Genomic DNA, 72,089 nt, shown 5'->3' with positions numbered 1-72,089 from the left:
TCACTAGTCATAGTCTAAATCAGTGATGGACACAGACAGAAGCCGGCTCCTGTGTAAGAAGAGTATGTGGGCCCCTTTTTGTGTCAGTGACAAAAGTTACTTACTACTTTGGAGGTGGTCGGAGGCTCCTTTACCTCTTGGGCCCCTGTGTGGCTGCACTGGTTGTACAAATGGTATGGTCAGTCCTGGTACAACATAAAATAGATTAATGTGGAAAAGCTGCTGGAAAATCAATGGCAGAACTGCTTACAAAACTGCTTCAGGTAACATACCACCAGCTATTTATTAAAATGGCTTCTCCTATGAAAACCTCCGAGTCTGTTGGCATTTTAAAGATGTCATGTGCAAATGCCCTAGTTGGAAAAGTTGGTCTTGAACCTTGCTTTATAAAGGAATTTGTATATGAATTCCTAAATTGTAGATTCCAGAATAGTTGCTGTTAACACTGGAACAAGTGGTCAAACAGAACAGTAATTAGGAAAGTCAGATCAGGATAAATTAAACCGTAGAAGTATTCAAGAATCAAGTCTGGAGCCATGCACATTGATGGTTTGGGTGGCCATGTGCCCAACACAAGAAGTTGACAGAAGAAGACCGCAATGGATGGTCACATGATGAGTATGTTATGTGTAGTTTGATTTCAGACAACAATGTCATAACAGGAGAAACCCTGACCAACTTCAAGACCTCCTGTCTAATTAGTAGCATTTTCCCACACTCTGCTACCTTCCCCTCTAGCTACCTCCATTTGCTGTTCTCCATATTCCAGCCAACAATGTCATAACAGGAAAAACTCTAACCAACTTCAAGACCTCCTGTCTAATTTAGTAGCATTTTCCCACACTCTGCTCCCTTCCCCTCTACCTACCTCTATTTGCTGTTTTCCATGTCGGGTCTGTCATGTGACCCGGCATTCCTCAGTGACGTCATCTCCCAAGGCCTTTTATGGCATCTACCCTAAGGAATTAGTTGGTCATGAACTTAGCTTTGGAAAAGAAATTGGCAAAGAAGTCTTGTCTGAAGCCATCAGGCCACCAGAAGCAGAGAAATTACTATAGATACTGGGAGCAATGATCAAGAGTTCTCAGCAAGAGCAAAGTCACAAGGAAGCCAGGAGTCAAGACCAGGAGAGGCACTACTATATATCAAATATCTACAGGTCTGGACAGGACCATAATCTAGAGAAAACTAGTAGACGCTAGAAAAAATGCTGAGCTTGGAAAAAGCAGTAAAGCAGGGAAATTCCAAGAACTAGAACAATCAAAGCCAGAATAGGTCAAAAGAGTAATTAAAAAGCAACCACAATATACTGAGAACTGTTACCTTCTCATTCAATAGTTCTTTGAAAGCTCCTATTACATTATCAGCTATGCTCACTGATGGGTTGGGTTGCCATATGTTCAATTCAGGAAGTTGGCAGAGGAAGACAGCAATAGATGGTGGCCAGATGAGTATGTTAAAGGTAGTTTGATTTTAAAAAGAAACCTGTCAGCAGGATTGTGTTAAGTAACCTACAGAGAGTGTCAAGTTGTGCCGTTATACTGATTAAAATGATACCTTTGTTGATGAAATCCGTCTTGTGGTTGTTGTTTAATTTTTATTTTCAGTTTTGAGTTAATGATATGCTTGTGCTTCGGGGCGGCCTCTGGGGGGTCTTCATGTGGTGCTCTGATTAGGTATTCATAAGACTGCTGAAAGGTCACTGATCATTCAGTGACTGCCCCCTATTTTATATAATGAATATTATATATATTGAAAAAAATAAAAAAACACCTTCAGTAGGCAGGTGCTTCTATTGGATTGCAAATGTCTGCTACAGCGCAGGAGCGGCCTGCACCGTTTTGAAACACATTTTTTTAAATTTATTTATAGCCTCAAAAAAATAAAATAAATGCACATTACACATGAGATTATGCTGCGTGGGAGGTGTCACTGAGAAATCAGTGACCTTTCAGCAGTCTTCATTATGAATAGCTAAGCAGAGCACCACATGAAGACCCCCCACAGGCCACCCCAAAGCACGAGCATGTCATTAACTCGAAACTGAAAATAAAGATTAAACAACAACCACAAGATGGATTTCATCAACAAAGGTACCATTTTAATCAGTTTAACGACTCCATCCTTACCCGGTCTGTAGGTTACTGTGCACAATTCTACTTACAGGTTCCCTTTAAGATAAGAATGGTTTAAATAACCACAAGATGGGAAGCCCTGATCACATTCAAGACCTCTTCATTAATTTAGTAGCATTTCCCCATACTCTGCTCTCTTTCCCTGTGGCTACCTCCATTTGCTGTGGTCCACGTCAGATCGGGCATGTCACTCAGCATTCCTCAGTGATGTAATCTCCAATGATGTGTTAAGGCTTATTTAGACACACCCCTTTGTCTGAGTATTGACTTTGTAATGTGTTCGCTTCCTGCTTTGACAGTGCCACCATCTTGTTTTAGCTCTTGCCATAATCTTCCCAGACTTTTGTGATTTTCCTAATTTGCAGCTCTTTCTGGTTAAGCCTTTGTTTGCTGTAAGCATCGCAGGCTGGCTGTTTTTGGAGTCTGTTCACATTGCATTGCTACTTGCTATGGATTTGCTACCTACATCTGTGGGCTGCTTCAAACCTGCTGTTTCCGCTTCTTCTACCCTCCTAATTCTGTGACTTACTAAGTTACCTGCCTTGCCAATTTTCTATCATTCACCTGTTATCCAAGTCACCAAATAGCAAAGGGGATAGAGCATTTCTCCAAGGACTCCATAGTAGTCCCATAATCACCCTCTATCGTATCTATGTGCTTGTTCAAGAATAGTGGAGGGCCCAAAAATCAAAATTCTAGAAACTGACTGTAGAGATTGGGAAACATTAATGAAGTCATATTATAGCCTTTATTAGTGGAGTCATATATTTAATCAAGGGTAATAATGTTCAATTTAATGAAAAATCTGCAGTTAATGTGCTTTGGGTTTCTGAGATATTTTAATCACAGTCATCATGCATAATTTCATTTTTTAAGTCACAAGAATTCCAATATATTTCTACCTTTATGTAAGCAGTATTTTAATATAGGTAATTATTGATGTAATATTTCTTCTGCTTCTTAATAGGAACTCCAAGGAGAGGCATATCGTAATAAATCTCTGTGCATAGATTGTCCAAGAAATTAAGAAATTTTTAATGACAAGAGGTCCGATCAGAGACTCACCTAAGAGAGTCTTCGGCATCAGAAAGTGATATTATTGGAAGATGTGAGAAAATTTATGCTCAGTTTTTATTGAATCTATCTAACCTTCCTATAACCTTTAGAGCAGACATATCACAATCGTATAAATTTATTTTTATCTTTTCAGAAAAACGTAATGTGAATTCATCTTTTATGATTATTTCAGCCTTTGCTTTTCTACGTACACTTTTATCTCTCGATATGTTTAAAACCTGAAAATGAACCTCTACCTCCATATGTTTCTGATGAACCGATGGTAGATCGACAGAGATCGTGATCATGGTCTAAGCTCAGTTCAGCAGAACTGAGAATTGAATCAGTCATAATACGCACCTTAAAATTCATAAAAAGCTTATTACACCTGACTAAAATGGGTCTTTTAATATACGAAAACCTAACATGTGGTTTTAAAAAACATTCTTGACAGAAATTCCAATTTTTAAATTGGGACCACTCTTACATGGACTTCAAAATGTGTCGGCTTCCCAACACCTTATTCCACATTAGTTGTAAAGAAGTTCTTGCTAGATCACATACACAAGAAAAACATGGTCACCTCACTAGAAGGTTGATGTCATGGAGCAATGACACCAAAATCGAGTCAATAATCTTTGTGTCATTGAAAGTAGAGTCAGATTGGGCCTCCAATCTATCTCTCATCTGCCCCAAAGCTCTCAGACCTTACCTGACCCTCCATCTCGGTGAAACCTTGAAGCATTGACTCAAAATGTCTAGACCCTGGGGGACCCATCTAGACTTGCACAAGATCAATCTTCCTACAGATTGTTCATCCATCATGTCATATTGGCTCAGGATCGAACCGAAGGTCATTAAAAAAAATGGGTTTGAGTTTTTGATGATGGAACAAAAGTACTCTTCTACTGTTTAATATTTATGCACAGGATCTTTATATTTGGTTTCTGGTTAGGACCTTACTTATCAACTCTCCCAGAACATATGCGAGATCTCTGAACTTTCATGACAGTTGACAAATCTCCTTGGTATGGGAGACAGCTTACAGTACCATTTGTGTTCACTGCACAATGTATGGAGTTGTGCCTCTTCTGGGGCACCGTTGCATCTTCTATCAGGCAATCAGTGATGGTGCCGAGAGTGGTAGCCCAACCATTCCAAAATTAACCAATAATAAAGTTCTGGAAGACCTTTAAACCTTGAATCAAATCTTATTTTGTTGCATGTAATACAATAAATATGCACTTTATACCTTTATTTTGTGCCGTATGTAACTTTACATTATACTGAAGGCTGTAAGTTCTTTTTATCATCATTCTCTGCTCTAGGTGGTAGCCTTTTATTTCTGTACTTCTGTCTCCTTCCTTTTGCTCTGCAGAAAAAAAAACTTGCACTAATGAAAGGGAGTGGTGTTGCTACGGAGAAGGGATAGGAGATTTTAACATCCACAAGAAGAGAGAGAAGTTGCTATCTCAAATGAGTGGAGAGAATAATGGATCTGCAGTATATGTGCCAGACTATTCCAAACACCTACACATAATGTAAAGAGAACCTTATCTTTAGAGATGTTCATGGGGTGAATTTAAACTGCTTCTTGAATACCAAGCAGATCAATTGTGTTGAGTTGCAGCAGACAAAGTTTAAACAGAAAGGAGTTTGGCAATATTATAATATAAAGATTGTCCATAGTGATGAGCGAATGCGTTCGGCACTATTTGTTACTCGCACGAATAGTACGGTATTCGGTCTATTCGTTACTTGGCGAGTGATTAGGTATTCACCTCAGTATATTTGAGTGACCCGCCCAGCATGTTTGGCGCTTCATTTGCAGCCAATGAACATGCTACGCTGGCTTGCCAATCACATTAATGCCGGCGCCATCTTGGGGTGGCATTACTCTGATTGGCTTGCCTTCCAGGATCATAGGGACTATTTAAAGGCTACCGATGCCATCTTGCACACATTGCAGCCGGAAACAGAGTAGGGAGACCTGTTGAAGCGCTCGAGTAGCGCGAAACGGCCGTCGTTTTACATGCACACTTCTCTATATACAGTGGGGCAAAAAAGTATTTAGTCAGTCAGCAATAGTGCAAGTTCCACCACTTAAAAAGATGAGAGGCGTCTGTAATTTACATCATAGGTAGACCTCAACTATGGGAGACAAACTGAGAAAAAAAAATCCAGAAAATCACATTGTCTGTTTTTTTAACATTTTATTTGCATATTATGGTGGAAAATAAGTATTTGGTCAGAAACAAAATTTCATCTCAATACTTTGTAATATATCCTTTGTTGGCAATGACAGAGGTCAAATGTTTTCTGTAAGTCTTCACAAGGTTGCCACACACTGTTGTTGGTATGTTGGCCCATTCCTCCATGCAGATCTCCTCTAGAGCAGTGATTTTTTTGGCTTTTCGCTTGGCAACACGGACTTTCAACTCCCTCCAAAGGTTTTCTATAGGGTTGAGATCTGGAGACTGGCTAGGCCACTCCAGGACCTTGAAATGCTTCTTACGAAGCCACTCCTTCGTTGCCCTGGCGGTGTGCTTTGGATCATTGTCATGTTGAAAGACCCAGCCACGTTTCATCTTCAATGCCCTTGCTGATGGAAGGAGGTTTGCACTCAAAATCTCTCGATACATGGCCCCATTCATTCTTTTATGTACCCGGATCAGTCGTCCTGGCCCCTTTGCAGAGAAACAGCCCCAAAGCATGATGTTTCCACCACCATGCTTTACAGTAGGTATGGTGTTTGATGGATGCAACTCAGTATTCTTTTTCCTCCAAACACGACAAGTTGTGTTTCTACCAAACAGTTTCAGTTTGGTTTCATCAGACCATAGGACATTCTCCCAAAACTCCTCTGGATCATCCAAATGCTCTCTAGCAAACTTCAGACGGGCCCGGACATGTACTGGCTTAAGCAGTGGGACACGTCTGGCACTGCAGCATCTGAGTCCATGGTGGCGTAGTGTGTTACTTATGGTAGGCCTTGTTACATTGGTCCCAGCTCTCTGCAGTTCATTCACTAGGTCCCCCTGCGTGGTTCTGGGATTTTTGCTCACCGTTCTTGTGATCATTCTGGCCCCACGGGGTGGGATTTTGCGTGGAGCCCCAGATCGAGGGAGATTATCAGTGGTCTTGTATGTCTTCCATTTTCTAATTATTGCTCCCACTGTTGATTTCTTCACTCCAAGCTGGTTGGCTATTGCAGATTCAGTCTTCCCAGCCTGGTGCAGGGCTACAATTTTGTTTCTGATGTCCTTTGACAGCTCTTTGGTCTTCACCATAGTGGAGTTTGGAGTCAGACTGTTTGAGGGTATGCACCGGTGTCTTTTTATACTGATAACAAGTTTAAACAGGTGCCATTACTACAGGTAATGAGTGGAGGAAAGAGGAGACTCTTAAAGAAGAAGTTACAGGTCTGTGAGAGCCAGAAATCTTGATTGTTTGTTTCTGACCAAATACTTATTTTCCACCATAATATGCAAATAAAATGATAAAAAAACAGACAATGTGATTTTCTGGATTTTTTTTCTCAGTTTGTCTCCCATAGTTGAGGTCTACCTATGATGTAAATTACAGACGCCTCTCATCTTTTTAAGTGGTGGAACTTGCACTATTGCTGACTGACTAAATACTTTTTTGCCCCACTGTATATGCACCCCCGAGCCGTGAAGAATATGCACCAATAAAGTATTACCTGCCATCAAGACTGGTGAGTGCTGCCGGTTCTTTTTCCCTTGGAGAGCATAGTTTGAGCGTAGGGAGAGTGAAAGGATCATAGGGAGAGTGATAGGAGTTTATAGTGAGCGTTATTCATTCCAAAAAGCTCTTTTAAAAGCTGAAGATTGTGAAGTGATTTCTTGTTTGTTAGGTGAGGATTTGTTAGGGAGAGATTTAATAGGAGCGAGGGTGAAAGGCAGGCAGCTGGGTGTTCTCATCATTGCAAGTACATGCTGCAGGTCAATGCTATTTTCCACTGTGGTGTATAGTAGTTAGTTTTAGAAACAGACTGTCGGGTTAGGGTGAAATAGGGAGGGTTTCATCCAGTACCAAAATATAAAAATCAGCTATTTGTAGAGGAAAATAATATTATGTAGTAACAGCATATACCAAACCATTTTTGGGGAGCTACATAATATTCCTGTGTAGCAGCTTATACTTTTTTACGCAAAATAATACTCCTCAGTGCCAGCAAATAGTAACATCCATTTTGAAACCTAATTGCTAAATAATATTCCTTATCTATTGCTGAAATACCTAATATTTATCTAGCAGTTGTGCGACTGGAGCAAAACCTCTTGAGCTACGGAAACGTCACTATTTACCATTCATTTCCTTGAGTCTGCTGTTGACTTCTCATAAAGGGGATGTAATAAATACCCCAAAAGATATATTTGTTTAAAAATAGCTTATCTTTGTCTAGCAGTTGAGTGACTGGCACAATCTGAATAGAGGTCATCTTACTTGACAATTTAGCAGGGGCAATAATCTTCATTACTCCGCAATTGGAGTGTGCCAGCAAGGCGATCTAAAAAACAATCCTAATTTTCTGTTGGTTTAAAAAATAGCATATCTTTATCTAGCAGTTGTGAGACTGGCACAATCCAGGTAGAGATAATCTTACGTGACAATTTAGCTCAGGCAATAATCTTCATTACTCTACTGTTGGAGTCTGTCAGCAAGGCAATCTAAAAAACAATTTTAATTTTCTATTGATTTAAAAAATAGCGTATCTTTATCTAGCATTTGTGCAACTGGTGCAAAGCCTGTAGAGATATGCATACATGACTATATACCTGTAATTTACGTCAGTCTGCTGTTGCCATGTATAATCAAGCTGTAACCTCCAAAACAATTTCCACACAATGCTAGATACAGTGAATTTGTACATAAGACCTTTGTAAGGGGACATGTGAAAAATAAAGCCAGTATTTTTTGGCTTCATAAGCATAACGCATTCAAGATGAGAAAGGGTGATGGTAAGGGACGTAGATGTGGTGGTGCCCACCAAGGCCGTGTGATAGATCCAAAGGTGACTCTTTCTCGTTTTAGGATCCAGTCAAAATTTGGTCAGTGTGATACACCACTATCAAACCCCGACTAGTGCAAGGATGTTGTGGGTTGGATGGCAGACAAAGGCTCCAGTGTGTTGATAAGCAGCACCAAAGTCTTTCACATGGTCCAGTCTCAGTAGTTAATAGGCTGGGCCTCTAAATCCTCAACCTGGTCCTTCTTCCTCCCACCATCAAGAGTCCCAGGAGACATACAGTATGACACCAACAATGGCCATTCTGAGGAACTGTTAACGATCCCTTGTAATTTATCAGGCCTCTCAATGTGCACCGTTAAAGAGGGTCATGAGGAGGTGGAGTGCAGTGATGCCCAAACATTTTAGCACCCCAGACAGGAGAAAGCCACATTGGAGAAGGCCAATTGATTTTTGAAGAGATGGAGGATAATCATGAGGCACAGTTCCCATCAGGTCAGCCTCAAATCGCAACTTAGAAAGAGGATCAGATTGAGGAATTGGAAGACGACATGGTCGATGATGAGACCACTGATCCCACCTGGCATGGTAGCACGCTTAGCAAACATAGCAGTGAATTAAGGGATGGATATGTAGCAAGAAAACAGGCAAGAAGAGGTAGTGGTTTGACCAGAGGTAGAACTCAGTCAACTGTTCCATAGAGCCCCCCACTTGGGTGAGGGGGTCTCTTGGTTGGCAGTGGCTGTGGCACCAGTCGCTGTCTGGCGGTATTACAGGTAAAAGCTCTATACTTATCTGTCTACAGTATGTTTACCTATTGTTGGGAACTCCTTGTGATCACCATTCAGGAGTTTTATTAATATGTTTTTATGGAACCCCTACAGCATCCCTTTTAAGGTATATGTGTATAATGACCTTGTATATGCTGGTAGGTTCTTACATTGATGGAGATTTGTGCTGGGGTCCCTTTAGCTCCAAGTTATTTTATATAATAATCGTTTACTATACTACCCATTTTAGAATGTATTAAATATTCACTATAGTCTGGGATTCATTTACCTGATACATTGGCGCTATATATTTACTACCCATGATATGTAAAGTTATTGGTGCCATACAAAGGGCCCCCCTACTGGTCACTTTTGTTTTTCTATTTATTTTTGTTGTTATATATTAATAATTTCCAATAAAGACTTGTGGTTTTTATACTTATGGTTCGCTTCTTTGGACTACTAGTACAGTAAGTCTGCTTGTGGTAGTAACTTATCCGATCAGTTCTGCTACATACAGGTGATGGTTAGATTTTCTGTATGTAGATGAATCACTCACTTGTTATGACCACGACCACCGGGTGGTGCTTATATCAATCTGGCAGTGACAACCATAGAGGTCCCAGGAGACCTCTCGTTGTCATGCCAACCCATCGGTGATCTGCGGGGGTCACCGATGGGTGGATTTCCTGATCAATTGCTGGAAGCGCATGTTAAATGCCACTGTCAGAGCTTGACAGTGGCATTTAATAGCCACGGCTGGATTGTGATTCCACCAGCGGCTGTTTCGAGCACATGTCAGCTGTTCAAAACAGCTGTCATGTGCTGGGAAAGATGTGGACTCACCGCCAGAGCCCACATCAAAGGGAGGGAGTCTGACATCGGTGTACTATTATGCCTGATGTTGGAGAGGGGTTCTAAAAAATTTAGGTTTGGTAGATCTTTTTAAAAATCCATAAAACCGGCACAATAGTCTGACAACATTATTCCCAGTTACCATATGTGAGTCAGAAAGACATGCAGAGATCTGCTGCTGTTCCCATTTAGTTTTAGCTCTTGGCCATCAATTTCAGCTTTTTTCCCATGCCCCAAGACCTGTTTATTGGGTCCAGCTGAAAAATATTCGAGTTTCCCATAGACTTGCATTAGATTCGTTATTTGATACTAATACACAGATATTAGAAATTATTTGTGCCTATTTTCTGGAATCAGAATATTTCACTATTTGATCATCACTAGTTGTCTATGATTACAATAGGTCATCAATTTCAGACCGGTTTGGTTCAGAACTGACCAGCTGATACCTGGTGGGTGGTGGCATGACTTCCAGAAGTGCACAGTTTATTGACCTAGAAAACCACAGCTTAATGCTCTGCATAGCACCCATTGTTAGGTACTGTACCTAAGTTCTGATTCCACCAATCTGATATTAAAGTTGTTGTACAGAACTTTAACATTGATGGCCTTTCCTTAAGCTAGGTCATCAATGTCTGTTCGGTGAGGATGTGACACCTGGCACCCAGCAGCCGATCAGCTTCATCGATTTGTGGCTGTGGCCAGGTACTGCACATTAACCCTCTATTGATTTGAATAGGGGGTAGATATACAGTACCAGACCACAGTCGATATACAGTTGATGGAGCTGTGTTGTGCAGCTTTGTATCTTTCATTTCCGGCCACCACGAACACCAGGAACAGCTGATCAGCGGGGGGTGCTGGATGTTGTACCCCAACCGGTCAGACATTGATGACCTTTCCTAAGAAAAGGCCATCAATGTAAAAGTCCCAGACAACCCCTTTAATGACCTATGCTACTGATATGCCATCAATATGAAAGTCACAGACAATCCCTTAAGGAATAGCTGAACAAGAATTCGGTTGATAGCTTTTGAAAGTGTATAGCCACCTTAAGGGAGACTCCAGCTGTTTAATTGGCGTCTGGTAAATCTGTGTACATTCCTCAAGCTAATTTTTATAATTACAAAAATGTAAATTTTAAATTGCATTTATCTGAAGAAAAAAAAAATTCTTCTTGTTATTCAAAGAGTCAGGTCCCCGTATCATCTCCTGAAGCCATCTGGTCATCAATTCCCATCTCTTCTATCCATTTCCACAATCTTCTATTTTAAAATAGATGGATCCACCGCCCAGTTAGAAATAAACAATTGCATTGTTATCAGAAGGCACTGTCATCTCGATTCCATCTGATAGCTCCCACTGCGAATCCAGAAACCACCGGAATGATAGGCAGCACAATAAACATTGCGAGAGATAGTCAAATGATCTAGTATAAAGAGACTGAAATCGTTTAATAGACCATGGCAGAAAAAGTGTCATAAAGAAAATTGAAAGAATGGGAAATTGTCCGGGGTGACAGGGGATGATTGGCGCCAAACGTTCTGATGTGTGAGAAACTCGTTGACATTGGTGTCGTGTTACATATGTTTTAAAGCCATAAGGTTTTCGAAACAGGTTTCTATCAATTCTCATGCTTTAGCCGCTTATGTTACCTTGGTCCCTGAGAGATTTATCTAGAAGCAAAATCTGAAAATTCCATTACTGAATTAACTCTCTCAACTGAAAAAAGTAACATATACTAGTATTCAGCTTTGTGCACTACTATTTAACCTGGTGGCACAACAGGGTTGAATTACGCGCTTTAGAGTCACCCTTCTAACTAACATTTACAGTAAACCAGATATCACAATCTGTGAAAGTTGTACAAAAGCCCTTGGTATAAGAAAATTTGCCAAAACCTGATTGTTTTATTTCATTCTTAACTTACGCGTTTCAAGATCACGTCTTCTAACGTGGGATATTTGCCAGCTTGAATCCACCATCAGGTAGCAATCGAAAAGAAAAAGGAGCTCCAGTATAGTTTAAAAAAGTTTTCAGCCTCTGTTTTGATATGGATTAAAAATCTATAAAGATAGCATGACCTCTGACGTGTTTCGAACACCACAATGCGTTCTTAGTCGTAGCCATTGATCATAAAAACATACATGTGATCTATAGTGCTCCCAATCAATGAAACAATTACTAAAAATAATGTTTAAAATAAAAAGAAACAGATGGTGAGCATTTGGTTATATCAACAAAATACAAATGACTAGGTCTTTACACAGGAAAGATATATATCTTTGTGCCGTGTTAGCCAGTAGATAGAAAAATATTTAGAATTGAGAGTCCTCAGTGGTTGATACCTTTTAATGGCTAACTGAAAAGATGGTAACAAATTGCAAGCTTTCGAGACTACACAGGTCTCTTCATCAGGCATAGTCTATGCCTGATGAAGAGACCTGAGTAGTCTTGAAAGCTTGCAATTTGTTATCATCTTTTCAGTTAGCCATTAAAAGGTATCAACCACTGAGGACTCTCAATTCTAAATATTTTAGATCTTCACAACAATCCATTTTGCAACAAATATTAATGTAGGCAGACGGTATGGCATGGGGCTGGAGTTTATAAATTTGTGGCAACGGGACTGATTGAAACATTTGAATTCAATTAAGACATGTGTCCTTATGCTTATGTCGAGATAGAATATCTGGTTGTTAGGCTCACTAGGTGAGGTGTTTTCTCGAAGCCCAAGGTTTGTCTGTCTGCAGTCTTTCGAACCTCTGCTACCTGGTTTTGAACCAGGTAGCACAGGTTTGAAAGACTACCGGTAGATGGGAGTCCTGAAACAGGTAGAACAAGTCCTAGAGATCGCAGATTGGTAGCTGAGGTCCTGAAGACCGCAGACTGGTAACAGAAGTCCTGAATACCGCAGACAGGTAACAGAAGTCCTGAAGACCACAGACAGGTAACAAAGGTCCAGGATATCACTAATATGTTTCAGAGGTTGTGGAAACAGCAGACATGTAGTGGAAATCCTGGAAGCCGAAGGCAGAAAGAAGACTTGGAACAAGTAACAGAGGTCCTAGAAGACTGGGAATAGGTAGCAGACGTCTTGAAAGCCACAGGCAGATAGGAGACCTGATACAGGTAGCAGAGATCCTAAAAGACTTGGAACAGGTAGCAGACAAACTGGAAGACCAGAAACAGGTAGCAGACATCCTGGAAGCCACAATTGAACACGGGATCAGGAACAGTAAGTGGTGTAACGAAAAAGCTAAGAGTCTTAATACTAAGATTGAAGGGTTTGCCTTTATAGGCCTAGGTGAATGATCACATGGGAGCTTGCCGAGCTACTTGTTAAGCCCAACGTGGAACACAAGAGAGTTTAGAAGACTGGAGAGAAGGGATTAGAGCCCGCAACTAGGACAGGTGTATAACACTGAAGAGGAAAAACAGTACTCATTGTATACTCCATCTGAGGCAGCAAGTTAGCTAAAGTGTTGAACCTAAGATTGCCCCGATAGCCCAGAAGACATCATTATTTTCCATATATCCGCTGAGAACCCAACTATGAAGAAGCAGCTCCTGTGGCCCCTACCTGTTTATCAATTCCATCTGAATGGCCAGAATATAATATTAAAACTTTCTTGCAGAATTGGAATCTGATTGTTGCTTGTTGGACCTGCAGCTATCAATTTATGATTAGTTCTCTTTAGGCCACGTTCACACATTAAGTATTTGGTCAGTATTTTACATCAGTATTTGTAAGCCAAAACCGGGCGTGGGTGATAAATGCAGAAGTGGAGCATATGTTTCTATTATACTTTTCTTATGATTCTTCCATTCCTGATTTTGACTTACAAATACTGATGTAAAATGCTGACCAAATACTGAACATGTGAATGTGGCTTTAAAAACAGGAATGTCCAGATAAGTCCACTGTGGAAAGAGCAAATTAACAGAATACACCCTTTTTTGCAAACTTCCACAAGTGCTGGAGAAAGAGCTGTCAAAGTGGGTGTCACCAAGCACACATAACAAATATTTGTATCATTTTTTGTGATTTTTCTCTTGTGACTTTCAATTTTAAAAAGGGACTTCTCACCAGGTCAAAAGTGTCCAGCTTTTGATCTTATTTTATTCCATAGATATAGACTTTCTATTTAGTGCTAATCTTTAAGATGTTTTCCAATGGGGAAGGGGTTTGCAGGATTCTTTTAAGGCATATATTTTGGCTGCTATACATTACCCTGTGAGTGATGCCCCCTTGGAAAAAAAACATAAAAATTAATGGCCCATATCTCTGGAGCCATATGGATTTAAGCATTCAGGGGTGCAACAGGAATAAAATAACAGCAAAACTTGACATTTTAGGCCTGCTGATAGGTCCTCTTTAGAGGGGTGCCCGGCCTTAGAGTACAAGTCTGCGGTCACTCTAAGGCTACGCTCACATCTGCGTTGTTGGGCGCAGCGTCGTCGACGCATACCGACGCATGCGTCATGCGCCCCTATCTTTAACATGGGGGGCGCATGGACATGCGCCAGTATGCGTTGTATTGCGTTTTACGATGCATGCGTCATATTGACGCACAGACAGGGCGCAGAAGGCGCTACTTGTAGCGTTTTCCCTGCACCGAAATTCCTGCTCTGTATGATCTTATGACAGCGCATGCGTCACAAAACGCTGTGTTGTGTACATGCGTTGTTTGTTGCATTGCCGACGCTGCGCCCAACAATGCAAATGTGAACGTTACCTAAGTGATTACATACTTGTGAGTCCTCACAGTGCTCACACTCTGCGCTGTAAGGATCCTCCAGTGCCGGCGCCGAGAGTGGGGGGGTAAAGTGACCACAACTGTGTGATTTGTCTACTTCTTGCAATACACTTGTATGGAGCTAGGTCACACACGTCTAGCCGGCATGTGACCACATGGATGCAAATCATATACTTAAGGTCATGCACCCACCTCTCCCGATACCTACACTGGACAATCCTCACAGCGTACACACTGTCACATAGAGTGAGTGCAGACTTGTACGCTAAGGCTGGACAATCCTTTTACATTTACATGATCAAAATATAGAGTTATATACATTTTTACTTTCCCTGTAAATGAGAGTAAAGCACACTTTAGGCTTTCAGACCTTTTAGAGAACATCATAATTGGTATATATGCTACGACTTTGAACATCCCATCACTTTAAATACGGTTCTCTAGAATAAAGCTTTGACGAGTTGGTTTTTAACGTTCTTTAATCTGTTTGACCCTGACTCAATGGGTGCATTTTCACAGGCAGAACACACTCATATTAAGTGACAAGTTATAAAACTGTTCCGAGGGTTTCTTCAGGTGTGCTGTCAATTAGGAGCTGTAAATTAGAGCTATCAGCACGGCCTACTGTGTATGCAAGGTCAGCTGCTCCTTCCGCTAAATCTTTTTAATTCACTTGGTTTGAAAGCATTGATTGAACCTAAGCTCTTAGTGACAAGAGTTCTGTGAAACAGACACACCTGGATCATCTATCATGGTTAACAATTGTCTAAGAAATACAGAAAACACAATACAATGTTGCCTGCACTTCCTACTTATACAATGACATATTTTATAGGGAAAAGAGCAAATAAGGGGAATCGATTTAAAATAAATGTATAAGGTAAGATTAATGGTGCTACCATTCCCTAATTGAAATATGTGGATGGTGCATAGAGGGTACATAGGTCCCTATTGCAATTGGTATCCATGTGCATGGCAGCACGACAAACACTACTTCTGTTTGATGGTAAAATCATCACCGCTGGTTAGACAGCTTGCAGTTCCCATGCTCTCAAAAGACAGAGTGAGCGCGCAGCTATGATCAGAGGTATAAAGTCACAAGTATCAGCTGATGGGACTACTGCTCCCATCAGCCGACATCTGCTGCCGCTAATAGCAGTGAGAGCAAGAGCAGCTGATGGGAGTATTCATCAGCCGGCTACAGCTCTGTAAATAAATAATTTAAAAAAAATGGCATGGGTGCCCCTGTATTTTTGGTAACCAGCCAGGCAAAACAGACAGCTGGGGGCTGCAAACCTCAGCATGTTGTGGGGTTCCCTCATTTTTGACAGCCAAGCTAAAGCAGACAGCTGGGGGCTGGTATTCTCAGGCTGGTAAGGGATCATGCACATCAGCCCCCTAGCCTAAAAATATCAACCCCCAGCCGCCCAGAAAAGGCACATTTTTTAGATGTGCCAATTTTGGCGCTTTGCTTGGCTCTCCGCAATCGTCTTCCAGCGGTGGCAAGTGGGGTTCATATTTGTGGGGTTGACGTCACCTTTGTATTGTCAGGTGACATCAAGCCCACTGATTACTAATGGAGAGGTGTCTATAAAACACCTATCTATTATTAATCCTATATGTGTATGGTAAATAAATACATAGCCAGAATAAAGTCTTTTATTTGAAACAAAACACTTTTTTGCTTTTTAATTTAAAAATTACAAATACATTTATACCCACCTAACACCCATTCCACTCAATCCCTTGTCTCCTGTAATAAAATAAAAAAACAACAACAATATTCCTCACCTGTCTGTCGTTCTTTCCCATGCTGTAATCCATGTCTTGGGGATAAACAGTTTTTAACATGGATGGTGTCAAGATTCGACTGTCCACGCTGAGAACCACTGGTGAATATGAGGGAACCCACACCGTTTAAAAAAAAAAATTCTTTACAGTGCAGGTGTTGGCTGATGAATGCTCCCATCAGCCGCTCCTGCTTTTGCTATATAGAAAAAGGAGCAGCATCCGTTCCAGGTGAAAAATATCAAGACTTTATTCCAACACCATCATACCATCCTTTGGGATTGGACAATACCTGAGATTTGGAAGATACACGTGCCTATTGGTGGATTATCGTCATGACAGCGAGCACAACATAAACAAGACTGGAGTACAGCGTCTGTTTGGAACGATCCCTGTTGTCTATGTAATTATTGTATACTTTTTGTATAGATTGGATGTCATTACCATGTGGGCATTTATATGATTTATATGCTTTATGGTGTATTGAGGGTTTTATGTATTTATAAGATCGTTGTTTTATAAAGGCCGCCCCTTGTCAGTGATTGGTGCCTGATTTTGGCTCCACACTATTTAAGGTGGCCAGGTGTGCTGTATTTTGTACTTGACAAAGGCCACTCCAGGCCGAAACGTTGTATGATGGTGTTGGAATAAAGTCTTGATATTTTTCACCTGAAAAAAAAAAAAAAAAAAAGTATGATGGTGTTGGAATAAAGTCCTGATATTTTTCACCTGGAACGGATGCTGCTCCTTTTTCTATATCGTGATCTTGGTCCAGTGGTTCCGTGGACGTTGGAGCGGGCATCCTAACTGATTGAGTGCTGCTGGTTGCTGTTTTTTGCTCCTGCTTTTGCTGTCATTAGCAGCAGCAGGCATTGGCTGATGGAAGCAATAGTCCCATCAGCTGACACCAGTGACTGGAGGTAAACTTTATACCTCTGGTCACATTTGCACACACATGCTGTCTTTTGACAGCATGGGAACTGCAGCTGTCTGACCAGCGGTGATGATTTTACCGCTGATCAGAAGTGGTTTTTGCTGCGCTGTCATGTTTGGGCCCCCCATTCAAGTGAATGGGGTCCGGGTACTGTTCTTGTACCCAAACTTTTTGTAACTGTTTGGCTGAACTCACCTGACCTGAACATCCAGGTGTCCGCCCATCTCTACTTTTTATTTCTTAGATAACTGTTCTATCAAAATAAGGGCTTGTTCATATTGGCGCATAAATCGCATTGCACTCTGATAAATATTAGTAAATGAGTCAATGCTCATCTGTGAGTTTTTTCTCAGCTTGGAACGAACTGAGAAAAAAATTGCAGCATGCTGTGATTGTCTGCGAGAATTGGATCACACTCGCCATGGGGTGCGGGTGCCGTCCAATTTTTACACACATATTCTAAGGAAGATCTGACATTTCATCAGCCAGAAAGACTGAATAGAAATATGTCAGTGACATATATTATCACTAATCAGTGCTTTGTCTGAGTAGTTTTCTGTACTTATATTTAGCCAATAATTAAATAAATAAAATAGAAAAATGGCATGGGGCCTCCCCTTATTTTTAATAACCAGTTGAGAGAAAGTAAACAGATAGTTACATAGTTATCAAGGTTGAAGGAAGACTATAAGTCCATTTAGTTCAACCCATAGCCTAACCTAACATGCCATAACATGTTGATCCAGAGGAAGGCAAAAAAAAAAAACATGTGACAAAGAGTAAGCTCCACATTGGGCAAAAAAATTCCTTCCCGACTCCACAGACGGCAATCAGACTAGTTCCCTGGATCAACGCCCTATCAAGGAAACTAGTGTATATACCCTCTAACATTATACTTTTCAAGAAAGGTATCCAGTCCCCTCTTAAATTTAAGTAATGAATCACTCATTACAACATCATACGGCAGAGAGTTCCACAGTCTCACTGCTCTTACAGTAAAGAATCCGCATCTGTTATTATGCTTAAACCTTTTTTCCTCCAGACGTAGAGGATGCCCCCTTGTCCCTGTTTCAGGTCTTTGATTAAAAAGATCATCAGAAAGGTCTTTGTACTGTCCCCTCATATATTTATACATTAAAATAAGATCTCCCCTTAGCCTTCGTTTTTCCAAACTAAATAGCCCCAAGTGTAATAACCTATCTTGGTATTGCAGACCCCCCAGTCCTCTAATAACCTTGGTCGCTCTTCTCTGCACCCGCTCTAGTTCAGCTATGTCTTTCTTATACACCGGAGACCAGAACTGTGCACAGTATTCTAAGTGTGGTCGAACTAGTGACTTGTATAGAGGTAAAATTGAGTTCTCCTCATGAGCATCTATGCCTCTTTTAATGCATCCCATTATTTTATTTGCCTTTGTAGCAGCTGCCTGACACTGGCCACTGAATATGAGTTTGTCATCCACCCATACACCCAGGTCTTTTTCATTGGCGGTTTTGCCCAGAGTTTTAGAATTAAGCACATAATTATACATCTTATTACTTCTACCCAAGTGTATGGCCTTACATTTATCCTCATTAAAGCTCATTTGTCATTTATCAGCCAAGCTTCTAGTTTACATAAATCATCCTGTAATATAAAATTGTCCTCCTCAGTATTGATTACCCTGCAGAGTTTAGTGTCATCTGCAAATATTGAAATTCTACTCTGAATGCCCCCTACAAGGTCATTAATAAATATGTTAAAAAGAAGAGGGCCCAATACTGACCCCTGTGGCACCCCACTGCTAACCGCTACCCAGTCCGAGTGTGCTCCATTAATAACCACCCTTTGTTTCCTATCCCTGAGCCAGCTCTCAACCCACTTGCACATATTTTCCCCTATCCCCATGTGATGTGAGCTTGTATTCTCATTCTTCTTCTATCAGCTTCCTAGCCTAGTAATAAAAGCTCACAGCTGTCCATTTAGCCTTTGCTGGTTTTTAAAAAGGGAGACCCAAACAAAAAGAATGTAGGGTTCCCCTTATTTATACTGTAATAGCCAGAAAAGGCTAATCAGACAGCTTGCCGGCTGATATTAACCCCATGTACTGGAAAGCAGGAAAAAAATTCCAAATGCGGGGAAATTGCAAAAAAAAGTGCAATTCCACAGTTGTTTTTTTTTTTTTACCATGTTCACTAGCTGCTAAAAATGACCAGCCATTATGATTCTCCAAGTCATTACAGGTTCATAGACAACAAATATGTATAGGTTCTTTTTATGTGGTGAAAAAATATCCAAATTTTGTTAGAAAAAAGCGCCATTTTCCAAGACCTGTAGCGTGATTTGGGTTTAAGTGAAGGCTTATTTTTTGCGCGCCGAGCTAATGTTTTTATTGATCTCATTTTGGTGTAGATATGATCTCTTGATCGCCCGTTATTGCATTTTGTTGCAATATAGTGGCGACCAAAAAAAGTTAATTCTGGTGTTTTGAATTTTTCTTCTCGTTACGTCGTTTACAGATCGAGTTAATTCTTGTTTTATATTAATAGATCGGGTGATTCTGAATGCGGCAATACCAAATATGAGTATGTTTGATTTTTTTAATTGTTTTATTTTGAATGGGGTGAAAGGGGGTGATATGAACTTGTGTATATTTTTTATTTTTTAATATTTTTTAAAACTTTTTTTTTTACATTTTACATGCTTCAATAGTCTCCATGGAAGACTAGAAGCTGCAGTTGTCTGATCACCTCTGCTACACACAGACGATGATCAGATCCCCTGTGTGTGGCAGAAATTCTCACTTGCTGTGAGCGCCGAGCACTGGATGGCGCTAATAGCAATCTGGCTATAACAACCATAGAAGTCTGCGGGAGACCTCAGGTTGTCATACCAACCCATGGGTGACCCGCGAACACATGATAGGATCACTGATGAGTGGGATTTTCGGTAAGCACGAGTTAAATGCTGCTGTCAGAGATCAACAGCGGCATTTAATAAGTTAACAGCCATGGGTGGATCGTGATTCCACCCGTGGCTGTTAGGCTGCCGTCACACTAGCAGTATTTGGTCAGTATTCTACATCAGTATTTGTAAGCCAAAACCAGGAGTGGGTGATAAATACAGAAGTGGTGCATATGTTTCTATTATACTTTTCCTCTGATTGTTCCACTCCTGGTTTTGGCTTACAAATACTGATGTAAAATACTGACCAAATACTGCTTACAGTAGCACTGTCTCCTGCACAGCACACGGACTGCACACGGACAACATCCGTGTGCGGTACGTGTTTTACACGGACCCATTGAGTTTAATGGGTCCATGTAATACGTGCGCTCCCACGAACACTGACATGTCTCCGTGTTTTCCAAACGGACACACGGTCCATGAAAACACGCTGACATGTGAAGAGACACATTGATTTTAATGTGTCTACGTGAGTCAGTGTCTCCGGTACGTGAGGAAACTGTCACCTCACGTACCGGAGCCACTCACGTGTGAAACCGGCCTGAAGGGGTTAAATAATTTTACACCCAGGAGCTCTGCTAATGCAGCTGTGCTCCTAGCTGTAAAACCCCAGCGAATGAATGGAATGTAGGTCAATTACCTGTAGTTACCTTCAGTTGCGGTGAGGCGCCCTCTGCTGGATGTCCTCATATGAACTCGAGCCTGGGAACTTTTCTGAATATTTTCCCACGCTCGAGTTCATATGAGCACATCCAGCAGAGGGCGCATCACCGGGACTGAAGGTAACTACAGGTCATTGACCTACATTCCATTAATTCGCTGGGGTTTTACAGCCAGGAGCACAGCTGCATTGGCAGAGCTCCTGGGTGTAAAATTATTTAACCCCTTCAGATGGATTTAAATCATGGGACGTGACAAATCATCGGAAGGTATGAGATATTGTTGTTTTTTTATTTTTCCTTTGTTACAGAGCGAGGGTCTTCAGGTGGATTAAGAGTCTAATAAAATATTACAACAACCTGTGTCTTTATTTCATTAAAAGACTTTGTAATAACGTGTGTGTGTGTTTTTTAACCATTTCATACAATTGGATTAATAATGGATAGGTGTCATAATTGACGCCTCTCCATTATTAATCTGGCTTAATGTCACTTTACAATAGCAAGGTGACATTAACCATTAATTACCCCATATCCCACCTCTACATGGGAATGGGAAAAGAGTGGCCAAGTGCCAGAATAGACGCATCTTCCAGATGTGCCTTTTCTGGGGTGGCTGGGGGCAGATGTTTTTAGCTGGGGGGGGGGGCAATAACTATGGACCCTCTCCAGGCTATTAAGATCTGCCCTCAGTCGCTGGCTTTACCACTCTGGCGGAGAAAAATGCGCGGGAGTCCACGCCAATTTTTTCCGCGATTTAACCCTTAAATATAATAGCTAGAGCGCCCAAATTTTGCACATACACACTACTAACATTAGTAGTGTGGAATATCCAAAAAAAAGGGGATATGAGATGGTTTACTGTATGTAAACCATGTCTCATATCATGTCGGGTTTGTGAAGGAGATAGCAAAAGCCGGCAATTGAATTACCGGCTTTTAAGCTATCTAGCGCTGTATGAAATATAAATATATATATAGGTGTCTCCCTGACATATATATATATGTATATATACCTATTCTATGTGTATATATCTACTCTATTCTAACCTGTCAGTGTGATTTTACTGTACACTGCGCTGAATTACCGGCTTTTCAAAGGAGACCCGTGCGTAAAAATCGGACAGCAATACGGATGTCATACGGAAGTTGCGATAAAAAAATCGCATGACACTCGCATGACATTCGCATGACAATCGCACACGTTACATACGTTTTTTTGGTCCGTAAATCGGACCGTTTTTTGCTCACAAGTGGAAAGGGGCCCTAATGCAGATGTCAACCCAACTTCCAAAATTGTCTGGATAAAGATCCAGAGAACATAGACCCGTGCCTTCACTTTATGGCAGCGCTCAGAAATCACTGTTTTTTTCCTGTTTGGTTTGAATACTTTATTATTTCATATTTTTTGGTTGAATTTGATGGACATATGTCTTTTTTTCAATGGTATTAACTTTGCAAAAATGTAACCGGGTAATATTAACAAGGAAGAAAAAATCATCTCACCCACTAAGGTCGTGAGGCACAACTGCAGTGACTAAGGACAATGTCTGATTTTTTTTACTGCGGTGTTGTTCCGCTGCAACTGTTTATTGTTTTGTTTTGCTTTTTTACAATATACTATATATGTTTTTATCAGAAGATCCTGGAAGCTGGATTTTTCAAATTTTCTGCGTAACCGATGTTTTATAGCCTTGGCCAGCAGGTGGATACCCTAGCGCTCTGGTTGGCCACTCTGGTTCTGTCTGACACATGCTGGTTACGACCTTTTTAACTACAAGTGCATATTAGTGAATATCTAATCACATTATGTTGTTTATCCCTGAAGCTTTCTTCAATTAAGTTCAGTGTCTCATATCTCGAGGAGATCCATGTTTATGCTGCATATTTCTCTCTCGTTAATGATGCGTATCGCAGCAACTTATTTTTTTACAGCAGAATATTACAGATAAAATAAACTTGCAAAATGAAAAGACTGTATGGTAGGTGTCAAGTTCCTGCCGCTACACAGGGGGAATCTTGAACCATGTCCACTGCGGTCTACAATTTTCCTCCAGCCGCAGTGGAACCTGCTCAGCAGACACGTCGATCCCAGCGTCTGGCTCAAGCTGATACTGTGTGCTTGGGTACTGCTAGCTTTCCAGGCTCTGCCTTTGTAGCCAGCACTGTTCAGCGGCGAGCAGGCATTTCAGAAACTAAGTCCTGCTTTTCCCACACTGAGCATGCCTACGAGGCAACCTCCCATTGGAGATCAGGGGTCACATGTTCAGGTCCTGTTGCGGCTCCTATTGGCCCATCAGGAAGGTCCTGGAGCACTACTGCTCTAGAAGGTTTGCATGAATGCTCAGCCATGCACTAGTGTTAACCTTGACAATGTGTGCAGATGAATGACTGTCGATGGATGAAAGCTCCTTAATAGTGTTGAGCAATACCTTCTGATATCCAGAAGTATCTATATCTGATTGGATCGGCTGATATCCAAAAAATATCGGATATCGCAGATACCGATACCTGATACCAATGCAAGTCAATGGGACACAAATATTGAAATGTAAATGAGCCCTTTCTGTCCTTCTACATCCTGTTCCAGAGTGTGGGCGGTTCATGGGCGGACACTGTGCGTTTCTGTATGTGTGGACAGGGTCTGTGTGGGCCTGCCAGGGATCTGTACCGACCTCTCGGGGGTCTGTGCGTGTCTGCCAGGGGTATGTGCGGGCCTTCGGGGGCCCTTTGTGGTGTTTCGGGGCTCTGTGCGGCCTGCCGGGGGTGTGTGCGACGTGGTGGGGCTCTGTGTGGCCTGCTGGGGGGTGTGCGGCGTGCCGGGGCTCTATTTGGCATGCCGGGGCTCTGTGCATGTGTGCCGGGGCTCTGTGCAGTGTGTTGGGGCTCTGTGCGGCGTGCTGGGGCTCTGTGCGGCGTGCCTGGCCTCCGTGTGGTGTGCCGGGGCTCTGTGCGGACTGCTGGGCTCTGTGTGTGTGTGCAGGCATCGTCCGATGGGACTACAAGTCCCATCTGACGATGCCTACTACAGTGACAGTGATTGACACGTTAGCCAATAACGGGACAATAGTAGTCCCATCATCCGGCTAATGTGTTGAATGAAAAAAAAAAACATACATACTACATACATACTACATACATACTACATACAGTACATTCATACATTACATACAATACATTCATACATTACATACAATACATACATACATACAGTACATAAAACATACAGTACATACTCACTATTACTTGTCACTTTGTTCCCCGAAGCCAGTGTCATCTGTAAAAAAATATGAAAATAACAAACAACCAATATACTCCTTGTCCGCAGAAATCCACGAGTGTCCCACGACGATCTCCCGTGGAGAACAGCAGCATCATCTGATGCGACCGCTCTCCAGGGGCTCCAGGAACACAATGACGGGAGGAAGGTATCTTTCTGCACTGTATTCCTCCGCCGCTGTAAAAAATAGTCCCTAGTCTCACTTTTGGCATTGCTGTGTGAGAAATTTTCCAACGCAGCAATTGCCATAAAGTTAGACTTTGTCCTAAGGTAACCTCTCAGTGATGCACTGCAGGAGCCATTGTCTCCTGTCAGTGTGTCACTGAGGGTCCTATAGAGCAGTGACATCACCCGATGTCTCTGTTCTATAGGGGACATTGTCATGGGACACTCGTTATTAATTGGACTATGGCGGACAGGTAGTATACGGTTTATTATTTTACGTTTTTTGCAGGTGCTGAAGTAAGGTAAGTATGGTTAAATGAAGAATATTAAAATACTTTTTTCCTAAGGTGTGTATGTTTTATTAACCCTTTATTACTATTGGATTAATAATGGAGAGGCGTCATATTGACGCCTCTCCATTATTAACCCGTCTTAATGTCACCGTACAATAGCAAGGTGACATTAACCCTTTATTACCCCATATCCCACCGCTACATGGGAGTGGGAAGAGAGGGGTTAAGTGCCGGAATTGACGCATCTTACAGATGCGCCATTTCTGGGGCGGCTGCGGACTGGTATTTGTAGCCGGGGGGGGGGGGGCAATATCCATGGCCCCTCTCTAGGCTATGAATATCAGCCCGCAGCTGTCTGCGTAGCCTTTCTGGCTATAAAATATAGGGGGACCCCACGTCATTTTTGGGGGGGTCCCCCTATTTTAATAGCCAGTAAAGGCTACGCAGACTGCCGTGGGCTGATATTCATAGCAGGCTACAAATATTGGCCCCAGGCCGTCGGCTTTTTCCCCTCTGGCGCAGAAAATTGTGCGGGAGCCTACACCATTTTTTTTTTAAATTAAACGCTCATTAAGGCCTCTTTCACACTTGCGTTGGTACGGGTCCGTCGCTATGCGTCGGGCCAACATACCGACGCACGTTGTGAAATTTGTGCACGACGTGGGCAGCGGATGCAGTTTTTCAACGCATCCGCTGCCCATTCTGAAGTCCGAGGAGGAGGGGGCGGAGTTTCATCCGAGCATGCGCGCTAGAAAATGGCGGACGCGACAGATGAAAAAACCTTCACTTGAACGTTTTTCGTGCCGACGGTCCGCCAAAACACGACGGATCCATTGCACGACGGACGTGACGTGTGGCCATCCGTCGCGATCCGTCGCTAATACAAGTCTATGGGTAAAAAACACATCCTGCGGGCACATTTGCAGGATCCGTTTTTTACCCAGAATGATGGATTGCGATGGATTGCTAAAAACTTAAGTGTGAAAGTAGCTTTAGAAACATCGGCTTTTCTATTACATATCTATGGATATATCTCCAGAAATAGATTCCCACCAAAGAGATGTTTGCAGAGTCTTCGACCTCCTACGGGCAAACTCCCTCTATGCCAAGTTGGAGAAGTGTCTGTTTGAGCAAGAGTCCTTGCCTTTCCTAGGCTATATCATCTCAGCCCAGGGAATAGCTATGGATCCTGCCAAGCTAGAAGCAGTGATGGACTGGCAGGAACCTCATTCTCTCAAAGCGGTGCAGCGCTTTAAGGGGTTCATTAATTATTATTGCCAGTTCATTCCTCACTTCTCCACTTTGGTAGCTCCCTTGGTAGCCCTAATCAAGAAGGGTGCAAATCCCAAATTGTGGTTGGAGGAGGTCTCCAAGGCCTTCTTATCTGTTAAGTCCCATATTGCTAGCGCTCCCATTCTGCATCGTCCCAATGTAGATAAGCCCTTCATTATTGAAGTGGATGCCTCATCCGTCGGTGCTGGAGCGATCCTCTTCCAAAAGGATGCTCAAGTTCTGAAGCATCCTTGCTTCTTCTACTCCAAGACCTTCACTCCAGCAGAGAGGAATTATTCCATTGGGGACAGGGCATTGCTAGCAATGAAGTTGGCCTTTTCAGAGTGGAGACACCTCCTGGAAGGGGCTCGCTTTCCCTTCCAAGTTTACACTGACCAAAAGAATTTGGTGTATTTGCAAACAGCCCAGTGGCTAAATTCTCGCCAGCCTAGATGGTCCCTGTTCTTCTCCTGGTTCCACTTCACCCTTCACTTCCTATCCGGGGAGAAGAACATTCGCGCCGATGCTCTCTCCCGCTCCGTGGTGTCATCATCATCAGAGGAGGAGCCTCGGCTAATTGTCCCCCCGAGAGTCTGAGAACTGTGGCTCCGGTGTCGCTAGAGTCTGTGCCCCCAGGCAAGACTTTCATGGCATCTAATTTGCGACTGGAGGTTTTCTCTTGGGCTCACTCGTCCATGGTGGGTGGACATTTCAGGATCAAGAGGACATCAGAGCTTCTGGCGAGGACGTACTGGTGGCCGCCTATGGCCCGTGACATTGAAGACTATATTTGGGCGTGCGTCTCCTGTGCCAAGAATAGGTTTTCTCGTCAATGGCCTGCTGGGCTACTTTACCTCTGACCGGTGGCTGATAGTCCCTGGGAGATGGTCGGGGTGGACTTTGTGTTGGCTTACCCAAGTCCCGTAGCTGCACCATTATTTGTCTAGGTACCGATCATTTCTCTAAAATGGTGCATTTGGTGCCTCTCCCATGGTTACCTTCTGCACGAGCCTTGGCGGCCTTGTTTGTCAAACATGTCTTCCGCTTACACGGTATGCCTGATAAGAGTGTCAATGACCGGGGTCCCCAGTTTGTGTCTCGGTTCTGGAGAGAGCTTTGTCACCAACTTGGTATTGAGCTGAATCTTTCTTCAGCGTACCATCCTGAGACGAATGGGTTGGTAGAGAGGGCCAACCAGACCCTAGTCACATGCGTATGACATTTTGTCTTAGCCAGGCAGGATGTCTCAGCATCCCTGCTACCGTGGGCGGAGTTTGCCTTGAACAACGCCGTAGCCGACTCCACTGGGCAGACTCCATTCTTCTTTAATTACGGCCAGCATCCGCAGGTTCCTGTGCCCATGCCCATGTCTTCCGCTGACTCTAGGGTGGAAGACTAGGCAGTGGAAGCACGGGACATCTGGGACAGCACACAGGATGCCACCTGGGCCTCCAAGGAGAGAATGAGGGTCTCTGCCGATGTACATCGGTGCCCCGCTCCGACCTTTGCTCCTGGCGACTAAGTGTGGCTCTCCCCCCACAATATCAGGCTGCGAGTTAAGTCCACTAAGTTTGCGCCTTGCTACCACAAGGTCCTGGAACAGGTTAATCTTGTGGTTTACCGTCTGGCTCTTCCTCCACGTCAGGGTATCACCGACACCATTCATGTGTCCCTCCCGCTTACATGTCCCGGATTTCCGAGTCATCTGCTGGGACATTGGGTTCATCAATGGACGAGTACGACGTGAATTCTATCTTGGGGTTCAAGGTGGTACATGGCAAAAAGTACTATCTGGTGGACTGGAAGGGTCTCGGCCCAGAGGACCGAACCTGGGGAGCACATTCAGGCTCCGCTGCTCATTGCAACCTTTGAACGTGGTGAGGCCCAAGGAGGGGGGTAATATTAGGTGTTGAGTTCCCGCCGCTGCATAGGTGGAATCTCGCCCATGTCCACTGCAGTCTCCCATTCTCCTCCAGCCGCAGTGGATCCTGCTCAGCAGAGACATCAATCCCAGCATCTGGCTCAAGCTGATACTGAGTGCTTGGGTACTGCTAGCTTTCCAGGCTCTGCCTTTGTAGCCAGCACTGTTCAGCGGTGAGCAGGCATTTTAAGGACCAAGTCCTGCTTTTCCCACACTGAGCATGCCCACGGGGCGACTTGCCATTGGAGGTCAGGCCTCACATGCTCAGGTCCTGTTGCGGCTCCTGTTGGACCATCAGGAAGGTCCTGGAGCGCTACTACTATAAAAGGTTCACATGGGCGCTCGGCCATGCGCAAGTGTAAACCTTGACAATGTGTGTGTGTAGATGAATGGCTGTCGATGGATGAAAGCTCCTTAATCATTCCCATTCCTCGTGTTGTTGACAGCTCGTGAATGGTGGAAGCTATCTAGCGCCCGACAGTGCTATCTGCACACTAAACACACGTTGCAGTGCCCATTTCTGCGGCACCATGCGCCATCAGTGCGCTCTCCTGACAACCGTCAGTATAGGGTGGAAGCTCCCGCTTGGTCTGTGCATCGGACTCGGGGCATCCTCAGGCGCGGGCTCAAAAGCCACCGAGGGTCAGAGCCAGTTCAATCACCAGATTAGTGGGGGTGATTCTTAGGGATCCCACTAGTGTCTTGCAGCTGCACCTTGTGATTGCTAACAGGGTGCAGCGTATTGTGCGACTCTTTGAAGCAACAGAGCTCGCTACCATTTTGCACGGGGTGAAGTCTAACCCACGTGTGAGCTAAGTGTCCATCAGCCATTACACAGCAGCAGGTACCATCTCAGCATGGTGGATCCCGAGCTGCGAACTGGTGCATTCCGCTAGCCCTAAAATTGTATAACAGATATTGGTTGTGAATAATAGTAATAATAATTATTATTATTTTTATTTCTGTAGCGCCAACATATTCCGCAACACTTTACATTTCGGAGGGGACTTGTACAAACAATAGAAATTACAGACACATATCTCAGATACCAAGAGGAGTGAGGACCCTGTTCACAAGCTCACAATCTGAACATTCACTTATTAGAATGGCCACATGATACTCCACATGTTTCTATGAAAGTAATCCATATACGTACTGTATGTGTGCATGGAAGTACAAATTACTGTTTTCACACATAGGTAGTTGACAAAAAATATCTTTTCATTTCATTTATGTGTCAGACCTTAAACCGCAAATAGTTGGAGGTAAAATAAAGAAGTGTTTTGACTCTATTCTGCAATTTTTGATTTTTTGTTTTTGCTTTTTTTTTTACACATTTTATAAGGTCATTTACAGTTTCATTTTTCATAAACAGACCTTGAGATACTCTGAAAGTCTCAGGAATACCTAAGTGTTGGTGACTCCGCGTCACTGTGAAACTCAAGCTTTAATGCTAATCACTGTTGTTTCCACAAACTTTGTATAAATCATGAAATGATTAAGAACCGCCAGGTTCGAAACGCGTCTGACCATACAATCTAACCCCTTGTTGGCCAGTGACAATTATGCTACAAGATATTATGCTGTTATTTTAAAGAATTTTTTTCAATAAATTATGACTTTTTATGGGACGAGAGGAGCTGGATTTAACCTATTTTCTTGATCGATTACTAATCTTGCTGTGCTGCAGATCTTCGGTGCTCCAGTTCCAGGACATCTTATGGGTGAGCTGACTTTCATCTTTTCTAATGTTCTTATTGCATAAATCAATGGTACAAGCAAATATTAAAAACTTTGTAGTGTATCTTATCAGAGAAATATGACTCTTTCTCCACTTATAAGCCATTTCTTCTCCTCCCTTTCCCTCCTATATTAATCATTCTATCTGAAAAACAGCTAAAATATGCCTGGGTCAAAACAAGATGGATTGCTAACTCATTGAAGGATCTGCAGAGAAAGAAGGAGCTGAGCAAAAGGGAGACATATGGTGCTGCTACTTTCTAGTGTTTTATATCAACCTTGATCTGGATTCACATCTTCACTGCTTAGCACTGCTGTATAATGTCCTGCATGCTGCTGTTTCTTCAGAACATGTGCTACTGAGACAAGAGAGAAGGAATGTCTCCTGTCTTTGTTTACTGTGTACAGTATATGAAACATAAGGAAGGATAGTCTCCTCTAGGGATCGATTTTGAGTTGAATTTCTGGAAACTTGCAACTCCCTGTGAGTTGGAACACTTGGCGATTCGATTCATGAGGATTGTAAAATAAAGTAAAAGAATAAAAAACGCCCGCCAATGAGCCAATGTTGTTTTGTGTGGTCAGGTGGGCTTTCTTATGATGCTATGACATCACCTGGCTCGGGGGAGGGGCGGCAAAACATCTGAGTGGGCCCCAAACCGGTAACCTTGATTGCAACTATGGTGGCGCAGCCTAATTGTGGGTACAGGGGAACCTAAGCAGAGGACCATGGTGGTACTGAAAATAAATATACACAAAGATCAACAGCAATATAACCGCCATATTGTGACATATAGTGATAGATATCAGTGCTGCAGAACATAAGAGATTACAGTGCAGTTATAGACAGTGACTTACAGAGGACCTTCTTTCTGGTAGAATTGTTCACTTTCCCTGTTTTTTACCTGGCCCAGACTGACATGATGACTACTTCTAGCGATGTCTCATCTGCAGAAATTACAACAAAGTCACATCTGACTTCTCACATTTCGAGCCCCGTCCCCATCTATTCCCAACCTACACAAACTCCTCATACTGCTGATACCCCAATGCTGAGCCGCTGCTGCCGTATGTGTCCCTATTACTGAACCTGCTGTTTGGCACTACAAAAGTGCTCCTCTTAGTGCCCGCATAATAATTCTAAGCATTGCACCTCTTACATTGTAATAATGCGTCCGTCCTTTGTGCCGTCTAGATGGCAAAATTACCCCATAGAGAATATTAATGCCGTGTGCAAGTGCTCTAGAAAACAGGGTCCTCATTTTGCACCTAGAAGAAACAATGCCCTCTGTGCACCTTTGAAAGTCACTGTACTCTGATTCCCCTGATAGCAATAATTCTTCTTAAGTGCCCACTTATTATTTAATAATGTTCCCTGAGTCCTCCAATGTATAGCTCCTCTATACAAAGTAATGATGGGCCCACAGCTGCCCTACACACAGTATGATGGTCCCACAGTTCCCCTATATAAACTATAATGGTCCCACAGCTCCCCTATATAAAGTATAATGGTCCCACAGCTCCTCTATACACAGTATGATGGGCCTACTGCTCCCCTATACACAGCATGATGGTCCCACAGCTCCCCTATATACACTATAATGGTCCCACAGCTCTCCTATACACAGTATGATGGACCTACCGCTCCCCTATATACAGTATGATGAGCCTACTGTCCCCTATACACAATATGATGGGCCAACAGCTACCCTATAAATAGTATCATGGTCCCACAGCTCCCCTATACACAGTATGATGGGCCTACTGCTCCCATATACACAGTATGATGGGTCCACAGTTCCCCTATAAACAGCATCATTGTCCCACAGCTCCCCTATACACAGTATGATGGGCCTACTGCTCCCCTATACACAGTATGATGGGCCTACTGCTCCCCTATGCAGGGCTGCCACTAGACATTTCGGGGCCCTATGCAGGGAACATTTTCGGGGCCCCCTTGAGACTCCGCCCAGGATCCACCCCAGCCCCACCTCCACGCTCCACCTCTCGAACTGTCCACAGCCCCACTGTTCTCTCTTGGAAAAACTCCACTTCTCACCTGTCACACATTAACAGTTCCCATCACCAGATCACACATATAGCCAGCAGCTTTTGTTTTAGCCAAAAGATTTTTTAAGCCGCCACCATAATACGGTAGCCTCTTTTGGCCGGGCCCCACTCTGCTGTAACCTATTAAATATTTGTTAAAATATGTAATACAATTTAGGTATATATTTTTTTATTTTTCAATTTTTAACCCTGCTGTTCTGTTCGGGTCATAGTGACCCGAACAGACTTTTTTGCGGCCCTGTAGATTTTTTTCTGTAAGTCTCTAAAACTTGAGACTCCTTGACTTTTCCTCATTTGGGGGGACCTACCTATGAGTATTTTTTTTTTCGTTTACTTTTTGCTACACGCAAAAAGTTACACTTGTTGTGTTCGGGTCATAGTGACCCGACATCGTTTTTTACAGCTGTGAGGCCATATTTTAAGTGAAATAAGGGAGTTATAACCTCAGTTGGGTCTATTTATTGCATCTACTATTGTATATCAATTGATTTATTTCCTAAATTATTTCAATGGGGTCGTACACGCGCTCTACCGGGGGTATGCATTGAGATCTGCGCACCATAAAAATGGCTTTATATTGATTATTTTTGGTGCGCAGTCTATTCTAAAATGTAGAGTGCATCTGGAGAGATCACTAGGTGTGCACTACACGTGTATATTATGCGCAGAACGGACTGCTCAGAACGCGCTGTCTAAGGTGTTTTTTTTTTGTAAAGCTGAGCTGTAAAGTCTTGCAAATAATTTTTTTTTGCTAAGTAAGTCTGTCTTCCTGGCTTATCTGCTTGTTTTCAGATGGGTTCTTATCTTCTCTGCTCTTATCAGTACACATATGCTAGCCCAGACATGTTACCTTTCAGTTTCTTTGGAGAGCAGCTGTGTGCTTCTACAACCATGGCCTCTTCCGGCATCAAAAGAAAAAGATGCAGCTATTGCCCTTCTACTTGTGACAACAAGACGAGTATAACATGTTCTGGCTGTAAAACATTTCTATGCAAAAATCATGTGTATTGTTTTTCATGCAAGAATCCGTAAATTTATATGATCATGTAAATATATTCACATTGTAATGTTTATTATCTTTAAATTTTTATCACAAAATGTTTGATTTGATTGTTTTTTTTGTTGTTTTTTTTACAAAATATGTGTAGTTTTCTATTTTCGTTTTGCTCATTGGATGGATCTGTATTTTCAGAATAAAAACAAAAAAAAAAGATTTCTAGTTCATTTTTCTTTTTTTTTTACTACCAAACATGTTCACAAACAGTCTAGTAAGCAAAAAGTATAAAAAAAATGGAGTTAGAGTGTCTAAAATCAAGGTTTAATAAGCCGGGTCATAGTGACCTGGAACACTACAAGTGTATAGTAAATGCAAACAAAACAGCAGGGTTAAAATGACCAATAATATCACATCCAAAAGGGACAAATATCACCGCACCATGACCAGACACTATATTACCACCACATAGTAACCTATAATACCACATACAAGGAACAAATAACACAACACCATGACCAGACCACATATTACCACCAGTGACAGAATAATATCACATAAAAGGAACAAATACCACCGCACCATGACCAGACCACATATTACCACCACAAAAGTGACCAAATAGCACATTCAAGGGATAAATACTGCAACACCATGTCCAGACCACATATTACCACTACATAGTGACTGAATACTACAATACTGATCAGTAATTTAAAAAACCACAATACTATCACCATAAGTGCCATTATACACAGGAGATCTGTACTTAGTATGCAGTGTCTGTGTACAGGTAATACAATGATTACCGGTGATATTATACACAGGAGCTCTGTATATAATGTATAGGTAATACAGTGATCACCGTGACATTATACACAGGACCACTGTATATAGTATACAGTGTATAGTGTCAATGTATAGGTAACACACCGACTCACCAGTGACGTCTCTAGGTGAAGTCCTTCATCTTTCATCTTTCATCTTTCTCTGCAGGAAATAACAGTTATCTCGAGCTCCACTGGCAGAACACATTACTTAATTTTTCCCAACTTCTACACTACACCACATGAAGAAAAAAAGGCGACATAGTGTCACTCTACACAGTAACAGGACCCCCCCCAATTTTAAAAAGTATACTCAAAAAATAAAATAAATACATCACTGCAGTAATAATATCCCTTAATTAGCCCCAATGGTAATAATATTCCCCATCCTGGCCCAGTGTGTCTCATTCCTGGCTTCAGCCGTATGTTCTCGCATCCAGCCCTCATGAGTATCCATTCTGCCCCATATGATCTCTCCATCCTGCACCATCTGTCTCCATCGTATCCATCCTGCCCCATGATCCTACACGATCTGTCTCCAATCCTGCCCCTATTGTCTCCAAACATGCCCCATGTTTTTCATTCTGCCACGTATCTCCATTCTGCCCCGTGTATCCAATCATGCCTCGTGTCTCCAATCATGCCCTGTATCTCCATTCTGCCCCCCTACGTATCCAGAATTCTGCCTCCAGTGTGTCCAGTCATGCCCCCAGTGTGTCCAGCATTCTGCCCCAGTGTGTCCAGCATTCAGCCCCTGGTGTGTCCAGCATTCTGCCCCCGGTGTGTCCAGCATTCTGCCCCCAGTGTGTCCAGCATTCTACCCCTAGTGTGTCCAGCATCCTGCCCCCAGTGTGTCTGGTCCTGCCCCGTGTGTCCAGGGCCATATTTGCCACTAAGCACTTGAGGGCACGAGCCTAGAGCGGGACGATGCGGGTGGGCGGCACCTGAGCAAGTTTTTTTCTGTTTTTTTTTCATTAAAGTCCGGGGTCACCTCCCGACTGACCGCCCCCTCCCGGCTGCCCACCTGCCTGCTTGCCTGCCTCCTTGAAGACATCATACTCACCCTACTCCAGCGATGCCTGGTCTCAGCGTCGGCAGCTCGTCCTGTGTGAGTGGTCACGTGGTACCGCTTGTTAAGGTGATGAATATGGACGCATATTCATGACCTTAATGAGCGGTACCACGTGACCGCTCACGCAGGAAGAAGGTGGTACGTCGGGACAGAGATGAAGGGATTTTCGGCACGGTGTGGGAAAGGTGAGTATGACAGCCAGGGAGGACAGGGGGGAGGATGAAGGAGGATGGTGAGCCGAGCCATGCAAGATCCAAGATGGTAGCAGGGAGCCGAGCCATGCATACAAGATGGGAGGGGGGTGAGATGAGCCATTCATACAGGATAGGAGGGGTGGTGGGGTGAGATGAGCCATGCATACAGGATAGGAGGGGGTGACATGAGCCATGCATACTGGATGGGAGGGGGAGATGAGCCATGCATACAGGATGGGAGTGGGAGCCCAGCCATGCATACAGGATGGGAGGGGGGTGAGATGAGCCATGCATACATGATGGGAGGGGGAGATGAGCCATGCATACAGGATGGGAGGGGGGTGAGATGAACCATGCATACAGGATGGGAGCGGGAGATGAGCCATGCATACAGGATGGGAGGGGGGTGAGATGAACCATGCATACAGGATGAGAGGGGAGGGGGAGATGAGCCATGCATACAGGATGGGGGCTGAGATGAGCCATGCATACAGGATGGGAGGGGGGTGAGATGAGCCATGCATACAGGATGGGGGCTGAGATGAGCCATGCATACAGGATGGGAGGGGGGTGAGATGAGCTATGCATACAGGATGGGAAGGGGGGAGATGAGCCATGCATACAGGATGGGAGGGGAAGGGGGAGATAAGCCATGCATACAAGATGGGAGGGGGGAGATGAGCCATGCACACTGGATGGGAGGGGGGTGAGATAAGCCATGTATACAGGATGGGAGGGGGGAGATGAGCCATGCATACAGGATGGGAAGGGGAGCCGAGCCATGCATACAGGATGGGAGGGGGGATGAGCCATGCATACAAGATGGGAGGGGGGAGATGAGCCATGCATACAAGATGGGAGGGAGGGGGCAGTATGGAGCATCATGTGTGGCCATTATACAGTATGGAGCATCATGTGTGGCCATTATACAGTATTGAGCATTATGTGTGGCCATTATACAGTATGGAGCATCATGTGGGGTCATTATACAGTATAGAGCACTGTGTGGCCATTATACAGTTTGAGCATCATATGGGGTCATTATAGAGTATGGAGCATCATGTGTGGCCATTATACAGTATGGAGCACTGTGTGGCCATTATACAGTATGGAGCATCATGTGGGGCCATTATACAGAAGGGAGCACTGTGTGGCCATTTTACAGTAAGGAGCATCATGTCTGGCCATTATACAGTATAGAGCACTGTGTGGCCATTATAAAGTATGGAGCATCATGTGTGGCCATTATACAGTATGGAGCATCATGTGGGGCCATTATACAGTATGGAGCATCATGTGTGGACATTATACAGTATGGAGCATCATGTGTGGCCATTATACAGTATTGAGCATCATATGGGGTCATTATACAGTATGGAGCACTGTGTGGCCATATTTTTTTGTTTATAATTATTGTTTATGAAACAGTGTGATCAGCAGTACTAAATGGGTGTGGTTGGGGTGTGGATATGGGTGTGACTAGTTGTGAAATGTGTGTGGTTAGAGGTGGCCTAAAATTTGCCGCGGCGCACATAGCACGCCGCAAACTTTATCCCTCTTTCCCTTCTTCAAAAGTTGGGAGGTATGATACCGCATTTGCCAGATCACAGCAAGTGCCGCGAATGTCCACAAATCCCATAGGAAATGAATGAGGTCGAACGCAGTGTTGCCATAAGTGATCTGTTACGCAGCTGCAGTGCCCCAGAGTCCTGGTCATTGCAGTAATGTTGCTCTGCCACTAAGGGGAGTGATGTTACGTCTGATTGCACTAAAGGAGTTCACCTGACCAGGTATCACAGTCACACACTACACTTCACACTCCGGCCACCAGGGGGAGCAAAGGGCTCTATGTATTAGGCCACTTCTCACACTTGGGTAAAACTGGGGGTTGGATAGGAAGTTAGTCAGAAAGCAGCCTGGGAGAGTTCCAGGGAGGACCTGTCAGGGGTGGGATCCTGGCAGGGACCTAGCAGAAAGGACAGATCGTTACGGAGCTGCGCCTGCACTACCTTGTGGTGGCATCTTAAAGAAGGACACGAAGCGAAGTATATTGTGGAGAAGTGAGAAACGAGATCACAGCAAAAAGGCAATAGAACAAGTAGGAATCGTGCCTTGAGATCGGCAACATCCCACTGAGGCGCGTAGCCGGTGGCCGGAACGCCGGGGAAGTAACAGACTTCAAGCATTACTTCAAACAGCGGCAGGACAGTTAATTACAGGTTGGCTGTCTCACCTAAATCACCTAAGCAGACATAGGAGGCAATTGTGGGAGAGGGGTGTCTCTAGGGTCCCAGAATAACTCCAGGCCTACCTGTCATAAGGGTGCATCCTAGCCATATCATCTGGGGGACGGAGAGAGAAAGAACAAATATGACAGTTGTGAGGACTATCCCGTGGTGCTCAGCAGGGAAGGACTACAACACACAGGCGCTAGTAGGTAGGCACTGATTTCCACCTGCAAAGGGAACTCTGGATGTGCCTTCAGACCGGCCGGTCTTAGTCAGCCCTGTTAACAGTGCTCTGGATTGCGGATCCCGAAGTCTTCAGTAAAAAGGTAAAGAGACTGCAACCCTGTGTCCTCGTTATTAACCGCACCTCACATCATCACCATCTACACTACTGGGAAGCCCTGGGGAAACACTTCACCTGTGGGAAGGTATTCCATCTAGCTGCCCTAACATCACCCCAGTGGACCCCCAAGCAGCGTCGGTCACCCTGACCGAATACCACAGGTGGCGTCACGAACACTTGACAAACTTTCATCACCTTTCATTGGACGCCCCTTAGCAGGGTCACGGACCGGGTCTAGCCACCGTGACAACCCCAGGACCGAGACAGAGAGGCCCGGTACCGAGTACCCCGCGGCCCTGTATCTGGGGGCACTCCACAGCAGATGTGGAAAAACTGCCCGATCTGCTGCAAAAGGCTACTTTCACATCAGCGATTTTTGCCAAAGTCACTGCCGATAGTGTAATACTTACCAAAGGGGAGGCAGCACTAAAAGTGCCTAGGGAAGCAGAAACTCTAAATACGGCCCTACGTGTGTCCAGCTTTCTGCCCCAGTGTGTCCAGTATTCATCCCCAGTGTGTCCAGCATTCTGCACCCAGTGTCTCCAGCATTCAGCCCCCAGTGTGTCCAGCATTCTGACCCCTGTGTGTCCAGTCCTGCCCCCCGTGTGTCCAGCATTCTGACCCCAGTGTGTCCAGCATTCTGACCCCTGTGTGTCCAGTCCTGCCCCCTGTGTGTCCAGCATTCTGCCCCCAGTGTGTCCAGCATTCTGACCCCTGTGTGTCCAGTCCTGCCCCCGGTGTGTCCAGCATTCTGCACCCAGTGTCTCCAGCATTCTGCCCCCAGTGTGTCCAGCATTCTGACCCCTGTGTGTCCAGTCCTGCCCCCCGTGTGTCCAGCATTCTGACCCCAGTGTGTCCAGCATTCTGACCCCTGTGTGTCCAGTCCTGCCCCCCGTGTGTCCAGCATTCTGACCCCAGTGTGTCCAGCATTCTGACCCCTGTGTGTCCAGTCCTGCCCCCCGTGTGTCCAGCATTCTGCCCCCAGTGTGTCCAGCATTCTGACCCCTGTGTGTCCAGTCCTGCCCTGTTATGTTTGCTAATGACAGGTGTTATGAAGGCAATCCAGAAACACAGTGTGCTAGCGATCAGAGCGCACACAGTGATCTGACAAATACCCAAAAATACAAGAACGAGCTCTGAGACGTGGAAACTCTGTAGACTGCACACCTGATCCTATCCTAAACACAACTAAAAGCGGCTGTGGATTGCGCCTAACAACTTCCTAGGCAACTCGGCACAGCCTAAGAAACTAGCTAGCCTGAAGATAGAAAAATAGGCCTGACTTGCCCCAGAGAAATTCCCCAAAGGAAAAGGCAGCCCCCCACATATAATGACTGTGAGTAAGATGAAAAGACAAAACGTAGGGATGAAATAGATTCAGCAAAGTGGGGCCCGATATTCTAGGACAGAGCGAGGACAGTAAAGCGAACTTTGCAGTCTACAAAAAACCCTAAAGCAAAACCACGCAAAGGGGGCAAAAAAAAACCACCGTGCCGAACTAACGGCACGGCGGTACACCCTTTGCGTCTCAGAGCTTCCAGCAAAACAAAAGACAAGCTGGACAGAAAAAAAAACAACAAAAAAGCAAAAAGCACTTAGCTATACAGAGCAGCAGGTCACAGGAACAATCAGGAGAAGCTCAGATCCAACACTGAAACATTGACAAGGAGCAAGGATAGCAGCATCAGGCGGAGTTAAGTAATGAAGCAGTTAACGAGCTCACCAGAACACCTGAGGGAGGAAGCTCAGAAGCTGCAGTACCACTTGTGACCACAGGAGTGAATTCAGCCACAGAATTCACAACACTGCCCCCCGTGTGTCCAGCATTCTGCACCCAGTGTCTCCAGCATTCTGCCCCCAGTGTGTCCAGCATTCTGACCCCTGTGTGTCCAGTCCTGCCCCCCGTGTGTCCAGCATTCTGACCCCAGTGTGTCCAGGATTCTGCCCCACTGTGTCCAGCATTCTGCCCCACTGTGTTCAGCATTCTGCCCCACTGTGTCCAGCATTCTGCCCCACTGTGTCCAGCATTCTGTCCCACTATGTCCTGCATTCTGCCCCAGTGTGTCCAGCATTCTGCCCCACTGTGTCCAGCATTCTGCCCAGCTGTGTCCAGAATTCTGCCCCACTGTGTTCAGCATTCTGCCCCACTGTATCTAGCATTCTGCCCCACTGTGTCCTGCATTCTGACCCACTGTGTCCAGAATTCTGCCCCACTGTGTTCAGCATTCTGCCCCACTGTGTCCAGCATTCTGCCCCACTGTGTCCAGCATTCTGCCCCACTATGTCCTGCATTCTGCCCCAGTGTGTCCAGCATTCTGCCTCCAGTGTGTCCAGCATTCTGCCCCACTGTGTCCAGCATTCTGCCCAGCTGTGTCCAGAATTCTGCCCCACTGTGTTCAGCATTCTGCCCCACTGTATCTAGCATTCTGCCCCACTGTGTCCTGCATTCTGCCCCAGTGTGTCCTGCATTCTGCCCCAGTGTGTCCAGCATTCTGCCCCAGTGTGTTCTGCATTCTGCCCCAGTGTGTCCTGCATTCTGCCTTGGGCCCCCCAGATTGCAGCTCTCAAAAAAAAAAATCTGAGTTATTCTTACCTGGCCACGCTCCAGCAACCAAGCTCCCTCCACGCAGCTGAAGCGCGCACTCGCCAGCAACTGACAATGACATCAGATGCCGGCGATGTGCGCGCTGCGGCTGACGTCAGCTACCAGCCTCCAATTGGCTGGCGGCTGTTAACGATTGACGTGTGGGCCCGTACGTCAATAGCGTTACATTGCCACAGCGCCGGTAGGGGTCCGGTAAGCAGATGAGATGGGACCAGATGCGGGCCCCCTCTGCCCACTGGGCCCCATACGTCAGTCGGGGCAGTAATGCTCTGATGGCGGCCCTGCACCTATGCACAGTATTATGGGCCCACAGTCCCCCTATACACAGTATGAGAGGCCCACAGCTCCCTTTTACAAAGTTTTATGGGCCCACAGCTCTGCTATACATAGCATGATGTCCCTATTGCAGACTTCCAACACAATGAAATGTCAGATTTCAGGTCATATTATACTCTGTTGAGAGGACAGATGGAATTGAAGAGTGCAGAGAAAAATAAGAGATAAGACACAAAAATATTGTGTTTAGCTTTCTAACAAGTCTGTTACATCACCACAAAGCTGGATTCACATCTACACAGCTTAGCTCAGTATTGCTATGCAATTTCCTCAAAGAAACAGTTTCTTTTGTCATATGCTAACTAAGGAACAAAGACCAGTAAACCCTCTTTGTGAGTTGAGCTGGGCTTGGAAGACTTCACAGCAGTTAATCTCCTCCCGCCGGCTCAGAGCCAACTGCAAATTAAAAGATAGAGTCCGAAATAAATAAAACTGGTTAAAATGCAGGATGCAAGTCACATAATTCCATAGATTGTGTTATTTCTTTTATACACACGTGCCATCGTATTCTCAACGTTACTTGAAATGATAGTTCCCCTGTAAAACACAGCATATCTTAGAAAGCCATCCAACAAATGTATGTGACTTTCTAAAACTATAAAACATTTATAAACTTTATTTTGTAGCCAGGAATATACTTTACTTTTGCATATATGATCCTTTGTTTAATATGACCATGACAGTTATTTACCAGTGTGAAGTTAGGGGGCCCAATACATGAATAGGTTTGCAAAAAAAAAAGAAAGAATAGGTAATTTTTACCCTAACTCTACATTTTATGCAATCACTTAGATGTCATCATGAAAAGTAACGCCATCGATTATATCATATCTGACTCACCACAGACTTTACATAAAATGGATGTTTTGGGAAGATGCTCACAAATGCACTGAGGCTATAGAAACCACTAACAGAAATCAATTGTCTGATGTCTGTGATAATGGACACTTTGTGCTCGAAGCAGATGTCCACCTTTCAACACCATTTATTGTCTTTATTTCACATAGGTGTTTTATTCTGCGATGCTGATTTCCTAACGTACCTTAGAAAGTTTTGAGCTCCACTTTTCTGATGGAGAACTCCAAATCCCATGCACAGTTATAGAGTTGGGTCAGTTAAATGATAACATTCTTTCCGCCTGAAGCCACCACTAGAGGGAGCTCAAGAGTCAAGTGTAAACTGTTTACACATTAAACTCAATAATAAAGCTGTACGCAGTCAGCTTTACAGCACCCTCTAGTGGTCGATCTATAAAGCAAGAATTGAAAGGAACTTTCGCAGACATCCAAAAAAATGAACCATCTAATTGTGCCATTAATTATCGAGGTGCTGAAAAATTCTGATACATTTTAATAATGAATGGTTCTGAATAAAAATTGGGGTGAGATTAAGGGCACTGAAAATTTTAATTTGTCCTAAAAAAAAAGATTCTTTCCGTTGAGGTCGCTCCGTGTTTCCAATAATTGCTTTGCTTCTTGCTGTTCAAGCTTTTGAATCCATTTATGTAATCATTTGGAGAATTTGTACTATTATAGATAAGGCTCTTGCAGAAAAGAGAATTATGGAGCACACTGGTTTTATTTTACAGAAATTCAGAATTATTCAAAGACTCCACTTCAGGTTAAAACAAAAATGTAATGAATCTATACATATAATTGTCTAAGGGTTTTTCCATCTGTCTGTCTGTCTGTCTGTCTGTCCTGGAAATCCCGCGTCTCAATCAGCGACGGGCACAGTATCGACGTAGAAATCCCACATCTCTGATTGGTCGAGGCCGCCAGGCCTCGACCAATCAGCAACGGGCACAGCGACGATGATGTCATAAAGGACGTAGAAATCCCACGTTTCTGATTCAGCGATGGGCACAGTATCGACGTAGATGTCATAATGGTTGCCATGGCGACGATGATGTCATAAAGGTTGCCTCGACCAATCAGCGACGGGCACAGTCTGCCGCGAATTCTGGAATCATCATTGTCCATATACCACGGGGACATGCATATTCTAGAATACCCGATGCGTTAGAATCGGGCCACAATCTAGTACAATATAAATACTATCTCACTCCCCCATACTCATGCATGCTCAGTTTGGCAGAGAATGCATATGTTTTCAAAGAAGAGAGATGAATGAAAAGCTACAAGACACATTGGTGGCTTATCTTTCCTGATCCTTTAATGTCGGGGGAGAATTATGCCCCCATACACACTTTGACCTAAATTAAAAAGATTTTCCGCTCCTTTTTAAAGTTTACATCTGGCCCCAGACTTAAGAAATAATATATATTCATCGATCGATCCCCTGCCGCTCTTGATGTTCCACATTTCCGTAACCTCTCCTTCTTTTCTGGTGAGGCCAACATGTGACCACTGCAGGCAATCAGTGGCGACAGCGATTGGTTGCAGCTGTTAAATGCTGACCATGTTGGAAGAGAATGAGGAGAGAAGACCTGCGGCGGACAGAGCCAGCAGGACAGAAGAGAGGCGGGGGATCACTAGGTGAGTATATGCCATTTTTTTATATTTTTAGTCGACCGGGTTTATATTTTAAGTAAATTTAAAGACAAAGATGGAAAACCCCTTTAAATAAATGTATATGTTGGCCTTAAAGAGGATGTCCAAGCTTGGGGCTCAGGTCTGTAGTCACTTGATTTGACTGCAGACTTGTGATTCCTCGCAGAATGCCCAGTGTGCACTGTCAGGATTTTCTGGTGCTGGCTAATGCCTACTTCCGGGCCACAGTTCAACTAGACTCGTCCAGCCTCACTCAATTTACTTGTATTAATCAAAACCGGTCACATCTAGTCGGCATGTGACCGCATAATGGAAATTGAATACTTGCGGTCAAGCACCTTCCTGCTTCCGTCGCTAGAACCAGAGAATCCTGACAGCATGCAGTGTGCACGCTGCAAGGATTCACGAGTTTATTGCAGACGCGAGCCCCAAGCCTGGACCATCCCTTTAAGGCTATCTATTGGGATGGGGGGGATCAGAAAACCTGCAATAGTTGATAATTAAATCGTTAAGTGAACAGACCCCACACATATGACAATGCCGGTCTAGCCTAAAGGGCACAGCCAACGGGCAGCAGCACTCTCACCCAAGTCCTCCTTATACAAAAGGGATTGGGTGGTCTCCATACAAATTAGACTGGCAAGCCAATGCTGGTGGGTCAGGAGTGAGGAGTATTGGGGCTTTAAGGCTAGGCCAAAATATTTAAGTCCCGGACATCTTCTTTATCTGAGTTACAAATATATATACCCCAATCTCTCCTAGACTTCTGAAGGACAAGTCTAACCAATATGTTCCTGTATTCATACAAGCATCTTACGGGGGCATATGTCCAGCTCAATTATGGTTTCCAGGCTCGGTCGTGAGTCCAAAAATCAGAAAGAATGTCAGTTCCATAAGGATCTATGAACACCTGCTCTGTAATATACTAATCGGACATGTGATGAAGGAAAAGTAACCTTTTAGGATGACAGAAAAGCCGACAAGTCCTACAAGAACGGTGATGCCACCATATTGCTTGTTACTCGCGTAGAGTCGAAGCGAGATTTAGATTTACTCGCGACTTTATGAATTCTCTAATTTGGTCATTCTTTTTATTACAGCAGTAAACATATGAGATGATTATATACAGGGGATTTATTCTCATTATTCCCAGGTACATCATTGCCGGTGTGTTCCCTGACATTTAATGACAATGAGCTGCTGCTCTGATCACTCCCATTAATTATAATTTGTCATAAATCGCACGGCCTGGAGATTTCCAGACTCGTCTCGCTCGTGTCGTACCAGCTCCTCAGAAGAAATGAACAACGTTATGCTGAATAGACTGAAACCAAAAAAAAAAAGGTCACGTCCTCAGGAAACTCACAGGGATGAGATTTCAAACTGCCAAGCCAATTCCTTGGACGCTCGGCTCGCTTCAATCCCTGACAAGACCATCGCTTTCAAGTGAAGAACAATCCTCAGATGGAGAATGCTTTCCACAGCAGGCCAGGGAGGAAATGTCTTCACTTTGTTTGGCTGGAAGTTAAAAATAATTGTTTGTATTTGCAGGTAAATGGCTTCCTTACCCTCACCCGCGTCTTCATTAGTTAGAAGTAGGGAATATTGTCAGTTCAAGGCTGAAATTAGATTCGTGGATGGAAAGCATGAAAAAGTGAACAAAGGAAGGAAGGAGGAAATAAGAAGAAGTAAAAAAGGAAAAGAAAGGAAGGAAGGGAATGAAGGGATGGAAGGAAGGAAGGAAGAATAGACAGAAGGAAGCAGGGAAGGAAGAAAGGAAGGAAGGAAGGACAGAAGGATGAAAGGAAGGAAGAAATGAAAGAAGGAGAAAAGAAGAAAAAAAACGAAGGAACTATGGAAGGAAGGAAGGAAGGAAGGGAGGAAGGACAGAAGGATGAAAGGAAGGAAGAATAAACAGAAGGAAGGAGGGAAGGAAGGAGGGAAGGAAGGAGGGAAGGAAGGAAGAAAGGAAGGACGGAAGAATGAAAGGAAGGAAGGAAGAAATGAAAGAAGTAGAAAAGAAAAAAAATGAAGGAACTATGGAAGGAAGGAAATGAAGGAAGAGAAAGAAAGAGAAAGAAAAAGAAAGAAAGAAAAAAGAGGAAGGAATGACAGAAGGAAGGAAAAGAAAGAAATAAAAATAGAAAGAGAAAGGACAGAAGGAAGGACAGAATGAAGAAGGGAAGAAAGGGAGGAAGGAAGGAAAAAAGGAGGAAAGAAGAGGAAGAAGGAAGGAAAAGAAAGAAAGAAAGAAAGAAAGAAAGAAAGAAAGAAAGAAAGAAAGAAAGAAAGAAAGAAAGAAATAGACGTAAGGAATAAGGGAAGGAAGGAAGAAAACAAGGAAGGAAAAGAAAAAAAAATAGAAACAGGAAGGAAGGGATGAAAGGAAGGAAGGACAGAAGGGAAGGAAAGAAAATGAAAAAAAGAAAGGATAAAACAAAGAGGGAAGGAAGGAATGGAAGGAAGAAAAGAAAGGAAGGAAACAAGGAAGGAAGGAAAGGGAGGAAGGCAGGGAAGGAAGGAAGGAAGGAAGGAAGGAAGGGAAAGAAAGAAAGATTTGTATTATGCTTGATAATGATACACATACTTACACTGTAAGTTGACAAGAAATTAGTAACATAAAACTGATATAAAAGGAAGGAAGGAAACAGGTAGACAAAAAATTAATAGATAGATACATTACAATAGATAGATAAAAAATCACAAAGCAAAGCAGCAGATAGATAGATAGATAGATAATAGATAACATGGATAATAGATGATAGATAGATAGATAGATAGATAGATAGATAGATAGATAGATAGATAGATAGATAGATAGATGGTAGATAAATAATAGATAGATTATAGATAGATAGATAATAGATAGATAGATAGATGAATAATAGATAGATAGATGATAGATAATAGATAAATAGATAGATAGATGCATAGATAGACAGATAGATAATAGATAGATAGATAGATAGATAGATAGATAGATAGATAGATAGATAGATAGATAGATAATAGATAGATAGATAGATAGATAGATAGATAATAGATAGATAGATAATAGATAGATAATAGATAGATAGATGAATAATAGATAGATAGATGATAGATAATAGATAAATAGATAGATAGATAGACAGATAGATAATAGATAGACAGATAGATAATAAATAGATAGATAGATAATAGATAGATAGATAATAGATAGATAGATGCTATTATATATAGTTATTTTTTATAGGTGAAGCACCAGCGCATACATTGTCCACGCCATACTAGAGGTTACTTATCATGGCAGGCGCGGTTCGGGCATGCTGCAGCTTGGTGCTGTTATTAGCACAGAATTGTCTCTGCCACATAGCCGCAGCGCTCCGGAGGGGTCATTTATATTTCCTTTTCAATATAACAAACAGCTGCTATTTACAGACTGAGATTGCATCTGAAGTTGATACATTTCATATATTTTGAAAAATATGAAAAAAAATATAATACAAAAAAATATAAAATTCTGCAAATGGCAAAGAAGTGTCATCTATCTTGAAGTTTTCAGGCAGCCTAAACTAAATGTTTACCAACTTTATTTAACCCCTGTGTTGGCAGGAATGTCTTTGTGCAGAGTACCTGGTGCTGACATATGTGATGCAGGAGGACAGTCCGCTCTGCTCTAATTGTAATTCTAGTTTGGGTTGCATTTTTTTCAATTTGCATAATCAAATCCCTTAATGCACTCCTCTCCCTGAGCTTTATTCAATAATTCCATTTGACGAGCTAAATATACATTTTCCAAATTGTTTTAATGTCACTTTTTCTAAAGCGAGACAGACATTAGTACACAAGTCTGTATTAATTCTGCTGGCCTCACAGGATGTATGTCAATGGAGGACCAAGTGAGCGTTGTGGGAGGGCGGCATAATGACTTTTTCATTTTTGATTTAGCATGCAAGGAACATTCTATTGGTGTAGATAATATGGTACATACTGTCTCTATCTATCTACAGTTGTGTGAAAAAGTGTTTGCCCCCTTCCTGATTTCCTGTACTTTTGCATTTTTGTCACACGTAAATGTTTCAGATCACCAAACAAATTTAAATATTAGACAAAGATAACACAAGAAAACGCAAGATGCAGTTTTTAAATGAAGGTCTTTATTATTAAGGAAAAAAGATATCCAAACCTACAGGCCCTGTGTGAAAAAGGGATTGCCCCCATAAAAGATAAATTAACTGTGGTTTATCACATCTTTGGGAAGCAGAGTTCTACATCCCTAGCCACACACAGGCCTGACAACTGCCATACCTGTTCTCAATCAAGAAATCACTTAAACAGGACCTGCCTGACAAAGTGAAGTAGACCAAAATATCTTCAAAAGCTAGACATCATGCCGTGTTATAAAGAAATTCAGGAACAAATGAGAAACAAAGAAATTGAGATCTATCAATCTGCCAAAGGTTATAAAGCCGTTTCTAAAGCTTTGGATCTCCAGTGAACCACAGTGAGAGACATTATCCACAAATGGTGAAAACATGGAACAGTGGGGATCCTTACCAAGAGTGGCTGGCTGACCAAAATTACCCCAAGAGCACCGCAATGACTCATTCAAGAGGTCATAAAAGACCACACAACAACATTTAAAGAACTGCAGGCCTCACTTTTCTCAGTTAAGGTCAGTGTTCATGATTCCATCATAAGAAAAAAAGTGGGCAGAAATGGCCTGCATGGCAGAGTTACAAGATGAAAACCACTGCTGAGCAATAAGAACATAAAGGCTCATCTCATCTTTGCAAGAAAACATCTTAATCCCCAAGATTTTTGGGAGAATTCTCCGTGGCTGATGAGACAAAAGTTGAACTTTTTGGAAGGTGTATGTCCCATTACATCTGGTGTAGCTGTAACCCAGCATTTCAGAAAAGGAACATCATACCAACAGTAAAATATGGTGGCGGCAGTGTGATGTTCTGGGTCTGTTTTAGGTGCTTAAGGATCTGAAAGACTTGCTGTGGTAAATGGAACCATGAATTCTGCCATCCACCAAAAAATCTTTGGAGTGAAGTTGTCAAAGTCCTGATCTTAATCCGATCGAGATGATGTGACATGACCTCAAAAAGGCGGTTCATGCTCAGAAACTTTCCTATGTGGCCAAATTACAACAATTCTGCAAAGATGAGTGGAACAAAATTTCTCCAGAGTGTTGTAAAAGAATGATTGCTAGTTATCGCAAATGCTTGATTGCAGTTGTTGCTGCAAAGGGAGGACCAGTTATTAAATTTTGGGGGCAATCACTTTTTCACACAGCACCATGTAGGTTTGGATTTCTTTTTCCCTTAATAATAAAGACCTTCATTTAAAAACTGCATTTTGTATTTACTTGTGCTTTCTTTGTCTAATATTTACATTTGTTTGGTGATGTGAAACATTTAAAGGGGTTGTGCCACCATAAATAATATGTTTAACCAAGCAGAAAAAGATGGAAATAAATGGTTTTGTAATTTACAGGTATTAAAAATTAAGCTTTATTCAGAAAATAGCAAGCTTTCATCTGCTAAAGTATGTTCCCTGTGTGAGCGCGGGGATGGGGCGGTGGGGGTGGAGAAGCACTGACATGCCTCTGTGCTTTCAGGAATCCCTGTCAGACCTGAGTGAGGTGAGTGTGAACATTGGGGGTGGGGGGTTAGGGGACCTCTTTTGATGACAGCTACTGCGCAAGTCGGCCAGCTGATCGGCCACTCCGAGGATGGATAAAGCTTGTAGACGGAATAACGCTACCGGGTGCCAGGGAACATACTTCAGTAGATGAAAGCTTGGTTGTTTTTTTCTGAATTTTTTCAACTGTATATTGCAAAACCATTTATTTAAACATTTTCTACTTGGTTAAATGTATTCTTTATGGTGGCACAACCTGGGCCCCCACGTGCATGTTTGTCAGATGTAGTACCCAAGGATGAGCCCGACTTGTGCAAGTCCACAATTCTCTTCCTGATATCTTGGTTGATTTCTTGAGTCTTTCCCATGATGCTACACAAAGAAGCAGTGTGTTTCAGGTGTGCATTAAAATACATCCACGGGTGTGTCTCTAATTAACTCACATGTTGTCAAAAAACCTATCAGAAGCTTCCAAACACCTGACATCATCATATGGGCAGTCCACAATGGCTTAAAGGCAAAGTAATCTTAGTGTACATAAACTTTTGACTTTGCAGTAAGTAATAAAAATGCCTTAAAACATTCTCTCTCTCTCTCATTATTCTGGCATTTGGTAAATATTAATAATTATGGTAATCGTAATTGACCTAAAACGGGAAAGGTTTACTCTGATTTCATGTCAGATATTGAGAAAAATATGCAGATGCGTCTTTTAATATAGTGGGTATAAACTTATGGTTTCAACTGTAGATAGATAGACAGAAAGATAAATAATATAGATAGATAGATAGATAGATAGATAGATAGATATGAGATAGATAGATAGATAGATAGATAGATAGCTATAGATAGATTGATGGATAGATAGATAGATACATAGATAAATGTATACATAGATAAATTCATCTATATGAAAGTAAAATCTATCTATGTTCTCCCATTTATTTTTTTTTATTTACCTCTATACCTGTAAAAGATGAAAGGAGTTTATAATTATGGACCTCAAGTATCCAGACGGGGTGAATGAGACATATTATAACATCTTTGTCATTAATCAGAGAAATCTTTCCTACAATTATGTATAAAACATTGCAACAAAAGCTTAGGGAAAAGCGCCATCTGCTATTTCTAGTTGTACAGAAGAATTGTCTCTGACAGGAGTAAATACATTGAATTATCAAAGATTAGTGTGCAATTTTGCAAACTACAGGAACAATTACATGTGTACTCTAGGGGATAAAATATTGTGCCCCCACTGTACAGTATTAGAGTATTAGAGATCACAGAGGTCATAACAAAGCATCAGGATGATTGACTCGTTCAAGTCGTAGTTTTTTCTCTCTCCATGTTATCAGGGGCATACATAGAAATCATGAGGCCCAATCGCAAAAGTTCTGCTAAGTCATCTCCCCTCCCCCCATCGAAAAAAATGGTGGGGTCACAGAAGACCTTATCTCACAACTTTGCAGCCCTTGCAAAGTAATTTTCCTAATGCTAAATCACCTAGATTTTCCTTTCATTGCCTCCATAAAGAATGATGCCAAAAGTGCCCTCAACTCACACAGTATGATACCCCAGTATAATGGCCTCCTCACACATCCCTCCAAACAGCATAATCCCCCCCCCTCCCCACATACACTGGCATGTAAAAAAAATTTAGAGATTTTTCATCCATTCTTCCTTGGAAAATTCTTCCAGTTCTGTGAGATTCCTGGGTCGTCTTTCATGCACTGATATTTTGAGATCTAGCCACAGATTTTCAATGATGTTCAGATCAGGGGTCTGTGAGGGCCATTGAAAAAAACCTTCAGCTTGCTCCTTTTGAGGTAGTCTATTGTGGATTTTGACATGTGCGTAGGATAATTATCCATTTGTAGAAACCATCTTCTTTGCATCAAGAATTTCTTGAAATTTTAATGAATCTATTCTTCCCTCTCCCTGTGAAATGTTCCCCATGCCATTGGCTGCAACACAACCACAAAGCATGATTGATCCACCCTCATGCTTAATGGTTGGCGACTAGTGATGAGCGAGTGTACTCGTTGCTCGGGTTTTCCGAGCATGCTTGGGTGGTCTCCAAGTATTTTGGGCATGCTCTGAGATTTAGTTTGTGTCGCCACAGCTGCATGATTTGTGGCTGCTAGACAGCCTGAATACATGTGGGGGTTGCCTGTTTGTTAGGAAATCCCCACATGTATTCAGGCTGTCTAGCATTCCAAGCATGCTTGGAAAATCTGAGCAAAGAGTGCACTCGCTCATCAGTTTTGGCAACATGTTCTTTTCCTTAAATTCTGTGTCCTTTTTTCTCCACACATATCTTTGATCATGGTGGCCAAAGAGTTCTATTTGATCTTCATTGGTCCACAGGACTTGTTTCCAAAACACATAGACTTGTTTAGATGTCCTTTGCATACCTCTTACCATGAATTTTATGGTGATGATGCAGGAGAGGTTTTCTTCTGATGACTTCCATCAAGGCCATATTTGTGCAGGTGTCTCTGAACAGTAGAACAATGCACCACAACTCCAGAGTCTGCTAAATCTTTCTGAAGGTCTTGTTCAGTCAAGTGGTGTTTTTGATTTGCCTCTCTAGCAATCCTATGAGCCGCTGTCACTGAAATTATGCTTGGTCTTCCAGACATTATCTTGACCTCCACTCTTCATTTTACCGGCCATTTCTTAATTACATTTCGAACTTAGGAAAGGGCAACTTGAAAACGCTTTGCTATCTTCTAATGGCCTTCACCTGCTTTGTGGGCCTCCACCATTTCATTTTCAGAGTGCTAGGCAGCTGCTTAGAAAATCCATGGCTGCTGTTTTATGGCACAAGATTTAGAGGAGGCTGGGTTTTATATATAGCTGAGAAATTTGCATCACCTGGCCTTTCCTAATGATGACAGTGATCAAGCCATAACCTCAACAGGCAAATTAAGGTCTGAAACCTTGGTCATAGCTATCTGAGCACTCAAATCTCCAACGGTGCCCAATCTTTTGCATCTGCCCATTTTCGTTTTTGCAATTTTTAAAATGTAAAAGAAGTCCAAATTCAAATTTTGGCAGATCTATTCATAATTCTGCTTCTCTTCACACCTGACAATAAAGAATCCTTTTCGATAGTTGGAGACCCTCTATCCGTAAATACTTGGTCCCTTTTAGACATTCCAATTACATACAAGTCAGTGGAATTTTTCCATTAGAACATCCTATAAATGTCTTCCACATACAGAGAGAAGTCGCCAGTCCACATAAGTGGCGTAGAAATATAATGCCGGAATCTCGTTGGCTCTCGAAAGACACTGACATTCTATTTTAGATCCTATTTGCTTCAAATAAAGGCAGAAAGCCGTTTCGCCAGTCTGACACCAAATCTCTATTACTTACTAGTCATCATTTCAAGAGTCAGTTTCGACTCTCCGGCTCAGTCTCTTAATCCAATGTCCGAACCTTCTTCTATTATGCAACTAAATGCATGTACAACACAGGCGCTACAAGCTCCCGCCGGGAAATGCCTGCCGGCATTGATTGCAATAATAACACCTTAATAGACTGCGCGCTTCAAAACCAATTCTCCAGCCATCTTTGACAGTTAAATGAAAAAGTCCGATTTTTGTTGCCATGGTGATAAGATACAAAGTTCCATTCCAATTTAAACCGATTTTCCTGTAGAGTTACTAGCGGTGCAATTACAGATTGGGGAAAGCACTGAAGGCTCCACAGGATGCGGGTTTTTTTTGTGTGAATTTTAATGCCTTGTTCACAAATCGTGAGCAAGGAATCTAGAAAAAATGTATGGGCTTGCATGTAAAAGTGTAACTAATAAAAATATTCTGGTTGTTTTGCGAGCACAGGTATAGACTGTCATTGTAAAGGGTTAATCCTATACAGATTTAAATGGGCATCACCATGGCAATTGGCTTTTCGCCCCCGTTCCGACCTGAAAAAATATCTCATACTGCCAGAGAAAAGCTTACACCTTTGAGACAATTTCATTCATCCAGATAAATGAGTGTCTATATATTATATAGCAGGTATCCATTTTAATTTATGTAAAGGGGATTCTTTTTTCCAAGGTCAAATATATTTTAGGAGTCATAAAGACAAGAGTTGTTTTCAGATTACCCCTTTAATGGAAGTCTGTCAGGAGGTTTTTGCCTGGTTGGACTAGCAGGCATGAGGACAGTTGTCCTCTAGTGATGATCTACTGCTGATCAAACATTGATTGTATTGAAAACAGCAAAACAAAGTCTGGCAAGTGACACATCGCCGGAATCAGGATGTCTACTTCTACATTTGATTACACAGCAAAAACCTGGTGAAAGATTCCTTTTAAATAATTGATGGTACAATTGTGTTCGACGCACGGAATAGGACATCAAATCCAAACTTATCACAGAGAATGAAGAGGTTATATTAACCAATACAAGGGTATATTATCAATGTACTGCAGGAAGGACATATTTCACAGTCCATATATGAACCACAATGCCTAAAGGATTGGAGGATCGTAGGTCTTCTGACATGAACTCCAGCCTTATGTCTAAAAGGCTGTAAGTTTGGGTCAGGAGACAGAAGGTCAACCTGGACATTGAGGTCCTTATACAAATCATGAAATACTCCCATTTGAACCCGGATTACTACTAAGCATCCACCTCCTTCATGAATGACCGATGCGTGAGTGGTTGTGCATATGCATTTTATCGAGGGGGCCCACCACATCCTGCAGGGTATTGATATCGTAACCAAATATTGGCAAGTATGGGTTTTTTTAAAAGAAATTTCCCACTTTATCTTTCCATGAATTTCATGATGGACTTCAATTTCACTCAAAACAAATTCAACATAGTATCATAAACTGCTATCAAACCTTAGCCAGGCTTCAGTTCAGATCATAATCACTGAATGGCCACATATAGACACTTAGGACATGAACATCTCTTGACAGGGTAGGTGTTTTTTTTCAAAGCTAGACATGTCAGGTCACTCATTTTGAGATCTGACAAACAAAGAGGAAAATTAAGATGGCACAATCACTCTGTAAGGCTCAGGCCTCTTTGGACACCACTTACTGGAACCTCAGAGACCAGCTGTACACTTTTAGGGAATCCAGTGGCAAGAGTTTAGTCTTCCTCTGATATATTCTCATAGGTTAATTGAAGTATTGCATGATTCTCATTTAAATATAAATCATTTTAGCAATTTCAATTTTTCAACGTACTGCAGTGCGCAGGCGCCGGAAAGGTCAGAGAGGCCCGGCGCCTGCGCACTGCAGTACTTTGCTCTGCCCTCAACAGGGCAGACAAAGTACGCCTGCATCGGAGCCGTGGCTGAAGATCAGAAGAGGACGTCTTGGAATGAAGATGGGAGGCGCCGCAGCGGACCAGAGACACCCATCCGACCGGACCAGCCGCGGGACCACCCCTGGGTGAGTATAATCTAACGTCTTTTTCTCCTCTTTCAGGTAACATCGGGGGCTTATCTACAGCATTACAGAATGCTGTAGATAGGCCCCTGATGCCGGTGGGCTTACCTCACCCGCGATTTTTGGGGTGATAGGTTCCCTTTAAGAAAGTCGAGATCTTGCCAGATCTCCAGTACTCTAACCCTGCTTCCTTAACTCTACTCTACTCTATATCCAAGTCCCAGTATTCCACTTCTGTAACAACCAGGACCTTCTTTACTCCAGTGTTCCACTGCTGAGCTCGAGCTCCTCTACGACTGTTCAGCTTCATTACACAAACTCAGCTTCTTCTCTGCAAATATTTCATTACTGTCCCCCTTGCACCACCAGGTGAGACATAGAAGTATGACATGGATATTAGGAACTGTAGATTCAGCATGTCACCCATGGAAAACATCGGTGGGGAACTAAAATTAATTAAATAATAGTATGTACATGTTGGCAAACCTGCACCAAAACTGTTCCATGTGTTTTCCGAGACTATCATATCAGATCTACCCTATAAGTCCTAAATATCTGATCGACGGGGGTCAAACTATTAGTATCTCAGGTGATCATCTGCCTGAAGCGAGTGTTGCTTTGCTCTGATCGTTCAGTAGTCACAGCGCCATGCATTTGGTCATGGCTGTGTCTGGTATTGCATCTCGGTCCTTCTACTTGAATAAGACTGAGCTGCTTTTAAGTTGGAGAACTAGGCACCACCACTATTAAAATGAATGGTCCTCCGGTCCCTTCATTCGGACCACCAGTGATCAGATATTGATAATCCTAATGACATCTTGACTAAGTAAAGTGTTGGTGGTATGGAATTTACAAATGACTGTATCCATGGCTTGACTATAAAATATTGTTTTCAAAGTAGCTGATATCTGAGGATACATGCCCATTATACAATGCCCTAACAGATCAAATCCACTGCATATTTCATCTACATTTGTCATAAATGGAAATCCAACGTGAACGGTGCGAAGGGACAGTAACATCACGCAAATCACTATTCAATGCATTGTTAAATAGCATTTGACATATTACAGTTGAGAGCCTTGCTATGCCATTGATTTTACATTCTGGTCGTTATGAATGGCCTTTAATCAGTTCACAAATGCGCCAGTGTTTCTCATGAGCTTGTCATCTTGTCCTGCTGCGTTCCGGGGCGAAAACTACAGAAATCAATAACACATCATCCCGAGGGATTTGACAAATAAATTATTTTATTTAGAACAAAAGTCCAAAGTTTAATACAGGTTTACAGGCAGAGATAAATAAGAGGCAGATAACGCGGCATCGACTTTACCGAATGGAAATATACTGATGCCCAAACGAAGACCTAAGAGGCTAAGACTAAGACCGCTGGTGCAGGTAGGACACTGTATCATTGTATGATCTCACGGGCTCCTATGTTAGACAGCACTCCATTTTACTTTTTTAAGAATGAGGACTAGAGATGAGCAAATTGATGTATATTGAATCAAATTAGTTAAAAATTTCCCCATAGCTGTGCCATATAGTGCTCTGCACCGTTCATACTGCCCCATAGCTGTGCCATATAGTGCTCTGCACCGTTCATACTGCCCCATAGCTGTGCCCCATATAGTGCTCTGCACCGTTCATATTGCCCCATAGATGATCCACATATATCTGTGCCATTGCTGCCGCTGCAATAAAAAAAAAAAAAGCCATACTCACCTCTCTTGATTGCAGCTCCCCAGCGTCCGGTCCCGGCGTCTCTGCGCACTGACTGATCAGGCAGAGGGCGCCGTGCACACTATATGCGTCATCGCGCCCTCTGACCTGAACAGTCAGAGCAGATAGACCCCGGGAAGATGGAGCGACGCCCGGCGTGTGGAACGGGGACAGGTAAATATGACATACTCACCTGGTCCCGGCGTCCGGCTCCTTCTCCCGGACAGCTGTCTTCATTGCCGCAGCTTCTTCCTCTATCAGCGGTCACCGGCACCGCTGATTAGAGAAATGAATAGGCGGCTCCACCCCTATGGGAGGTGGAGCCGCCTATTCATTTCTCTAATGAGCGGTCCCACGTGACCGCTGAAGAGGGGAAGAGCTGCAGCACAGAAGACCGTGGGATGGCAGGGGGAGCGCCAGGATCGCTGGAAGCAGGTAAGTATGCCTTAGCGCCCTCACCCCCTCACCCGCCGACCCTGCCAACCACCTTGACTCGAGTATAAGCCGAGACCGCTAAGTCTTCTGGGTAAGTTCGCAATGCATCTCTGGGAACGGAAGATGGTTATTTTTAACATTACATCTTTTTACTATTGATGCTGCATAGGCAGCATCAATAGTAAAATCTTGGTCACACAGGGTTAATAGCAGCGGTTACTGAGTGCGTTACCCACGGCATAATGCAGTCCATTACCACTGGCATTAACCCTGTGTGAGCGGTGACCAGAGGGGAGTATGGAGCAAGCGCTGTCTGTGGGGAGTTTGGAGCGGGGAGTATGAAGCGGGCGCCGGGGACCCTGACTGCGGGGAGTATGGAGCGGGGATTATGGAGCGGGCACCGGGGACACTGACTGCAGGGAGTATGGAGCTGGCGCCGGGGACACTGACTACGGGGAGTATGGAGTGGGCGCCGGGGACACTGAATGCGGGGAGTATGGAGCGGGGAGTATGGAGCGGGCGCCGGGGACACTGACTGCGGGCAGTATGAAGTGGGCACCGGGGACACTGACTGCGGGGAGTATGGAGCGGGCGCCGGGTACACTGACTGTGGGGAGTATGGAGCGGGCAGCAGGCACTGTGACTGCAGGGGAGTAGGGGAGGGACAAATCGGACTGTGCCCGTCGCTGATTAGTCGCGGCAGCCATGACAGGCAGCTGGCAAGACCAATCAGCGACTTGGATTCTATGACAGAGGCCGTGACCAATGAATATCCGTGACAGACAGACAGACAGAAGGACAGAAAGACGGAAGTGACCCTCAGACAATTATATAGTAGATGATAGTCCCTTCAGATTGACTGTTATACCTTCAATATCTGCACAGAAGAACAGCGCTCCACCGGGTGTAATGGTCCAAAGAGGAATCTTTATTTAGCCATATAGCATAAGCATGGAGCGCTGTTAGCTAATCCCTCTATTCAAAATATATATTTTGTCACTATTTGCCTCTTATTAAATATGCTCATTAATTACACTGTGCAGTCCATTCATTATCCAGGGTGCTCATCCCTCTAAATTATTATCCATTGCCCTCAACTTCCTCGAAATTCATTACCCACTGTCCTTCTCTCCTCTTTCTGTTATCCATTGTGCTCCATAGCAGAGACATTTTAAAAACAATGAAAAAAAGGGTAGCTTACGTACTGATGATCCACACAGTGCCAATTCCAGGAGGTCTTTTCTGGCCTAGATCTGCTGAGTGACGTAGGCTATGCAAACACATCTTAGTACAGTCTGCATTATAGAGAATACACATGACAGGTAGGTCAGGATGGCTTCCTTCAGCACCATTGCCCTTTGTACAGTATATGGCAGGCACTAGAGTTGCAGGAAGCCATCCCTGGCTTGTAGAGTTCGAGACCATCATGGAGACTTTTTGGCCAAGGAACCCCTAAAGCCTTAGACTCTGGGAAATAACCCAGATGTTTCTGATTCTGCTCCTGCCCAATGCCAAATGGGCTTACAATGGGCATGTTAGCAATAAAATTGGACCACAAAGTATTGCAAGACGATGGCCTTGTCTATTGAATCAGAACTGGTGCCATTATGCTCTATGGGAAGAAGACAAGCCAGTGGAGGCAGTATAATGCCTTGATAAATTTTTTGTGACGAAACCTTGGATCCTAGCAGTCATTTGGATGCTACGTTGACACTAACCACCAACTTAAACATTGTATAGACCAAATGCCACATTCCATGAAAGCGGTAATCCCTGCTGACAGTGTCCTCTTTCCACAAGATAGGGCTCATGGTCACGCAGGCATTCGTCAAAAATGAAGAAACATGACAAAGTGTTCAAGATGTTGACTTGACCTCCAAAAGCCTAGATCTCAACAGAATCAATGATCTGCAGGAGAAATAAGTTTGATCTATGGAGACCACACCTCACAAGTTACAGAAATTGAAGGATTTTCTCAAAATGTGTGGGGGTCAAATATCATGGGACATCTTCAAAGTTTTTGTCCATGTCTCAGAACTGTGTTGGTGGCAGGAGGAGAAAATATACTATGTCAAGCAAGTGGTCTTAATGTTTTTCTGGGTCACTGTAAATCTACAATACAAACATAAATAAGAGCAGTAGTTCAACATCATGTTCCATCATATCACGTCATGGGGTCGGTGGGCCTCCAAAGGGTGAGATGCACACTTTAGCTACTACCTTTGCATATTTGTTCCTCCTCTTCCATAGACACTTGTTCTAAGACAATAACAGAGTGCTGGCAATATCTCCGAGCCATGTAGCTGCTATGTGCCTCATAACCACACAATTCCTGAAAAGTATTACAGCAATAAGATTATATGAAACAATAATATCCTCTGTTTGCCTGGGAGCTCAGTATTTTCATATAACACTGCTACAATAACCTAACAGATTCCTCACATGCAAAAGAATATAAGATCGTAATACAGTTCGGTGTAAGAGTACGACATTGTGCTTTCTCTTGCTGCTGCCTTGTTTCCCTACTATAGCACAGACATGGGTAAATCTTATGGCACATCTTCTATCTATATAATTGTCTAAGGGTCATTTCCGTATGTCTGTCTTTTTGTCTGTCTTTCTGTCTGTAACGGAAATCCCACGTCGCTGATTGGTCACGGCTGGCAGGGCACAGTCCGGCCGCGAATTCGCCCCTTCCTACTCCCCGTCAGTGCCCACTCCATACTCCCCTCCAGTCAGTGCTCACACAGGGTTAATGGCTGCGTTACACCGCGTTATGCCGTGGTGTAACGCTGTCCATTAATGCTGCTATTAACCCTGTGCGACCAACTTTTTACTATTGATGCTGCCTATGCAGCATCAATGGTAAAAAGATCTAATGTTAAAAATAATAAAAAAAAATAAAAATCATTATATACTCACCTTCCAGCGCCTTTCCCACTCTTCGCAACGCTCCGAGCCATGCATTGCGGTCTCACGAGATGATGACGTAGCGGTCTCGCAAGACCGCTACGTCATCATCTCGCGAGACCGCAAGAGACCGCAATGCATTCTTGGGACCGGAGCATCGCCTGGATCCGGGGGCCACCGGATGGTGAGTATAGAACTATTTTTTATTTTAATTCTTTTTTTTAACAGCGATATGGTGCCCACATTGCTATATATTACATGGGCTGTGCTATATATTACGTGGGCTGTGTTATATACTGCATGGGCTGTGTTATATACTACGTCTCTGTGCCCATAGGTTAGTAATGGAGAGACATTTATAAGATGTGATCATTACTAACCCCAAAGTTAGACTGTAAAGAAAAACACAGCCAAAATAAAATCCTTTAATTGAAATAATGACACAAACTCCTTTATTTTAAATAAAAATAAAAAACACTGTTATACTCATCTCTACACCTAATCTACTGAAGCCCATGTCACCTGTAAAACACAGAAAAAAAATAAGCCATAATTCTGCCGTAAATGAGGTCACCGGGAATCATCAGCTATGAACTCCAGTGACCTTTCTGACATCTCCGCTACACACTGCAGAAGCGTGATCATCTGACAGCGTGGGAACCGCAGTGCTCTGATGGGTGGAAACTAACTTATCGCCATTCAGGGCCACTGGTGTTTCTCACACTGTCACATACATGACAGCATAGGAAACAGCTAACGTTTGGGGTGCTGAATTTGGATGTTAACACAGATTTCCTGGAGAAGTTCATGTTTGGGGTTCGTGCACTAGGTGTTCGGTATGGACCCCAAACTTTACTGTTCGGGTTTGACCATCTCTATATAGGGCTCATTCACAATGTGGCAATTTCACAGGCAAACACAAGAATACAACAACATGAGCATATACCCTATAGTACATAAGTAAATTAATAGTAATAGTACATGTAAATAACATAGAATACTTTGTTAACACTATGTTGATCAAAAAGCGTAAAAGCCAGCCCAATGCAACAAGGTGTGCTCAATTGGGATAGTCCGATACCGTCTCTAGTAGTAAAATCTTACATTGGTCTGCTGACCTCAATGTAGATAAGGGAACAGCAGGACAAGGGCCCGACTAATCAGCCACATGCACATGGGAAGCTATATACAGTAGGTGAAATGCCTAGCTCAAAAAGGGGGTCATGCCCCTGTTTCTACAAAGTACAAGAAGCTACGTCAACACCAAAGAAATGAGCTGGAGCATAAGTTCGTATACGTTCAAACTGGGAAGTATCGACAGGGTGACCCCTGACGAAGCCACTGCTGTGGCGACACGCGTTGGGTCTCTGCTCCTCCTGTCGATACTTCCCAGGGCTTCACACAGGCTTTGAACAGCACCTAGGTTTGCATACCAGCTATTGTCATATGGTTACCTGGGTCTTCACTCTAGCAGGTTCTGTCATACCCCTTATCATGGGGGCCTTTGTATTTTAGCATGATGGTCTCTATACCACATGGAACTAGACTAGTGGAACCTGTATATGTCTGATCCAGCATTACATTTAACTCTATACTCTCTGAATACACCTGTTTGTTATATTTGTGGTCTGGAGGTAATTCAATCTAGTGAGTATACATCATTATGGGTTCCCATATGCCATTCTTTATGTCCTGTGCTATTGCAATTAGTTTTGCTGCTTATATTTGATCCACGGTGATATATGGTTAGACCTGCTTATGTGAGGTATCCATATACTGGTATACTACAGTTACAAATATACTTTCAAAGCAGTGACACTTTATCTCTCAGCTTAGGAGTGCTGTTCATGCAGACATCTTATACTGTGTTTATTAAAACTAGCTATTGTATTGTGTCTGGGGAGTGATCGCATCAAGGGGGAGGGCTCCATTATGGGCCATTTGTTCATGTTTCTAGGTCACATTTGTGACCAATTTTAAATGCTTTTAATTGTATGCTCCATGTGGGTTTTTTCTGTGCCCATTGATGTTATATGAATAAAGTTTGCATTTTCTACACCTAATCCATAGCCTCGGGTGATCCCCTTATCTGGTCTATTCCATGTGTGTTTTTTAATGATTAAGTCTAATTTACATAGAACCAGATTATTTCGTTAACCGCTGCTTGTAGTTGTTCTAAGATTGGAAGTTTTCCCCTATTCTATGGATAGAGTAAAAGTTACTGATTATTAGAGGTCTGCCTGATGGGACTTCTACCAATTACGAGCATCGAATTTTGCAAAGCCATATCTGAATGGAGTGGAGGTTCAAGATTCACACTTCACCCCATTTATTTATGAAACTGCCAGAGATAAATGAGCAATTTCCTATAGTCAATGAATGGAGCAGAGGTGCAGATGACCAGCCTATATTCAAGCAGAAGGGGCTCTGTAGAATCAGCAGGTGTCTCAACTCTTGTAATGAGTATGTTATTCCCTATCCATAGGGTAAAACAATTGTCACAATTTTGTTGCTGAGTGTCCTGGGACCAGGGGCTCCTTCCCTGTCCCTAACACTAGGGGTGCCCTATCTCACCCTGTTCCCCGGATTACTTCTAATGGTGAAGATGCCAGGGCCACGTACCTTGCTTTAGCTCCAGAATCCACCTTCAGTCTGTACCCTTCCCCCACCCAGAGGAGAGGGGAGTAGTAGTGTACCATACTACACCAACCAAACTAACAAGGTAATACAAACAGGGGTAACCAAAAATACCAAATATATAAATATAGTCACACATATAACAGAGGAATGCACTGGGGAGTAAAGGATGGGGTTAAACCAAATCAGTAGAAGAGAGGGAATTATCACATACTCAAAACCTAGCAACAGTCTCAGATAAACCCACTAAAAGCCTTTTCCTACAATAATATAGGGCAACCTCCAGCCATGCAACATAAGCTTGCTCTGGCAATGAGTGCTAGCCAGGACCCAGATTATATAGGAGATGGGAGTGGCTAACAGTGAACAGCTGAGAGCCTTAACACAGGAAAGCTTACAGGAGTTTTCAACTGAGAAGATTAATCCCAGCACTGCCAAAATAAATTTACACTGTTTGATAAGAAGGGGAAGAGCCTCCAGTCAGTGCAGGAGTAGAAGAAATCAGATGCTGTGGTCTTCTGGCTCCTCTCTGTCTCTGTGAACCCTTGACAACAATCTTGGGACAACTAGTTAAAGTAGACTCTTTTCTTAGGCTGTTTGTCCAAAAATGGCTTAACATCAAGCTTCTGGGTACCCAAGAAATAGGTTTTCCATCTAACATGTCCTATCCATAAAAGTCTTGTGTTCTCAAATGACAGAAGGAGTATTAGCCTCTTCCTGAAACCAGGGCAAGTCAAGAGAATGCTACCTCTGCAATCCTGATATCTATGCTCTTGGTGTCTGGATGTTACATGCCGCCAGAAATACCCAGATAGGAAGACAGTAAAGATGAGGGGATGTTTTGAAACTCAAACCCAACTTACCAGCTTCGACAATTGTTTTTTTTTAATTGATTCGCTGTGAATCACAAGTAGTGCAAAACCTCCAATTGGCTTTAAAATCATATCATAAAGCAGGGAATGACAAAGGAAAAGAAACCCGAGGGCTAGGGTTGAGCGAAATGGATCGGGCAAATTCAAAAATCGCCGACTTTCGGCAAAGTCGGGTTTCATGAAACCCGACCCGATCCTAGTGTGGGATCAGCCATGAGGTCGTCGATCTGCGCGCAAAAGTCGCGTTTCATATGATGCTTTCAGCACCATTTTTCAGCCAATGAAGGAGGATGCAGAGTGTGGGCAGCGTGATGACATAGGTCTCAGTCCCCACCATCTTAGAGAAGGGCATTGCAGTGATTGGCTTGCTTTCTGCGGCGTCACAGTAGCTATAAAGGGGCGTGCACGCCGACCGCCATCTTACTTCTGCCGATCTTAGCATAGGGAGAGGTTGCTGCCGCTTCATCAGAAGAAGGGATATAGTTAGGGAGGGAAGATTAACCCCCAAAATGATTGTGTTGTAGCGATTTCCACTGTCCAACACCACCATTTTTTTGCAGGGACAGTGGAGGCTATATTTTTGTGCATCAGCTCTGTAGCTTATTAGGCTGCCCTAGAAGGCTCCCTGATAGCTGCATTGCTGTTTGTACGCTGCTGTGCAAACCAACTGCTTTTTTAAAAGCAAAAATCCTGTTGCTTCTTTCTGCACAGTTATCTTGTTTCTTTGTCCACACTTTTGTGTGCAGCAGTCCTTTTTATTGCTGCCATACTATTCCTGAGATCATTGTAGGGAGATTGAAATTGTACTGCAGTCTTTTGTACTACAGTATTTTATTCATATATCTTCCAGCCACTTTCTGCCACTTACATTGTGCTGTTTTATACACAGGGCCTGAGTTTTGGTTCAGTCTCCCCCCAAAAAAGTGAGATTCAAATTCTCACAAAGTGGATATACTTCTGTCCTGTTAGTTTGTCTTATATCAGCCAGCCACTTTCTGCCACTTACATTGTGTTGTAATATGCACAGGGCCTGAGTTTTGGTTCAGTCTCCCAAAAAAAAGGGAGATTTAAATTCTCAACACGTTTATATACACCTTCTACCTTGTTTTACAGTTCCATATAACGGTTGTTATTTTGGTTAGATTTTCAAAAAAATGAGGAAGTCCGGTGGAAGAGGCCGTTGGCGGTCGTTGCCATCTGGTATTGATGGTGGTGGTGGTGGTGGTGGAGCATCTGGTGGTAGTGGGAAAAGCACAATAGCACCTAAGGCTGGAGGTGTTGAGCCAGCGTCATCGTCTGGCTACACAAGGCCTCGAAGGCTCCCTTATCTGGGAGTAGGAAAACAGCTTTTAAAGCCGGAGCAGCAGGAAAAAGTTTTTGCTCTCCTTGCTGACTCAACCTCTAGCTCTTTTGCCTCCTCTTCAGAAAGTTCCAAATATAAAAGCAGCGAGTCGTCAGTGGATGCTCCCGGTCAGGAACAAGACATTTCCTTGTGTCCTTCACCCAAACCAAAAGTGAAGGATGGGTCAGGCGACACTACAGGTTACTCCATGGAGCTCTTTACACATACCGTGCCTGGGTTAGAAAGGGAAATTTTTAACTGCCCATTACAAGATGAATCGGACATGGAGTGCACTGATGCACAGCCACAGCTAGATTATTATGCTGTTCCATTGACTCAGATCACTACATTGCCCTCACAGTGTACTGAGCCAGAATCTGACCCTGATGAGAATATGGTGCCCCGTCCCGAACGCTATAGCACCTTACACGGTGACACAGAGGAAGGTGCACATGACATTGAAGAGGAGGTGATAGATGACCCAGTTGTTAACCCAGATTGGCAGCCATTGGGGGAAGAGGGTGCTGCTGCCAGTAGCTCAGAAGCAGAGGAGGATGATCCGCAGCAGCCATCTACATCGCAACAGCTGTCATCTGGCAGGCCCGTATCAGGCCAAAAACGTTTGTCAGAAACAAAAAACAGTTTTAGGACAGCGTGGCCATCCGGTGAAAGTAGCACAATGTGCAATGCTTGAAAAGGTATTCCATAGTAGGAAGAGTGTAGTGTGGCAAATTTTTAACCAAGATCCGAATGATCAGTCCAAAGTTATCTGTAAGAAATGCTCAAAGACCTTTAGCAGAGGGAAGAATCTTCAAAATGTAAATACAAAGTGCATGCTTAGACATTTAACCAGCATGCACTTGCAAGCCTGGACTAACTACCAAACGTCCCGTACCGTTGGTACACCTGCTCAGAATGAAGGTAGTCAGCAACGCTACATTGCTTCTCTCACTGTAAGCCCACCGGTTAGGACACCACCAGCAGCAAATGTGGAGGTATCGTCGCAAGGCCAAAGCAGCGAGGGAATCACAAGGTTATTGGTAGGAAATACTGTATGTAGGCCAACCACAAGAATACCATCACCAACCCTCTCTCAATCCGCCATGTCCACCACCACCACCACCACCGCTAGTTCCACCATATGCAGCTCTCCAGTCCAGCTCACCCTACAAGAGACTCTTGTTAGGAAAAGAATGTACTCATCCTCTCATCCGCGTACACAGGGTTTGAACGCCCACATTGCTAGACTAATCTCGTTAGAGATGATGCCCTACCGGTTGGTTGAAAGCGAAGCTTTCAAAGACCTGATGGCCTATGCAGTACCACGTTATGACCTACCCAGTCGGCACTTCTTTGTGAGAAAAGCCATCCCAGCCCTCCACCAGCATGTCAAAGACCACATTGTCCATGCACTGAGGCAATCAGTCAATGGAAAGGTGCACCGCACAACAGATGCAACATAGGCATGGCCAGGGACGTTATGTGTCCATCACGGCGCACTGGGTTAATGTGGTTGATGCAGGGTCCACAGGGGACAGTCATAGTGGGACAGTTCTGCCTAGCCCACGGTCTAGGAAACAGTTGGCTGTAGGCGTTCGCCACCCTCCTCCTCCTCCAGAAGCGAAAGCTCATCCACAGAGTGCAGTCACACGACCACTCCATCCGCAGCTGCCAGTGTTGCACACGAGGTGTCCCATTATCGAACAGCTAGTAGTAAGCGTCAGCAGGCTGTGTTAGAAATGAAGTGCTTGGGCGACAACAGACACACCGCGGAAGTCCTGGCCGAGAACTTGCAGCAACAAACTCAGTCATGGCTGGGCAGTTTACATCTTGAGGCAGGCAAGGTAGTCAGTGATAACGGAAGGAATTTTATGGCTGCCATAGCCCTTTCAGAACTTAAACACATTCCTTGCCTGGCTCACACCTTGAACCTGGTGGTGCAGTGCTTCCTCAAAAATTATCCGGAGTTACCAGCCCTGCTCCTGAAAGTGCGAAGACTTTGCTCACACATCCGCCGGTCGCCCATACACTCCAGCCGTATGCTGAACCATCAGCGATCGCTGAATCTTCCCCAGCACCGCCTAATAATCGACGTTGCAACAACGTGGAACTCCACACTGCACATGGTTCAGAGGCTGTGCGAACAGAGGTGTGCTGTAATTAATTTGTGGGTGCATACACATACACGGGCAGGCAGTTGGATGGCAGACATGGAGTTGTCTGGTGTGCAGTGGACGAAGCTCCAAGACCTCTGTCAAGTCCTTCAGTGTTTTGAGGAATGCACACGGCTGGTAAGTGCAGACGACGCCATAATAAGCATGAGCATCCCACTAATGCGTCTGCTGATGCAAAGTTTGACGCACATTAAGGACCTGGCGCCTGCAGCCGAGGAGGAGGGAAGACTTGATGACAGTCAGCCATTGTCTGCTCAGGGAACTCTCCTGGACAAGGTTGCGGATGAAGAGGAGGAGGAGGAGGATGATGGGGATTAATATTTATGGGAGGAGGATGCTTCTCAGGAGGCAAGAGAAACTGGTGGTGTTGCAAGGTCAGGTACAGGGTTTTTGCGGGACACAAGTGATGTGGATTTGCAAGAAAGTGCTCCTCAACCCAGCACAAGCAGTGAATTGACACCTGGAACATTGGCCCACATGGCTGAGTATGCCTTGCGTATCCTAAAAAGGGACCCCCGCATTATCAAAATGATGACCGATGACGATTACTGGTTGGCCTGCCTCCTGAATCCACAATATAAAGGAAAATTACAAAAAAACATGCCACATGAGAACCTTGAGCAAATATTGGCTACCAAACAAGCAACTCTTGTAGACCGTTTGGTTCAGGCATTCCCAGCACACAGAGGCGGTGATGGTTCTCACACGACCAGTAGGAGGCCACATGGCAGAGGTGTTAGAGGTGCACAAATCCAAAGAGGGGTTTTATGACCAGGTTGTGGAGTGATTTCGCAATGACCGCTGACACGACAGGTACTGCTGCATCGATTTAAAGTGACAGGAGACAGCATTTGTCCAGTATGCTTACGAACTACTTTTCCTCCCTCACAGGTCATTCCCCCTTGATTACTGGGCATCTAAAATAGACACCTGGCCTGAATTTGCAGAATATGCATTACAGGAGCTTGCTTGCCCAGCTGCTAGTGTGCTATCAGAAAGAGTCTTCAGTGCTGCTGGTTCAATACTGACCGAAAAAAGGACACGTCTGGCTACCCAGAATGTTGATGATCTAACCTTCATTAAAATGAACCAATCATGGATTTCAAATAATTTTGCCCCACCTTCCCCTGCTGACACATATCTTGCCTGAAAAATGTCTTGCTTTTGGCCTCCTCTTACTGACTTCTCCAATTCCTCCATTTGCAGCTGCTGAATGTCCACCATAGGCCAGTTTTATACCTCCCTAAATGGTCTGACTCCCCCCACAGGGCCGTGGTCACCACCTGGCGCAAGCACCCGTGCGAGTGCCGTTTGCCTGGACAGGTTGGTGGGCCCACTCTTGGGCGGCGGCACTGGCATAGGGTCCCTTATAGTACAATGAAGTGTCTCTGATGGTGGTGGTGCACAACCAATGTCAGACACACCGTCGTAATATAAGGGGCCCTGTGCCAGTACCGCCGCCCACAAGAGAGTGTTCCCCCAGCTCGAACAGTGCTCTACCACTTGCAATACTTACCTATCCCTGCTCCACCACTGTGTAGTCTGTGCTGTTAAATACTTCAATGGCACTGCCAATACAAATTTGTTGAAATGATAGAAGATAGTTAAAATATACAGGGGCCCTGGCCTCCATTTAGACCAGTTAATACTTTGCGCCTACTACCAGTGTCTGCTACTCAGCAGAGGAGCCCACCCCTGTACCTAGCTATGCCCCTGTTTATTTATGAACAATTTTTTGGCAGACATTTAGCCCACTTTATTATTTGGGCCTACTAACTGTGTCTGCCACTCATTACAGTTTTCCTCCACTGAACAAAGCAATGCCGCCTGTTTAGTCCTGTTACCAATTTTGAACTGCATTTAGCCTACTTTATTAATTGGGCCTATATCTATGTTTCCTCCTCATCCTGCCCATTGCCTAGCCACTGCTAGATGAGTCTGCTGGTACATTGTCCCCGACCACTACATTCCCCTTGCACTCTACACAGCCAGAATCTGACCCTGCTGAAAGTCAGGTTCCCCTTCCCGCATACTATACCACCTTACACGGGGACAAAGAGGAAGGTGCAGATGAAAGTGCAGGTTCCTTCATCAGGTTGGGGGGCATACTCATTGGCGACGTCACTGGCACACGGCCCCTCATAGTATGCAAAAGTGTCTCTGCCAGTGGGAGGCGCCACCCGCTGTCAAACACACCGCCGTACTATGAGGGGCCCTGTGCCAGCGCCAACTAGTGCCCCCCCGCTTGCTCAGGATCACAGCACTTGCAAAGTTGAAATACTTACCTCTCCCTGCTCCACCGCCGTGACGTATTCCGTGTTTCCTGAGCCCACGAAAATCTTGAGCCAGCCCTACCCCCCCACAACTTTAGCCAAATGACCCCCAGTTTTCAATGCCTAACTATTATTATAAAGTAAATTAAGATTGACAAGCTTAAATAATAAGAATGTATGTTTTTGGCATTAAAATGGGCACTGTAGGTGTTTTCCTGTCCTCCACTCACTGCCGACTTTGATTCTCCATTGACTTGCATTGGGTTTCGTGTTTCGGTCGGCCCCCGACTTTTCGCAATAATCGGCCGATTTCACCCGACCCGACTTTTGACAAAGTCAGGTTTCGCGAAACCCGACTCGATCCTAAAAAAGTGAAAGTCGCTCAACTCTATCCAGGACTAGAAACTATTAAATTTTTGTCATACCTGTTTTACTAGTTAAATGTTATATCTGTGCATGCCACATCAGTACAGTGCTTTGCTGCAAGTGCTGCCTTTTTGGTTGTGTACCTACCTAGCATTTCTAATCATATCATTTTTGGGGAGAGGGTCGAATTTTGCTTTTAAAAATGTTAAAAAGGGTTAAAAAAATGTAGACACAACTGTTAATATCTGTTTTCGCACATCTGTTTTACTAGTTCAATTTGAAAACTGTACCTGCCATAACTGCTGTCTACTGCGACCTGCAACCACAGTTTTTTTATGTGACTGTTTTTAAGATCCTTTGGTTGAAATTTTCCATAACAACTTCTGACCAATTTTTTTTAGGCAATCAAGAAAAAATAGTGAAGCAATCTGTAGATTGTGTCTTCGAAGGATTGTCTCATCACTCTCCACCTGTGAATGTGTGTATTAGAAAATCCTGAAGCAATACAAGATGTGATAAGTTGTTTTTGAAGCAATCATGAAAGAATGGTGCAGCAATCTCCAGATTGTATTCCATGCATTGCCTCATCATTCTCTACCTGAGGGTCTGTGTATTAGAAAACCCAGAGGCGGTAAGTGTGGCAACAAGACAATGGGTGTAACTGCTGTTATCTAATTTTTGCTTACAAATCACCTTGAGATTTCATGTTCCGACTTTCCCTAATTTTTCAACTTACGGTAACAAAATTTCTGTGTGACGAGACAATTCTAAATTCATCGTGTATTGTCTTGTCCCTTCTCCTTCGCGCAATAATAGACTTTTATCAGTAGATATCAAATTCTTGGTTTTCAAGTCAGAACCTGCCTTATACAGAACGCAAAATAATACGCTCTTTCATGAAACAGATTAGATCGTAGTAGGCATGAAAAGAATGAGCAATGGAATGGGAATTTTTGAAATGCCCCTTATTTTTATTACTAGAAATGTATAAAGGGTATCTCCATCATATATGGTTATTATATCACTTGATAGACAATGCCATATATCAAAGATTCATTATACGGACAGTAAAACCTACACATTACACCTACATGAGTTATTATGACCTTCTAAATCCAACAGCATTAATATGAATGTGGTTCCCTTTTGTAGCTAACAAGGCTCTCCTATTCTGGGAAGACTTTCTCCAAGATTCTGGAGGTGTTTGTGGGAACTTTTGCCCATTCACCAGTTGCCCATCACTTGGGAGATTAGAAATTAATTTTGGTGGAGAGGTCCAGCTCAAATCTGTGTTCTAGTTCATCGTAAAATTGTACATCAGGGTCGAGGTTAGGGCTTGGTGTGTGCCAGTCATGTTCTTCCTTACCACACTTACTCAACCGTGCTTGTATTGATCTTGCTTCATGCACTAGAACATAGTCATGCTGGAACTGAAAAGGGCCTTCCTGAATGTTTCCATAAAGTTGGAAATATATAGTTGTCCTAGATTTCCCTTTCTTGGAACGTATCCAAACACCTTGAAAAACAAGCCCTCTCCCAATTAACTTCAGAGTTGGCACAATGCAGTCAGGTAATGTTCTCATGGCATTAACTAAACCCAGACATTAGATACCAGATAAAGAAATGTGATCCATCACCACATTGAACACATTTCCACTGTTCCAGAGCCAAGTGATGGGAGCTTTACACCAGTCCATCCGGCGCTTGGCATTATGTTTGGTGATGTAAGGCTGTATTCGGATGCTTGACCATGGAAGATAATGCCATGAAGGTCCGGGCACAGTGTTTGAGTTGATCTTAGTGTCAGAGGAGGCTTGAACTTTGCAATTATGGACTCATAAATTAAATGAAAAAGTTGTAGTCAGCCATTGGGACACACGCCCTAATCATTGTGAATACATAATTTTTGTAATGGTCCAACATCCAGGACACCCGGCTAATTGAAAAGATATAGTATATCATAAAACTTTATTGGGATATTAAAGTAAGAGCAAGTTAGAAGGATAAGTAGAAGATATTGTGATAAATCCTTAAGTTAAAAGGATAAGTAGAGGATAAGTAATAACATCTAGATATTTGGGGTCCAAATGTTGAGCCCCCATTGAACGTTTAAATGGATCATCAGTGTGCATGCTTGACTACCGTCCCATACATTTTTTGTAGCACTGCTAAAAATAACCTATTAGGCTACGTTCACATTTGCGTTGTGCGATGTTGCGTCGGAGACGCAATGCACAACGCAAACAAAAACGCAACAAAACGCATGCTAAAACGCAGTGTTTTGCGACGCATGCGTCCTTTTTTGCCGAAATTTGGACGCAAAAAAAATGCAACTTGCTGCGTTTTCTGCGCCCCACGCTTGCGGCAAAAATAACGCATGCGTCGCAAAACGCAGCACAACGCATGTCCATGCGCACCCCATGATAAATATAGGGGCGCGTGACGCATGCGTCGCCGCGGATGCACCCGACGCAACCGCGCAAAACGCTAATGTGAACGTAGCCTTACAGTGCCTGGCTATCTCCAGCAATCCTATAGAGAATGAAGTGACTGTTAAGCATGCACACTACGCTCCATTCAGAGGGGACATGTGTCCCAAGTTTTAAAGATTGGTAAAGAATATTAGCACACTCGGGACTGGAGCGTGTGGCTGCATAGAAATACATGCAGCTGAACGCTCTAGTCCGGAGTGCCGGCGGCAGTGCCGGGTATTGAGGCGAGAGACTCAAGCGAGTTTCTCGCATTGCACACGCAAGTGTGACCCCAGCCTAACAATGCCAATATCCTTGTCCTATTGTCCTCACACCCCCTGGGTCACTGTTTAAGTAAATGACAGTCATGTATAATGTGAAGAAATTGGAATCAGGGTTGTAGCTATAAAGATGGCACAATAGATTGCTATGACCAGGGGTGGACTAAGGGTAGCCAGGGCCAAGGGCTGTTCAGACCCTGTGGGCCCCCGGTCATGTGACAGGGTCATGTGATGGGGTCATGTGATGGGGTCATGTAACGGGGTCATCATATAACTGTACCAGATTATTCCAGAAAAATAGTTGCTGTGTGAAACTATAACCTGTCAAACATCCATTGATCTAGTCAATTTACCCTTCAGTTAGGAAGAAAAAAACAAAAAAAAACAAAAAAAAACCTACAATACTTTCACCATATGTGCCAGTATTCACAGGAGATTTGTACTTAGTATGCAGTGTCTGTGTAGAGGTAATACAGTGATCACCGGTGACATTATACACAGGACCTCTGTATATAGTATACAGTGTATAGTGTCAGTGTATAGGTAACACTGACTCACCTGTGATGTCTCTAGGTGAAGTCCTTCATCTTTCATCCAGCACAGACTGCCATCACTTCATCCAGCCAGGACTCGTCTCTGCAGGAAATAACACAGTTATCTCGAGCTCCGCTTGCAGAACACATTACTTAATTTTTACCAACTTCTACATTACACCACATGAAGAAAAAGAGGCAACATAGTGTCACTCTACATAGTAACAGGACCGCCCCCATTTAAAACAGTGTCCTCAAAAAATAAAATAAAG

Source organism: Ranitomeya imitator, chromosome 8, assembly GCF_032444005.1.
Source record: "Ranitomeya imitator isolate aRanImi1 chromosome 8, aRanImi1.pri, whole genome shotgun sequence".
Taxonomy (NCBI): Eukaryota; Metazoa; Chordata; class Amphibia; order Anura; family Dendrobatidae; genus Ranitomeya; species Ranitomeya imitator.
Note: the sequence above shows the minus strand (reverse complement) of the source record.